Raw genomic sequence first — 72,089 nt, 5'->3', positions numbered from 1 at the left:
ATAAGTTGTTTTTGACTGAAAGTTAAGTTAAAAGTTCATATAAGTTATATTTACAGTTTAAAAAAAAAAATTGTTTTAAAGTGACGATGTGAGGACACATCCTTTTTAAAGGAGGGGGTCATGTAACGAGCATGGCCACATGGTGGCGTGCTCGTGTAACGTTGAGTAAGGTGACTGGAGGTCACCCAAAGTTCGGGCGAGTCACGAGCAGCGCTGACCGCAGACATCCGGAGTACCTGGGAATCCAGGCAAGTTGCGCGCCAAATCTTGGGATTGTGTGCTTGGATTCCCACGTGTTCTGGAGATTGCAGTCAGTGCTGTTTTGGATCTGAAGTAAGTCAGACATTGTGAGAACGTTACTCCCCAATAATCAAGTATCAGAGTTATGATGTAAGTACATGTAGTTGATTTATTATGATGATTGAGAAGAGAACCAGAGAATCAGAGCCGAATCAATAGAATTCAACAGTTTCCCGTGTCATAATTATTTATTCGTTTGCCTGTCTCATGTGCCGTTCCTGTCTGTGTGTTAATGTTTAATTCTCGTCCCAAGTGAAAACCAACAAGTCCTTTAGACCGCGAAGACTCGTTACAATATTAAGAGAGACCTATGGGTCATTCCGTGTCAAATCAACCAGTGGTCCCCAGGTGACCCTCTCAGATTTTGATGAAACTTCATCAGAATGATTGGATGTGGCAAAAATGAACACATACAAAATAGCTAAGTCATACGCGTTTTCGAGATATGACCGTTTGAAATTTGGCCGAGGCGGCCATTTTGTGCGCGCGCGAGACGCGAAAAGTGATTTTTGTGATAATTTCCGACTTTGAAAGCTCATAATTTATTTTTTGTACCATGTAGAGAGCTCAAATTCGGTATTCCATCCTACTTTTGGCCAAATTTCATGAATCTGCACTCAAATTAAATGTATTTCCTTAAATTTTCTAGTTATGGTCACCCAAAGTAGGCACTTTAATCAGCCGAATATGATTTTTGTGATTTTTGGGGTCACCCTGTGCCCACATGAGGGGTCAAATAAATCCTATATTCTCTAGGTATTATCTATGGGTGCATGTTTACACCCATAAGCAATAATAAGCTCACCAATGCATTAATTTAGAAATAGCATGGGCCCAAAGTTGGTTCCAGCCAGAAAAAGGTCAACAAGACCCCGCCCGTCTTGACCCCCGTTGACCCCGCGATCAATTGAAATGTTTTTTTAAATTTACACCAGTTAAACATACATATTATATCAACTTATATACCAAATTTCAGCTTTGGCACTCAACTCCTTCTTGGTGTGGTGGCAATTTGAATATTACATGTTTTTCGCACATTTAAAGATAAATCTGTGGAGTAATGTGATATCATGCAGTGTATGTTCAAGTTTGAAGCTCGTGTAACTTATTTTTTCTGTGAGAAAAAAAGGTAAGTTTATTTGTATTATTGTGTTTAGAAATGTTTTTTGTGTTGACGATGCATGTTTTCCACTGCAATAAATAATTTAATTATTGGAACCATACCCAACCGTGTAGAGTTTTACTTGAAACATGAGATCAAACCACACAATACAAATTTAACACTCCCTCTTCTCTGGTTTTAACCTAACCCCAGTCCTAACTTTCCAATTACATGGGCACCTCATTTGCATGAATGCTGGTAACTTTCCAATCACAAGGTCACCTCATTTGCATAAACCTTCTAGAACAACACTACTTTCTAGAACAATACTACTACTTGTACATGTATATCACATGCAGACACACCACAAATGATTATGAATTGATGTAGTCAGTCAGTTCCCCAAGTTTTCTCTCAAGACATAAGATACCATTGACAGTTACTTTGATACCACTCCAGTGGCATTTTGTAACAAGGGCCGTTTAAGTGAGAGAAATAGAATACTAATTGACTTTACATAATTACAATGGTGGGGACATCTTCCATGTTAGAACAGTGCAGTATTGGTTTGAGTTTGAACAATTCTTGCCACAAGAAGAGCTTCAATAGGGGTGTTGCAGGTTTCTTTGCAGCAAATGAGTTGTCGCAGGAGGACAGAAAACTACAAGAATGTAGGAGTGGATTGACAATTGCTGATGAGAGTAGCATATGTTTTCATCATCATAAAGTGTACCTGGACCGATATGAAAGTTTGCAAAAATATTGCTGTGACCCATTCCACTGAGTTATAATAAATACGTATACTTAGGTTATACTTATAGGTTTTACTTTTTAAATGAGATTTAGCAGCATGTGGATTTAATCCTATATGTTTGTACCCCCTCCAATGTATGTAATACATGTATGACCAAATGGCCAACATCTCCATAGAAACCATTGAGTTGAGGATACTCATGCTGGACCGGGAAGCGTGGAATTCTAATAAAGCAAATATCAAAGATTATTGAATCTAAAGAAGGCTTCCAAGTGGTTCAATAAATCAGTATATTTTTTAAATATCTTCAGCGCAAGTACCCGGATGACAGATCAGTATTGTTTTTTATTGCTCTGTCATCCTGGAACTTCAACTGTCGATAGTAATTTGTGAACTTTAGAACTTGAATCATTGAACCGTATTTGTGAACTTTTGAATGTTTTTAGCATTCAGGTAAGTAAAATTTTAGTCAGCCTGATAAATAATAGGAACAAAAAAATAATCTTGTTGATTGCAAAGATTTTGTGTTCGACACCATACCAACAAATATATATTATTATTATTTTTTTTTTTTGAGAACCTATGCCTTGTGGATGCAGATATTGGAAATAGACTTGATTTACAGCCTGGTCAGAAGTTGTGTAGACATTGTTTTGACAAGCAGTGGGAATCTGAAAAATCTTCAACAGATGACGAATTTGAACCCTTGAATACAACAGTAGAATCCCTGGACACCAGTTCCTTGTTGCTTGGATGTTCGCCTATCAAACCAGTCAGCTCAAGAGATAAAGTTAGTTATGGTAGTAAGAAAGTCAATGACCTGCAAGCCGCAGCTACAGCAAAGGTGGCCAAAGTTCTTAATGTACCAACAGCTCAACTGAAACCTACAAAAATGAAGGACACATGTGAAAGGTGCAAAGACTTGGACCGCTTTGTTGACTTATTAAAAGAAAAGTGTTGCAGTGCTACGCGGAATGAGAAAATAAAGCTGCTTACTCTTGCACCAACAAGTTGGAGTATAATGAAGACTATGGAGGAGTTCAGTGTTTCCCAACATATGGTTAAGAGGGCCAGAAAAGGGATATTAGGTGAGCCAAGTCCAAAGAAAGGAAAGAGTCTATCTCCAGAAGTGGTGGAAAGTGTCATCAGGTTTTACCAATCCGAGTTTTCATGCATGTGCCCTGGAAAAAGGAGTTGTCTCGGTTCGAATTGATGGAAATAAAGTACAGATGCAGAAAAGATTGTTGCTTGTAAACTTGAAGGAACTGCACCTGGAGTATCTGAATCGGACCGGTGATAAGATTGGCTTCTCAAAGTTTTGTGAGTTGCGACCAAAATGGTGTGTTTCAGTGAACAGCAAGGGTATGCATTCTGTATGTGTATGTCAGCAGCACAAAAATGTCAAGTTGCTATTAGCAGTTGTGCTCGACAAGTGTGATTATAAGGAATATTTGAACAAAGTAGTTTGTGACATTGACAATCGCAATTGTATCATGCAGTCGTGTGACAAATGCCCTGGAAAAAATACCTTGGAACTGTATATCACTGAATTGTTTGATTCAAATGAAGTCGACTTAGATGATGCCATTAGCTACAAGCAATGGATGCATACTGTAACGAAATGGTACCGCGCGGTGGCGCTCCAGGCTTAGCGCGAGAGCAGGCGCCCTTAGCGAGCGAGTAGGCGGTTTGGCGGGGCGCTGGCTGCCGCGGGGCATTATGGGGAGCACGCTGCTGCCTCCCGTAAGGAGGTCACATTCTATTGTGCATTGTATTGTTTGCTCGGAGTCCGGGATTTTATCAGGCCCTAAAGGCAGCTTTGGTTTTACCGTAAGTGCGGTTCAGTTACTTTAAGTTAGTTCCAGTTACCTTAAGGGATTTTCCAGTTGCTTATGGCATTTCCAGTTACTTGAGGGATTTCGGTCATCTTAAGTGTTGTCAGTTGCCTTAAGGGACCATTTCTGTCCTTAAGGAAAGGAGGATTACGTAGTGGGAAGTAGGAATTACTGTGCTTTTGTAGAGATAATAAATAAAACGGATCAATAGTCAATCAGTAACTTGTCTCTGCCCTCACTCCTTGGAAGTCAGTAGTTTCTTACAGTTTCTGGACCCCCTCCCCCACATTTTTATTACATGCGGCGATATATGGTTGCCTAACGACCTCACCCCAAGTGCCAGCAGGACTACCGCTCGTCCTCAGCTGGTGACCACCAGACGGGCATCGCTACAATACTGACAGAACAGCATTGGTAACCCTCCAAACATTGGTTCAGGAATTCAGTGACACTGTTTGCAATGCAGTTGATTGTCTACGGCAGCACCATTATGTGACCAAATCACAGGCTTCGTACTTAAGATCACTCAAGGAAACACTGGCAAAAGATACCGCCATCATCTTGATGGACTTCGCTGAAAATTACAGCTTTTTAGTCCAGGATGCTATTCAATGATATTATTGGGACAACAGCCAAGCCACATTGCACCCTTTTGCGATTTACCACATGGAAGGAGATGAATTAAAATGTACAAGTGTCGTCATGATTTCCGACTATATGAAACATGATACAACAACTGTTAACGCATTTATCTCTAGACTCATTCCCTATATCAAGGATCAGCTTCCTGGTTTGAAGAAATTAATGTATTTTAGTGATGGGGCTGCAAGCCAATATAAGAACCACAAGAACTTGTCAAATCTCTGCTACCACGCATCGGACCATGGACAGCTACAAGCTGAATGGCATTTTTTTGCTACCAGTCCTTGCGATGGCTTGGGTGGCACTACTAAGAGGCTGGTTACCAGAGCAAGTCTACAGGCTACTGTGGAGTACCAGATATTAAGTCCAAAGCAGATGTTTGACTGGGCCGATCAAAACATATCAGGGATAAAGTTTTTCTTTGTCAGCAATGTTGAGGTTCAGGCAAATGCAGAGAAGTACAGCCTAGTTGATAGGTTCTCATCATCAAAGACTATAGCAGGCACACGCTCTCATCACAGTTTTATACCCATTGATGATGGAAAGATCGAGATGCGGCGTCTCTCCAATGACAACCACTGCAACATTGTGCACATTGGAGACAATGCAGATGAGAGAGAATCCATTTCTGCAAACATTCCACTTCAGGCTGACCCGAAGGAGTACCAACCAGGACGTTACATCGCACGCATGTACAATAATGAGTGGTACATTGGTACCATAGTGGAACGTTCAGATGAAGAAAATGATGTCTTTTGTGAGGTTTATGAGACGAAACAAGAACTCCAATGCACTCTCTTGGCCACAAAACACCCGCAATGATTGTTGGATACCATACCAAGATATTATCTGTGTCATCGGTGCTCCAGAGTTACAGGGACATGGAGGCCGCCAGTACACACTTCCTGATGAAGACTTAAAGATAATTCAAGCCAAACTGCAAGCATTCATCACATAAAACAAATTGAATTGCACTAACTTGTATACGAATATCAATGTATGGTAAGAATTGTAAGGATATTGATAAAAAATGTGCTAAAAACACCTGTTTCTGAAATAGCTACCAAACCAAGAAGGAGTTGAGTGTCAAAGCTGAAATTTGGTGTATAAAAAGTAGATATGATATGTATGTTTAACTGGTGTAAATTTCAAAAACTATTTCAATTGATCGCGGGGTCAACCGGGGTCAAGACGGGCTGGAACCAACTTTGGGCCCATGCTTTTTCTAAATTAATGCATTGGTGAGTTAAACATTACTTATGGGTATAGACATGCACCCATAGATAATACCTAGGGAATATAGGATTTATTTGACCCCTCATGTGGGCACAGGGTGACCCCAAAAATCACAAAAAACATTTTCGGCTGATTAAAGTGCCTACTTTGGGTGACCATATCTAGAAAATTAAAGGAAATACATTTAAATTGAGTGCAGATTCATGAAATTTGGCAAAAAGTAAGATGGAATACCAAATTTGAGCTCTCTACCTGGTACAAAAAATAAATTATGAGCTTTCAAAGTCTGAAATTGTCACAAAAATCACTTTTCGCGTCTCGCGCGCGCACAAAATGGCCGCCTCGGCCAAATTTCAATGGGTCATATCTCGAAAACGACATGGAGTATGACTTAGCTTTTTTGTATGTGTTCATTTTTGCCACATCCAATCATTCTGATGAAGTTTCATCAAAATCTGAGAGGGTCACCTGGGAACTTTTCTGAAAATTGGATGATTTGACACGAAATGACCCCTATAGGTTTACGTGTAAATGCTGCCCTGCCTACAATGCGCACTTCACTGAAAAACGCAGTGACATTGCCCACCAATATGGTACATCAAAGATTATTCTGATGATGACTTCGGATGAATTGGGTCAATAACCTCGATGACTTATAATGAGGATGGAATATGGAAAAATATAGCGTGTCTGCGTCCAATATCCAACTCGGCCTTCGCCCATAATATATTTTTCTGTATTCCACTTTTTTACATTTTTTACATTTTCATACAGTGTTTTATCATGCATTTTTTTGTTTCAGATAAGTGAGTCTGAATATGAAGTCAAGAGTCAGTCAGCCAGTCACATCAGCTGAGATGCGTGCCTTGTTCTACACAATTGCCACAGGTAGGTTTTATCAAGTGACATTAGTGATTCATCAATGAGTATTACTCTTGTGGCATAACTCTGTTGCCTGTCCGGTTAACAGGTTTGGAATGTCCTACCTGTTTCAAGAACACTTTTCTTATTAAAGGGCCACACAGCACACTCAGTCAAAAGAAAACAAAGCTTTGACATTTGACATACAAATTATATTAGTGCCACATTCATGAAAGAAACAAATCATGCAATGAGTCCTATTGCTTTCTGACAATCCAAGTTTAACACAGAAAATTACAATCGCTGCAAGGCATATGTTGTTTGACAAATAACACTTAACTGCTCTCATCAATGAGATTAACACCAATCAAAATCATTATTCAGGATGATGCCTAGTAACTTTACTAGAAAACAGATACTACTTATTCATGTTTAAAGTCATGATTGAATCAATACCATGTGCTGTGACAGAAACCAACATGCATGCACTAAGAATTTAATTAATTAAAGAATTTTCAATTATTGTCTGCAAATCTTCTGTCTATAAATTATTGGCTAAATGAGTGAACATTTTCTATTTTTGTAGGGAATGAAAACTTGGACTCAGCTTGGTTTCAGCCTCTACAAGCTGGTATTGTTTCAACCTCTGTAGAAGAGAACCAAGTCTCCTTCAATGATGTGGACAAGCCAGACCCCATTCAGCCAGAGAGTACACCCTCAACTCCTAGCAACCCACCACGTGATCTACAAATTTTAAGGGTAGACAGTATGAGAGCGCAGTCTTCCCTCATAAACCAGTATGAGCAGCGTCACTCTACTCAACATAATGCCAAAAAAGATGATGCAAAAAAAGAGCTCCGTCAGATGTTTGAAACCTTGGAAGAGAGCCTGGAGACGAATCCAGAGGTTTTTATGACTCCAATACAGACCTTCACTTCCCAGTTTTCAAAGATTACCACCAAGAGCCATCTTGTCTCCGCGCTTCACACCTTTGGGAAGTACAATGGGGCAGCTACTACAGCAAAACGAGTATGCAAAAAGGCAAGGCGTCAAGCCTTGCAGACCTCTACACAGATCATGGTACAACCAACTTCTATAAGTTGGAGGCGGATGGCCCTGGGTGGAAGGAGGAGACTGCATGTTGGTAGACCATGCAAGGTTGACCACACCTCTGAACATGGATACAGCAAAAAGAAAGCGACCAAAGTATCGATGAGTCAGCTACCTCCCCATAAAAAACCAAGTGCCCCCCATTCCCTCTCACACAGTGTCTCTGCAAACATCAGCTTGGGAAAGACCCACTCTACCAAGTAAACAATCCTAAGAATAACACACTTGTAAAAGTTGTTCCCTTAATACACTATGCACCCTACCTTTGTTCCCTGGCCTAATTGTTTTTGAAGGCAAAGTATACCGTTTTTTATTAACCCTTCGATTGTTTGAATCCTCTAGATTAATACAATAAAACTTGTTTTTGAGGTATTGCTAACAATCCTGAGTGAATATGTCCACGCACAAAGAATAATCCTTAGTTAGCACACACGATCTACAGTAACACTTCTCAGATCTTACTCGTCAATACTTTGGTCGTCACCTTCCTTTTGCCGTGTCCATGGTCAGATTAAACTTTTGGGGCATAACAACTGATTTTGTATTACCAACCACATTTCTTCGAAGTGAACTTTATTTCAAAATGTTTTATACTAATGAATGCTGCGCTGTAGGCTTCAGATTGATTGATTAATTGATTACCAAATGTTTACCTTCCCTTTAAAGACACTGGAAACTATTGCTAATTGTCAAAGACCAGTCTTCTCACTTGGTGTATCTCAACATATGCAAACAAAACAAACCTGTGAAATGAGCCTAATTTAAAAATATAATTTAATGATCCGCACAAGAATGACTCGAAATTGCAGTTTTCCCTTAACAATGCAAACTAACATAGTCTGCCATTTTATGGAGTCAAAATTTTAACTCCACAAAATGGCCGACCGTGTTTCTTTGCGACGTTAAGGGAAAACCGTGCAAGTTTGACTCATTCTTGCGTTGATCATTATAATATTCTACTTTTAAAACATCTTTCTAACCATATGCATTTCATAACAACCAGTTTCAAATGCTTTTTTAAGACCAACTCGTCCGTCCAAGGCAATGTGTTCCTTTAAGTATATTTTACTTATGTTTCAATTGCATTATTAGATAATGCTCATGTACTTTTGTTAATGCTTTGAGGACTCTTTTAGTTTAGTCTGGTATTTAAGCATTTCAGTTGAAGATTTTGTAACATTGATTTCACTTAAAGGGTCCTTTGGTGAAATTACTGTAGGACTGTAGCTGCAACTGAATTTTTAATGTTTAATGGTTTTTTGGTGAAAGTTTCCTCGAAGAAGAGTAATTCTGGTTTGCTAGTGCTTTAGGGGATCACGGACCTCTTGATAAAAAGCTCTTAAACAATTTGTTCAGGAAATCCCCGTAATGTGTAGATTTTTACAGCAGAACAAAATCTTTCACGTACAATTGTTTTTGTTCGGTTTATGGAAAATTGATCACAGTTTAAGATTTTGTCATCCTTATCTTTAATTTTTTTTAAAACTAAAATCAAAGATAAAGTAACAAAAAATTAAACCAAACACAGATGAAAAAGTATCTTAGAGAAAATTACAATACCGTTCAATACATTTTGAACATAAAAAACTAAACATAAAAGGAGCAGAAGCTATATAACTAAGCAGAAATATAGCTAAGAATTTACGCAAAAAGAGTCGCAAAATGTACATATTCCATGGTAACCTTATTCTGACTAAATTTTGTTGCGCTTAGCTACTTTTTCTGCTTAAGTAGCTTCATGAAATTGGGCCCTGCATAGGCTGCTTCAGTAGACAACATTGCTTATCTCCCTGCTAAGCAGAAAAATACAAGATACCAGACACAATGGTACTTGTAACATGGTAGTTTGGCAGGTAACCTTATCTGGTAGCATGGACCCCAAAAGTACCTTATTAGCACAACAAATTAATGAAGACTAACTAGTAATTGTGTAAGTAGGTCTAGTATATATAGTACATTAATCTAAATACCAACAACAGTTTTGTATTCAGTAGCAATCTGAGGCTTGGAAAACGCGTTTGGTGGAATATTTCTCAAACCGTTGCTCTATCTATGCTTTAAGGTTTTCTTGTTATTGTCAACATCATTCTCTTCAAACGACATAAAAATAAAGAAAATGCAGAAATTCATTGTGTTCTACGTTTCTTATTTTTGGTATTAAAATGTATATCTTTAAACTGTGTGGGTTGGTCTATAGCAACATAACCTTTTGTTAGTGATGCGATGCGTAGCACATTCTACCCAATGCATTTAGACAAATAAATTAATTTATTGACTCGACCACCCAGTACCTTAATTCTTTTTTCTTAGGAGTCTAGCAAATTGAAACCATGAAGTTGTGAATCGTCAAGGCTGACGAAAAGTGGTATGTGATGAGCGAAGAAATGCAGCTGTTCTTTTTACCTCCCTCTCTACAACGTCTAATAATGCATACACACACTGTGTGTGTGTGTACGTGGACAGACCCAAATCAGCAACCAGCCAATGAGAGCGAGGTATGCAAATCTTGGCCTTTACCATCCTGGAAAAAACAATTTGCATGCCGGACGACCACCACTGACCTACAGTACATGCGGACCACCAGCAGGGGACCAGCTTTGATTACTTTGCGATGTCCAACTTCGAATTCCCAAATTGTCACACAGATCAGAAGAATAGGACGAATGCGCACGTTGTGTAGGCGCCTTGGTTTTACTTAGCCGGTCTTCCTAGTTGGACAAAATAGAATGACTGCACAATCGGTAGTATGCGCATGCGTGAGACGACAAAGCGGCGGCAAAAAAACAATGTGCAAAGGTGAAAAGTTCATGAAGTTTTGCTAGCTCAATCCACAAATAGTTGAATAGTTCCAGTTCCATACTGAAAGTTGAAATACGTAGGCCACAAGGACGGCTATTCAGAGCAAATCATTATGTCAAGACGCAACCGAACAATAAAGCAAAAGACATTTGCTGACAATGAGGGCAAGTATATAAACTGCCGTTGTTACACAATACAATTTACAAATTTTATTTTTTAAACAACGTTGACAATACAAATACAATGTCAGATTCCAATGTAGAGCCCGAATTATTAATACTATTGTACTATACTTTATAGTAGGCTAAGACATGTTAGAAAAATATTTCATTATAAATTAGAAGTCCAACTCCTAGCTGACTTGTTAACAACATTGTGTATGGGACTAGACTAGAGTTCTACCTAGTTCATTAGTTCTACTCCTACTACTTTAGCCCATGTAGTAGAGAGAGAGAGAGAGAGAGAGTAGGATTAGAGTAGAGTTGGAGGACTTAGTCTTACCCCTTTTCATGCTTTTTAGCTAGTTCAGATAGGGTTTTTTTTTTAGTTCAGAATTCGACTGTTAAATTAGATTGACCACATCATGCTAAACAGTTGTAAATGTAAGTTTCAAAACTAAAAAATCAACATCTACACAATTTTTTTTAAAAATTGAATGATTTGGGGCTCGACAAAAAATTGACTAGCCCCTAGAGTTGGATTTGAACCAACGACCTCTGGATTATATACTAGGCCTACATGCTAGTTCTCTATCGGAGGTGCCACTGCCAGTCAGAAGCCATGCAATTAACTGTACTGCCGTGTCAATAGTCATGTACGTTTAGCCATACAGGGATAGCACCCAAGTTCTTATAAAATAAGTCACAACAACAATGATGAAGATTTGGCCAGGCAAACACTACGGGGAGTACAAGGCAAGGCAAAGTTACTGAAAAAATGTCGGGGCATTCTGCAGTGAATGTTGAATACCTGGGTTGCGTGTCACGACTTAATCATATTATATTAATGCTTTTTTTTTTTTTTTTTTAAATGATGATGTGCAGTGTGGGTGACAGTTCATTTTATCGAAGATAACACTCGGCTCGTCATTAGAGATGGAAATAATGAGTCTCAGTCAGACTCGGGGACGATCAACATTGGGGATGAGGTAATGGCTCTCTACTCCGACAAAAAAATGTACCCAGCTACAGTGCTGGAAATTTCGGGTAAGTTCATGGCAGCTTGCCAGATATGTTAAATTGTTTATGGGTTTATAGGCCTTGCTTGTGTCATTGTTTTTTTTTCGTTTTTTTTCCTCTTCAATATTTGGTTTCCCTTCAGTTTGTTCGTTTTTAATTGACATCCTATTTGGCTTAAATCTTGTTACTGTTACTTAGTTCAAATTTTTTGAGAAAATTTTTATTAGATTTTTTTTTAGTAGCCCAGTCTGGCTTCCTGTTAAAACTTCAACTCTTTCAATGCATCACTATAACAAGTGCAAGTGTTAAATAAAAGTTTCACAAAAATCAAGAAAGGCCACAATATGTGATGATTTGTAGATTAACTTTTTAAGAAATATTTCGTAGATGGGCCTTGATGGAGGGAAAAAGCCACAAGTGGGGGGGGGGGGGGGGGGCGGTGGAGATGTAAGCTTTATAAGATTTTTGAAGTATCATGATGACTGTTGTTATTAAAATTGTGGTGTATCCCTACTAGAAAAATCAGTCATCAATTGGTCATCATGAGTAAAATTGGGCATCATTTGGTCATCATCGGTCATCATCAGTCATCATTTGGTCATCACTGGGCAAAAATGTCATCAAAAGGCATCAATGGTCATCATTCAGGCATCAAAGTGTCATCAATAGGCATCATTTGGTCATCATGAAGCATCAATAGGCATCATTTGGTCATCGTGAAGCATCAATAGGCATCATTTGGTCATCGTGAAGCATCAATAGGCATCATTTGGTCATCAGGAGGCATCAATGGTCATCACAAACTGGCATCAAAGTCATCATCAGTCATCACAGTGGATAACTGTTGCAAAAATTTCTAACAAACAGGCATCATAGCCTCCAAAAACTAAGTTTCAGTCATCGAAGATGATGCCTCATTGCGATGACTGAAACTTAGCTTATTTTCCCAAAACCACTATACATGCTATATTCAATGCAATGCACAAAGTTATCTGGACAGTTGGTGAAACGGACTTATTTCGACTTTGTTGTTGTACACACTTGCAAATTTTACCAAGACAAAATTAAAATCTTTAATAAACAAAAACACCAACTTCAATAATGTCTTAGACCTGAAGATAAATGTGGGGCCTAATTGAACCAATGTCGGAGTGAAGTGAAACTTCATATAAATTAACAACTGCAATAAAACAATCATGTGACATTCTTCATTCTTTAAGTTTTGATTTATTGATTTCCACAGGAGGATACAATTCCAATATTCACAATTCCAATATATACATTAACAGGGATGAGATTGTCAATTTAGCAAAAGGATTGAAATTAGATGATGAAAGGTCTGAAACCTACACATATCAATTTGTAATATTAAGCCGCAGCAGTGCGAAACCCCCTGCATACAGGCGTTTCTAAGCAAAAACCAACACGTCCCGTTTTTGGTCATTACTATTATTATTGTTATTATTATTTGTTCTGCATAAAAACACAAACAAAATGGCATAGAAAGGTCTGATTTCACAACAGTCTGAAAATCTCAAGCCTGATATAATTAAATACAATATTCCAATAACTAGTCACCTGGCATTAAAACAAATGCTCAGCCAATGTTGGCTTAATCGCATTCTATGCAGTTTGGAGGTATAACTACAAATTCCAAATCAGGAAGGTCCTGTTTTTCCAAACCAATACAAACATACACACATACTTCCATGATCGCTCCAATTTGTATGGCAAGTAATTGCTCAGACATACTTCTCACCAACTGAACTTGTGGAAGAGATACTTCAGTCAATTCATCACAGCAAAGTCCAGCTTCAACACAGCCTGCAACATCCATTTTCCTCACAAGAGCAAAATATCTTGGCCGTGAACTCTCACAATTACATTGACCAGAACAATCGCAGAAACAACATTTCAGGAATATCTCGACCCTTCCAAAACTGCCATCTCGGAGCATAACAACAGAGCAATCTCTGCTCTTCAAAGCAACATACTGGGAACTGCAAACAAGCCTGTCCTTGACACGTACTCGCAAAAAGGAGAACATTGATGTAGCAACAGCCCCTGCTCTGTTTACTGCGTTCAGGTATTCATCACTTAAGCTCATCTTCAACTTCCCCAACATGTATATCTCGGGCTCAATTTCAACAGCACTTGCACGTTTACTGCCACGACCTTGGAAATGTCCATATAAGGAAGCCGCCTTCGAATTCGGTACCAGTCTCCCACCCAACTCAGGGATCCGAAGCATGCTTGTCACTGCATTTGCAATTTGGAGAACGGGTTTGTTGGCACCATGGACCAGCTTGAGCAATTTTCCATTCAGACTTTCAAAGGAGAAGCAACTGTAAACCCATAATGGCCCCAAGTTCTGAACTACATTAACCAAGTGCAAGAGTTGGTGCACATTGATTGTCATGTGTCTGTCGGAGTAAAGAGCACCAAATGTCGCAACATAGTGGATGAGGACTCGTCTGCAGTGTACAAGATCGGCTTGAGAAATTTCAACCTTGCACAGTATATGTATAGCTTCTACTATGAGTAGATGATGCTGGTAATAATCATTTGACAAGACCCCACAGAGTGCAGGAACAGAGTAAAACAACAGCCAAGCCCTGCACTCGTTTGCCTTCCAATATGCGACGTGTTGTTTGATCGATCTTGGGAGACGCGTGATGTAACTAGGTGGTCTGATACTGAGCAGTCTTTCATCAACTTCATCAACCCGTTTACAGCAACTAAATGGCAAGGAGGAATATTTTGGCGTGAACCACAACTTTAAAAGTTGCCTAACGACGCCTAACAAGACTCCATGCATGTAGTCCACCCCTGTCCCTTGAATCAAATCATAGTCTTCCAATGTAGAAAACCACGATGGACCTTTCATGCCTTGTACTGGCTTTCCAGTTGCTGAAGCTTCAACAGCATGTTGAATTGTCTCGGCATTATTTCTGAGTGGTCCGTCAGTGTTTTCAACATCAAAAGGATACACTCTAGTATGACCCCTACCTGCTTCAACTACTTTCCCATGTTGGCAGCAAACGGGACAACCGAACTCACCATTGAACTGGGTCATGTTCATGACACCTGCTTTTGCTGGCAAGTCGCAGGTTCCACAAAGTACCATGGCCTTGATTGTGACCTCATCTCGACAGTGCCCACAGTAGACATCGCAACCAGCTGAATACAACTCATTTAGTGATTCACAGAAGGGTTTCAAGAATGAACTCATGCAAGGCTTTCCATCATTAAACCACAGGCCTCCAAGTATGATGTTGTCAGGGTTCATTCTTTTTGCATATGGGAGCTCATTGATAGCTAAGTAAAGTACCCACAAACTTCCTTTGCTTGATTTGAACAACTGTGCACCATCTACATACCACATAAATGAAATGTGATTAGTATTCGACAAGAACCCCCCTGGCTGACATTGTTTTTGGTATAGTGAACCATCGTATATGTCCGAAATGGTACTGGTGCATTTGGATGTAGTACTAAACCTGTGAAGCAGATCTTGATGAAAGTTAGGTCGTTTAAACATATTATTAAGTTGATCAACTATAGGAATTTCAAGGAAATATGGCATATCTTCACTAGGTGTAAAGTTTTTGCTACAGCTACTATTTGGACATATAGAAATGCTCTTGTCCTCGCCTATGAATATGTTGCAATTACTACAAAATCTGTGAAACCTAACGGGTGATTTAAGCCCTTTTACATGGTTTCTGAATAAATGCAATGACGTGTCACATGAATTTTGTGAAGGACAATGTAATTCAAGGAGTCTGAGCAAATCACTTAAACACTCTCCAGACAAATCATGCCTTAGCGCAAATGTCAATGTCAGTAATGCACTCTCTGATTTAGAAATTTGAGCATCGTGAAAGAGTGGCAAATCGTCTTCATTGAAAGCCTGAGAAACTTTACTCGGATCTTCTTCATCACTATTGCAACAGAGAGCTTGGTGATCTTGTCTTGTTCGATCCTCGATGCTTATCCCCTCATCATCAGGACTGGGTTCAAAGTACAGCAATGTGCCTGGTAAATGTAAACATCAAGAAAAAGAAATTAAAGTTTGCATGAGTTTATATTTAAAAAAAAACTTTTGTCTAGCTATTACTAGCAAAGCAAATAACACACTTTGCTCTTGATGTCCAATGAAAATGAAACAGCAGTGTACCCTTACACACAGCCAAGCACTTAAAGTGTACATGTTCACACACAAATATCTATTGTCATTCATCGCTGTTCCGGCCAGTGGCACTACTTAAAGTCCTACAATCAGCTCAAAAAGACCTTAAACAAAACATTATCAAAGCAATCTTGATCTTGAGGGGAGGCCAAGGTATGAATAAAAATAATGTTCTTCTCAAATTGTTATACTATAATTAATGTTGGCCCCTGAAGAATATAATCACAAACACTTTTTAAAAGAAAGTGATACTGTTTGTCTGTGCGCATCCAGGTTTTAAAAATGTGCATCCAGGTAATAAAAAAAAAACTTTTATATTATAAAATTATATCGCATACGCATTAGGCTAAACTGCACGCTTCGACAAAGGGGTCATAGGCCTACTGATTACCGAACCCACTTAAAAGTAAGTCTTACCCTCTTCAGCAATGCATACTCTGTTGGCTGTATCCATACCCTCTTGCTGATCAACGTCTGTGGCGCTGTTTGTTGCCCATGGGTCCACAGTACAGGCATTGATAGAAACCTTCCACCTGCAAATAAAAATAAAAAAATCTTCTGGTTACAGGTGTGACTCAAAACATAGTGATAGGCTTCAACAATGACTACATGTAAGAAGTTGACATTATTGCATAAACAACCATGCAGTTTAAAATGGTTGATGTTGTTAATTGTATTGTACTGTTGTGCACATACCGAATGGCAGAGCTGCACTTTAGTATGTATATTCACGATCTTTGTTGACATTTCTGATAGATCAGGGAAACTCCACGTTCTTGTATTGGGCATGGATACAGCACACGGTGCGTCCTCCCCGACCTTTAACCAACCACTGCCCCATTGTATTGGTAAAAAGTGTGCTTTTGCGTTCTGTGCAGGTCTATATTATGACCCTGAAATTTTTTGATGTGTAAGCATACGTACATGTACGTACCTTGTGAGGGTATCAAAGTTGAATGTAGGCATATCAAGATCATGTGCCGTACCACACACAAGTTGCTCATGTTGTTCATTGTGCATGATGGGGGAACTACTCGCAGTAAGCTCACATAGTAGCTCACAGGGAGGACTAGAGCAAGTGTCCGTGTTGCAAGCGTCATTGGCAGAAAGAAGGGTAGGCGACCTTGGTCTAATAACGTTTAGTGTAGTACTAGAACTAGGATGGCAAAGTCGACTTTCCTCCGTCATGTTCGTTGATATGTAGTCCTCGGTCTTGGATGTGTCTGGCTCCGACTCTGATTCCGAGCTTGCCGAGATCGTGGAGACATCATGTTCCATCATGAAATTGTCATCCGTGTCGGTAATACTAATAGCAGGTGCAGATTTTGCGGCTGTCATCACACAATCATCTTTGGCCTTGCCATCTGTATACGGGGTAACAAATGATAAAGGGCATTATTTATGGTGTGAACAATTTATTTCTTTTATGGAAACTCTATCATGTTTATGTCTGGTTATTGTATTTTCCAATCCGGGCTTTCTTTCAGTAGCTCCACACAAGTCACAATAGCCTTTGAAATGAGATGTGGATACTTGACAACAACCATGTGTTCACAAAAGTTTGATTTTGTTTGCAGACTCTAATTTAAAATGAATATGTACTGAAATGCCAATTTTGTTAATTAGCATGGTCACTAACATGCAGCTACGCACTAATACATGTACATGTACTGTGACTGTGATAGATCGTTTTGAAGATATTTGCAAATTTGCAATTACTCCGATCATGCTGATGAACATAAGCCTACCAAATTAAGGGCTGTGATCATCATAATCATGATATTAATAACTACACATCTGCCCATGCCCTACCGATTTTTACTGCTGACCATTTATTGCTGAGGTTTTTTTTTTCAGATAAATTTAAAAGTTAGAGTAAATTCTCGCCTAATATAAAATTTGCAGTAGAACCCAACAGAGACAAATTATTACAAGGTTGAACATATAGATCTGTTCTTTTAAGTCATAATGTATTTCTGTGTCTACATGCATGAGGTTAAAGCCTAGTTGTTGTAGTATTCTATTAGTAGTACTGTGGTGTAGTACTGTGTAGGCCTAAGAATTTGTCTCACCGTGGCCATCGACACTGTTTTGACTGCAACCATCGGCATCGTCCTGGTTCATGTCGGTTTTCCTCAACCTCCATTTTGTTGTTTTGGGTGCAGCCACGAAAGGATCCTCGTGCCGAAACCGTTCTTTATAAAATCTTTTCGTCCTTTGTCTTGGATTGGTGGACATCCTTTCATCAATCTTGGTAGTAATTTCCACTATAAAAATAATTAGGGCCTAACTAAAATTAAATTAAGAAGTAAAGACAACCGTACCGTGATGCGAAGTTTGAGCGCGGGCGATCCCGTTCACTGTACACGTTTGTCTACTTACAGAACGTGAAAAAAGACTTGAATTGTACCTCAAAATACAAATATGGAATTCCAGAATTATGGAGAAAAATCACATTATACTTGTGGTTGAATAAATAAATAGTACACGTACGGACGTCGTTCGGTCGGCTCTGTTGTTGTGTTTCGGCGTCGCAACGGTTCGTAGACCGCGAAGGAAACCAGACTAGTCGACCGCGTTGTGAGGTTGTAGTCAGATACGTATTATAGCGACTAGTATCCAGACTACAGTACTTAGCAAGGGTCTTCGCATTCGCAACCTCGTGCCCACGGAGTAGTTGACATGAACATTGGAAACTTGTTCTGCGCTTTGCTTGTCAGCTCCAAGGCGCGCGCTGGGGACGAGCGAAATTCAAGGAAAGAGGTTGACCAACTGCCACGACGTCAACACGTACGTCACGTCCGGTCGAGTCCGCAATTGTGATCATTCAAATTCATTTGACTGCCAGACTGCAGAGTTCATGACATTTGTTTGACAATCAAACGCGTAAAATCAATAAATTGTTTGGTTGCACTATGACCTCCCATGGGTTTCCCTCACATTTGGATGTCGGCGACCTTCTCCGTGACAATGTTGGAGATGTCAACACGACACTAAGCCAGCAGAAGAGAAAATCCTGCCTGGTCTTCTGGGTCGACGAAAAATTGACCAGCATCGAGCCACTGTCTTCTGTGGTCAAAGAAGATAATCGCGTGGAAGGGGCCACAGGAATGGTGAAATGGAAAGGGCCGGGGAGGAAATCTTACAACGCAAAGATTTTGAAAATAAGTGGTAAGTTGAAAATCATGTAGGCCTAGTTTCTAGAAGTACATCATATTTATCATGATCATTCGCCCCTATACCCTATACAAAAAATGGTAAATGAGTTTTGAATTACTGTGGCTTTAGAAAGCATGAAGAAAGAGGAAAGAAATAGGGCCTAAAGATAAAGAAAATTCATCTTCACCAAAACAATTTAATCTGATCTGAGAAAAGATTAATCCTTCAGTCAGTCCTTTCTTCTGCCTGAATCGTTTCTCTTGTAAGCCTAGTAGTACAATAAAACACTTGCAGTTTTTGCAGTTCCTCATGGAATTAAAATAACTACTCAAGGTTTTTGCCAATGACATTGTCTCAAAAATGATAACATCTTTAGGCCATGAGAATGAAAGTTTTAGATTTGCGTCCAGGCATTTTTGAAATGACGTGAGGCTTTTTTTCATTAGTCATTATTTTGCACACGAAGATGCGCAATCTTGGAATTGCGCAAACTGGAGATCGATACATAAATTTGCCTATTCTGCATAGCGCAAATTAAAATTTGCGCAGAATACTTTTGCACAAATTTGTTGATTGCGCTCGACAGATGAACGACAGATGCGTGTTTACTGCAAATAAAACGATCGCAATCACGATCGTGGCGGAATTGTCTGCCTCGTATAGTACTACTAGTAAAATGCGTAAATATAACCTTTTACCCGTGTTTGATGATTTGAACTTGAACATTTTTTATGCAGAGTCTTTTTTGTGTGAAAATAATGAAATTTTGTGAAAATAGTGAATTTTTTCAGCGGTAGTTTTCAGAGCATGCGGATGCGGGCGGTGACCGCAACATTTTCATTCTCATCCATGGCCTTATACGTTTGTTTATAAAATATGGCTACGTAGGTATACAGGCTTGAAATAAACACATGGTTGTAAATTGGAACAAAACATGAAGGTATATGTATTTAATAAGAATTTTAAAAGCTAACACAGTTCCAAACCGAAAACTGGTCATTTCCTTCCCAAGTCATTTCTTTCGGTACAGAAAACAAAGTTCACAGATTTACAAATAATTTACAGGGTGTACAGAAGGTAATGGTGAAAGACTTCTCTTGAAATATTGTTCCATGAAATGCTTTACTTTTTGAGAAAACATTAAAACAATATGAATTCTCGATATTGAGAATTACGGATTTATTATGAATACATGTCATGACACGGCGAAACGTGCGAAATGTGGGTTTTCCCGTTATTTCCTCCCGACTCCGATGACTGATTTAGCCTAAATTTTCACAGGTTTGTTATTTTACATAGAAGTTGATCCGAAGTTGTGATACACGAAAGTGGACCTTTGACATGACCGTTACCGAAAGTGTCCAATGGCTTTAAAACGATGGTTATTTTTAAAGGGTTATTTTAAACGATCTCAGCTAAAACAATCTGAATGTCTTGTCTAAATGTCTTGACCAAAATGTTTTATTTATGTATTGTGTGTTTCAGCAGCAGAAAAAACAATGGATAATTGACATTTCAACAAAGAATGGTGGCAATTTTGAAATAAAAAGCCCCTCCTCCTTCCTTTTTTGGAGAAACCCGGACGCTAAACATGTTTCTTTTTTTACTCGGCCTTTCATATACATGTAATTAAACTCCTGGCAAGGGCATAATGCAGTAAGGCCAGTACATGTAGGTATTGTGCAAACTGAACTCATGAATAATCAACTAATAAACAAAGGTCTTGGCTACTTCACTTCCTGGAAGACAAATCCTATAATCCTTAAGGAGTCATAAACCAAGAGGCTTTAACAATAGACAAAGGACAGGTTTATGCTTCATCTGAACTCACACTGGTTGATGGGAGTACATGTATTGTGAACAAAGCTTAAGCCTGTCCATGCATGGTTTCTGAGTGCAAGCTCAAAAGGTAAAATGACCCATGGAGCAATAAAATTGCTCCATGAATGACCTAAGTCTAAAACTCCCCCAAACTCACAAAGTAAAAATACTACTTGTATTATAGGTTCTTAAAAATAGAAAAAGTAAATAGGAAGTAAACTTTGCTCTTGAACTCATGTTTAAGCCAGGGTCAAAACTAAACTAAAAAACACTAAAACTATGTTTTCCTCAAAAGTAAAATTAAATAGCAGCTTTCTTGAACAGAACTTGACCTTGTACTAACATGTATTTTAAAAAAACTAATGTGAATTCAAAAGCAGAAATATTTACAGAAACTTCAAATAGTATCCAGAAAGTACAGACAGATGCAAAATAATATGTATAATCCATGTTATCAGAAGTCCAGCATTACCTGTTCATACACGAAGTGTGCCACTCTATTATAGATTACTTAACCAATGGCAAAAGTCCCTTGTTTTTGGGGAAACTGCGAGCCACCACCTAATTAGCCCTTTGCACGATCAGCCATTTGGGTGTAGAGCCTCGAATTGGGTACAGCAGTGAATAAAGCACTATGTAACTCTGTATTGTCATGGTTGTGTAGTGACACTTTCATTTAAACAGATGCACAAATACAATACAAATGAAGCATGAAGTCCAGGCTCTACATGCACATGGCGGATCCGTGCAAAGAGCGAATACAAGAGTGGCATACTTCATGTATTTACTGGTCGTCTGGTATACTGTGTATTCTTGTACTCTTAAAAAAAAAAAATTACAGTAAGTGCATACATTTTAAACTTTTAATGTACACTAGTAATAGAAAGAAACAACCACAGTGATGTTCCTTTTGTCCAGACTCCCAGGAAGAACTACAAGATGCCATGAGAGCTGTGTGCCAACAAATTGATGGCATCACAAACCCTGCGCCAAAGAAGACCGCAACCCCCAAGACCACCGAGATGACAACTGTCTCCAAGGCAATTAGGAAGACAGCAACCCCCAAGACCACCATCACGACAACTGTCTCCAAGGCAACAGGGAAGACAGCAACCCCCAAGACCACCGACACGACAACTGTCTCCAAGGCAACCGGGAAAAAAAATGCCCCCAAGGCCACCGAGCTTGCAGGTGCAAAGAAGCGAGCAGCTCCAAACCCAAAATTAGAAGCTAGTAAAAAGATGTGCCAAGGCATTTTAGAGAAGTTGAAGGGAAAACCATCTGGCTCGACCACCGCACTGTCACAGGTACAGTAGGAAAGTTGATTATTAAACTGCCAAGTATCCAGGGGAAAACATGTTTGACCCAGCTTTGGATTTTGTTTTACATTTTGAAAGTGTAACCTTGCCGAGGCTTTCACAATCAGTTTCATTTACATGTGTATGTGTATTGCATTCATACAGCTTCCCTGCAACGATGAGCAGGCAACTGCCTCTACCTATCACCCAGCCTCAGAGAACTTGCCAAGAGTGACAACCCCACCACTGACACAACAACAACAACCACCACAGGTACGAAAGACGATTATTAAAGCTAGGCTCAATTAATAGGTTTAGGGTGAAATTTATTGAAATTTAGAAGGGAGAATAATTACTGATTCCAAGTCATGCTACGAAATGAAAAAACATCTTATTTTTTGGCAAGCAGCTGATGCGATTAAAACAATTTGATTCAATATCATATAATGTATGCAATGACTCTAATACCCAATATGTTAGAATTCACAAAGAGTGTGTACCCAGATGAAAGTGTAACCTTGCCGAGGCTTTCATAAATCAGTTTCGTTTTCATGTGTATGTGTATTGCATTCATACAGCTTCCCTGCAACGATGAGCAGGCAACTGCCTCTACCTATCACACAGCCTCAGAGAACTTGCCAAGAGTGACAACCCCACCACTGACACAACAACAACAACCACCACAGGTACGAAAGCTAGGCTCAATTAATAGGTTTAGGGTGAAATTTATTGAAATTTAGAAGGAAGAATAGTTACTGATTCCAAGTCATGCTACAAAATGAAAAAAAAATCTTATTTTTTGGCAAGCAGCTGATGCGATTAAAACAATTTGATTCAATATCATATAATGTATGCAATGACTCTAATACCCATAATGAGCAGGCAACTGCCTCTACCTATCACCCAGCCTCAGAGAACTTGCCAGGAGTGACAACCTCACCACTGACACAACAACAACCACCACAGGTAGGGAAGATGATCATCAAGCTGTCAATTTGTTTAATCTGATGTGGGTGTTTTTTAATGTTTATTACTCTTGATCTACATGTACTATTCTGTATGATTTTTTTCTTACATATTTGTATTTGCAGAACAATTACACAAATTGGTCTGCACTTCCGCATCCAACGGCCACATATCCATCGTACCTTTTCCCTGAGTATCGGCCTGATGGGTATTATACCCAGCTCCTGGGGAGAAACGACTCATACCAGGCCTACCAGGAATGCCTGGGAGAGAATGTGGAGCTGCGGAAACAGATAGCGGACCTAAAGAATGAGCTGGCTGAGTCGAAGGAGAGAAACCTGCAGCTTCAGGAAAAGTTAGGAGAGACCAAGTCAAGCCCTGGGCCTGCTCTGAGTAAGCATGTATTAATAATAATTACATGGGTATACATATTTATAGACTGCCAACCAGAGATGCTGAGGGTAATCCCCTCTTTCACGATACATGCAGTTGGGTTCTTTAAATTAATATAAACTGTACATGTACCAGCTCACCGTCCCTCCGAGCCATCCAAACGATGCGACCCCAAAGAGGCTACATAGGCCTTTTATGCTTCAGACTAATGGCACAGGGATTGCCATCGGTTTCCCATTTAAGCATTCTGTTCAGTCTGTGAGTGAACTGATATAACAGTAAATGATACATTGTCATTGTGTTTGTTTGACAGGCAACAAGAATTTAAACTGACCGGGAATATTTTAAAACGAGTTTGGATTGTGGAATTGTGGAAATAAAGTTTGACTGAACCAGGACTTAAACCTCTTCATTTTTCTTTGTGCAAATTGAAAATGAAGTTTTGTTAGTGTAACTTTAATTTATCTTTTCTTTATTTTGATCCTTCATTAAAGCTGTGGCATTCAAAAAGTTCAAATTCATCCAGGAGTGTTCATCACTGAGAAACAGTTGGATGCAGTTAAGGCATCACTTGGGGAAAAAGGGACGAAGGGACTAAAGGTCGTTGTGAAGAACCTCCTTTTGACGCTGTTCTCTAGGGAACAACTCAGCAAATCATGTTGCAAGGGCCAAAGAGGAAAAGAATACAGCAGAGAGGCCCTACCAGAGAGTGCTGTACAAGCTGTTAAAAGTATGTAACTATTAGATATCTGGAGTACACTTACATCCTCTTTCTCAACAAGATAATACCTCAAGCTCATGCATGAGCAATTATTTTTCTTTGCACTTTTGAGTACAAAAATACTTTATATATTGTCATGTGAGTCCCATGCAATAACAGGTAGTTCCAGTTTGGCAATCTCCAAAAACCACAGGGCTTGTGGCTACACAACATACATCAATTTTGCCATGACAGATAAAACACGGATGCAGATGTTTAGTGCTTTTAAAATCTTTGCTCTCTCTTATGAAAATTTGTTTAATAGATTTTCTTTCATATTTATTTCTTTTCAAGGTTTCATCTCTCAACTTGCGGTTGAAAACAAAATCAACCTTTGAAGAAGACAGAAATCGTCAGAATCAATATAATGCCTGTAACTTTTAATAAACACATACCTCAGCAGAATGTTTTTTAAGGCCCCAACCTCCCAGCTCTAATGATTTCAGATTGATTAATGTAACGAGGCTTTTCGTAAATCTATTTATAATCATATGTCTCGATTTCCTTATTTATTGAAAACATTTGAAGTGAATAAGATCAGCAAAACTCATGACTTGACATTTTTGTTCAAGCACGTCTTTAACGCAACAATAGAATAAAGGAAGCAACCAGGGTTGTATTTGTATTTCAACATGCTGCATTTTGAGTGAATTATTGTGCTTTTATGGTTTTTTTTTCTTGCATAATTCATTACTCTTTGATGACTATTTGATGCCTTTTGATGACTATTTGATGCCTTTTGATGACTGTTTGATGCCCGTTTGATGCCTGATCCCAACTGATGCCTGTTTGATGCCTGATCCCAACTGATGACTGTTTTGATGCCTGATCCCAACTGATGACTGTTTCATGCCCATTTGATGCCTGATCCCAACTGATGACTGTTTGATGCCCGTTTGATGCCTGATCCCAACTGATGCCTGTTTGGTTCCTGATTGACTGTTGGATGACTATTTGATGCCCGATAACTGATGACTGTTTGTGATCAGGCATCAAAGAGTCATCGGTTGTGATGCCTGATCACAAATGATGACTATTTGATGCCTGTTTCATCAAATAGTCATCATTATGATGACTGTTGATGACTTTAAATCCCTATTTGTTTCTTTATTTGAGGGTTCCAAATGCTGCCCTTTTGATGCCTCTGATGCCTCTTTTGCATTGATGACCAAATTAAGTCATCATGATGACTGATTTTTCTAGTAGGGATGTTTACTCTACGTCATTTTATAACCTTGGTGCCGCAATTGGTTGTTTATCTTTGAAGTTAACATCTTTGCAAAATGCAAGTTTTCAGTTGAATGACGACCTGTCATAACTTGCTTAAAAGAGCCTGAATGTACACACAAAGTCAACGGTCGCAGAGGCACGACATTGTTGCACAGAGCAGTTTCGTGCAAGACACAACCTTGTTGCTTAAATGGACTTGTTGCACTGAAGGGATGAAGTTAAATTAGAGTCACTTTAAATACTTTCTGGTTTAACATTCTTTATTTGTATAGTTTGAGTGGAAATAAACCTCTTGCAATTTGTTCCTGCAAATTTATGTATAACGTGAATTTCTTCCTGTATTGTGACTATTATAGCCTATTCATACCGACTCACACAGTGGGCCAAACATTTATCCGCGTACGCAGAGGTGAAGTTTTGCGAATGATACTCTTATTGTATGTACTATTTAATGAGAACATTTTCTAGGGTTAAATATTATGAGCAAAAATTGCATATTTTATCTCTAAAAATAAACAATTCTCCAGCCCATAGCAACCTTCACCAAAATGCCACCAGTTTACTGCAACATATATATATAAACACTATTGTATGTAACTTCAATTTCAAAGACACCACTGGTGCAAAATTAGTGCTAGTTTTAATTATAGACCGCACCTAATCTGCACCAATAAAAAACACAAAAGTGGCACCAATTTGTTAAATACACCAATTTGACACCACTGGTGCTATATTGGTGCTAATTTAAATAATTGGAACGCACCAAAACTGCACCAATATTGTAAGCACCAAAATGGCACCAATTTCCTCTACACCAATTTGACACCATTGGTGCTAAATTGGTGCTAATTTACATAATTGGAACGCACCAATACTGCACCAACATGTACAAATTTTCCCATTAGCTCCACCAAAAGAACACCAAGAACAAAGTGTGGTGCAGTTTTGGTGTACACCAATTTAAAAAAAACGCCTGCACCAGAACAGCACTAGAAATGCACTTAAATGACACCAAAGTTGGGTAAGGGGAGTTATAAACAAGGTGGTGATGAGTCGAGAACAAGATGATGACGACAAGATAGTGACGAGATGTACACAAGATAGTGACAACATAAAAACAATTATTAAAAAAATTGTTTTTTAGTGACGAGATGTTTAACCAAATAGTGCCAAGATGTTAACAAGATGTACACAAGATGCTGACGAGAAATGAACAAAATGATGACACGTTTAAAACTTCAGTACAGACATAGTGGCAATATAAGATTTATCTTGTCAGCATGACCAGTTTTTGTTTTCAGTGTACAGGCGAATGAGTACCTGCCCCAAGAAAGGAGCTGGACGTCCTGCACTTCACAAGATTTTCCCCAACTTGTGGAGACTGCCACTGGTTTCGTAGCCCAGCAAAGCTATGCAGCAGATGCAAGACGGCGTTGCAGTGTTGGCAGAGCCTGTGGTACTTCCATTCCTGCATTGAAGAGTCACCTTGAGGATGAAATACCTGAACTGTCCATATGTATGTCAGCTTGCGAAAAGTTGATGGTTCCTCCAAACAAAACCCGACGAGCAAGCAGTGCCTACAAAGGACTGATTGAGGCGAAGGTCCCGGCCAAGAGGAACGATGAGCGGGCGTTTCATGTAGACTCTGCCTTTTGCAGCTGCAGAGTAAAGTACAGAATGGAGTTTACGGCAGAATTTCACCATGGAGTCGCAATTTTTTCATGCGACTGCATGGACAAGATTCATGTAGGCGGTATGGCTGTGAGCCGATATCACAAGGTCGGCAAGTTCCACATTCTCAACGACTCGCCTAATTATCCCGATCATGACTTCCCTCAAGGCTCGGGCTATCTGATCACCCCGTGTGGGTAAATGGAATTCACCAGAAAGGCTGACTCACCAAGGACTGTTAAAGATGTACTTGGTCATCCCAAACTCTTTACCCCAGAACTGGACCCGTCTACATGGTCAACAGTTCACAAAAAATTCATAAGGTTTTAGGAGAGTCGAAAAGAAAGGGGCAAACTGGAGCAGTACTGATTGTCGATGGGGGCCCGGATTGGAATGACTCATCATGGACAGCTAATATATCTCTCCAGACTTTTTAGGCAAATCGACCTCGATTTTCTGTGCCTGACGAAGTACGCCCCCAAAAATTCCGCCCTTAACCCGATTGAGCATGGTTGGTTTCCACTTAGCAAGTTGCTTTCTTCAGTGCATCTTCCAAGTATATTGCCTGGGGAAAATCGGCCACCTGCTCAGTCCAAACTGACACCAGCAGAAAGACTGGAAAAAGAAGCACAGGTATTCGACATTGCCATGAAGAGTATCAAATATGCCTCGAAATTGCGTGGTTTTTGTTTTACCTCGTCGACAGACACGGTCGGCCATTTATGGGAGTTTAAACTTGGACTCCCATAAATGGCCGACCGTGTTCGTTCGCGACGTAAAATGAAAACCGTGCAATTTTGAGTGATACTTGTGTGGATCATTATATTCTACTTGTAAAACATCTTTCTAACCATATGCATTTCATAACAAACGGTTTCAAACGCTTTTCATAGACCAACTCGACCGATCCAAGGAAACGAGTTCCTTTAAGTTCTGACTAGCTTAGTGATCATGTATTATTTGCCTATCAATTTAAGGGCACGCTGATCCACTATATATTTAATTCGTGTCATAATCCTAATCATATCTCAGTGGTGTTAATTATGTCATTTATCTTTTCCTTGCTAGCTGGCCCATCAAACATCAGGTTTTCAGTCTGATACTTCAAGGTCTGTCAACCCCAACACCAATTGCAGGGATGACGATGACCCACAAGCTATTTTTCAGTCTGATCCTTCAAGGTCTGTCAACCCCAACACCAGTTCCTGGGATGACGATGACCCACAAGCTATTTTTCAGTCTGATCCTTCAAGTTCTGTCAACCCCAACACCAGTTCCTGGAATGACGGTGACCCACAAGCTATTTTAGAAACTGCCGAGCTTCACCAAAGCAATGAAGCTGTAGGATGTGAAACAAATGATTCTAGTGAGAAGTGTGCCGTAACAGTCAGACAAAGGAAATGGGACAAAAAACACTATTGCTTTTACTGTGATGAGCCTCAGGCCAAGTTACCCCGTTATCTTCAGTCGCGTCACAAAGAGGAGAGGGAAGTTGTAGAGATAGCATCGGAGACCGACGTTATAGTGCCCGCAAGAAACTTCTGTTATACATCCGCAATATCGGTAATCACAGACACAATTGCCAAGTACTTAGAAAGGGAAAGAGTGTCCTTATTATAGTATACAGACCAAATCATGAGGCATCTCCACACGCATATGGACCATGCATACATTGTTATGGCTATTACGTGCGTCTTGATCTTTGGCGTCATCAGTGCCCACTTAAGCTCGGCTCCCTGCACAGACTGATGGTAGCAGTAGGATAGGTCGTGTTAGGGGGCGAGTAGCTAACAAGAGTGATTTGTTAAAACCAACACCCCTGCTGGTGTATCTTTCCAGTTGAACAAGGTTCTTAGTTCTATGAGGAGAGACAATGTTGGTCTGATTGTCAAGAATGATTCTTTGATTCTGGAAGTTGCCAAACGTGTAACATTGTGGCCAAGTGGCCACGATGTTACACAACATGGCTACACTCGGAACAAACTACGAGAACTTGGTCGTCTTGTTATACAACTGAGACAAAACACCCACCAACCAAATGCATCACTGGAAGTATTCGTGCATCCCCGCCATCTGAATGATATCGTCAAGGCTGTTCATGATGTCGCCGGCTTCAGTGAAGGAAAACAGATGTATCACGTTCCATCTCTAGCACTCAAGATTGGACATTCCATCAAGAGATGTGCACTCATACTGCAAGCAAGTGCTTTAGAGTTTAATCTTAGGCAAAAAGCGGAACAGGCCGAACAGTTTAGGCAGTTATGTGAAATTAAGTGGCCAGAACTTGTGTCAACCCATGCCCACAGAACACTGTACCAAGGAAAGCGCAACAAACGTGCTGATCTCCCCACAAATGCAGATGTGGTGAAAATCTCATCGTTCCTTCATGAAACTGGCAACAGGGTAGTGCAGCTCCTACACTCTGCTAAGGACCATGAAATTACACCAGCTTGGAAGAAATTGAATGAAGTCACACTGTGCCATCTCATTATCTTCAACCGCAGACGACAGGGGGAAGTATCCAAAATGAAACTGGAAGATTTTCACTAGCGCAGTAGTGCAGTCATTGTGAATTGTGATTGCGTGATGACTGATCTTGAACGGCACCTCTGTAAAATGTTCAAAGTCATTGAAATAGTTGGTAAGAGGGGCAGAACTGTTCCTGTGCTTCTTGGTACTGATGTGATGGCGTGGTTGAAGGCTCTGGTCGCAAATAGAAATGCAGCTGGAGTGGCACAAGACAATATGTTCTTATTCGCACGAAGTTGTTACGGAGGCTCAGATCATATACGGGGAAGCGACTGTCTACGAGCATATGCAAATGAGGCGGGCCTTGAGAATGCTGGTAGCATGCGGTCTACAAAGCTTCGTAAACATGTAGCGACTGTTTCACAAATTCTGGCCTTGAATGATCATCAGCTTGAAACACTTGCAGACTTCATGGGTCATGATTTGCGGGTCCATCGTGAGTAGTACCAGCTGCCAGACACTGTCCAGAGGGTTACCAAACTGTCTAGACTTTTCCTCAGCTTGGAGAGAGGCAACTTGGTTTCGCAACATGGCAAATCTTTGGAGGAGTTGCATGTTACTGGAGGTGAACAAACCCGTTTTTAACTTGTCTTTCCAAATTAATTCAAACTGTGGTACCCCCCCCCATAACATTCATTCACTGTACAACCTTTATTTTTGGGGCCTGATAACTCGGCCTGTGGCCGTCATCACCTAACCCCCCCCCCCCCCCCTTTGAACATCATTCACTGTACACCCCAAACCCCACACACCCAACCCAACGGATTGGCCCACATTTTTATTTGTGTGCCAGAAAGCAATCAAAGCTAGCTGTAGAAGTTTAATTTCTTTTTATTGCAGAAGGCTTCACCAGCGACGAGGACAGTAGTGATTCAGGCGACTCGTGTGACCCAACTTTGGAGGACAGCGTTGATGCCAGTAAGTTTATAATATTTGTGACTGCCTATATCTCTTGTAGGTCTCTTGCATATGCTGGTCCTATTCCCTGTTTACCCACCCTAGACCAAAATGCGATAACATGCCAGACTCCGTTCGCTTTCAACAAATTTAAGGTGTCATGCACCATCAAAGTACAGTCATAACCTAGAGTCACTCTGTAGGCACAGCCAAGTGATTAGTCTAGATTACAGGCATGAGAATGGGTGATGATAAAAAAAAACAGGAAAAAATTCAGTTGATTGGAAATGTCAATATTCCATCATTTCGCACACAATACGAGCGCGCAGCGCGAAGTCCCTTACGGCCGGGGTCCAGGGCCCGCTTAAGGGCCCTGGGAGCTCTGGGGATTTTAGAAGCTCTGTGGTGGTCTCTGATGCATTTCTGACACCTATTTTTCCAGGTAGAAGTGAGCTACTTTTGTGTGATTTTTCCTCTTTTTTTTTTTTTTAATAATAGGTTTAAGGGAAAATAAGGAATGTAAAGCTCAAACAATTCAAACAATTTTGGGTCCGCCTGCGATTTTGTTACAATTCCAGAAAAAGAAAGTGGGAAAAAACGATCTTATCCCTTATTTCTGCCCTTGAAAATGCTTTTTTTCTCACCAACGACGCACATTTTAAAATATATACAGGCCTATATATTTGGCGAGAGCGATGTGTTTTTGTGAAAGAGGTTGTTATTCAGCATAGGGTATAACTGGAACGAGGTTGAGATTAGACCCCAACATAGAAATAGAACCAATGAAGAAAGCACATCGTCCGGATGTACAGTGTGTTCGCTGGTTCCCAATATATCTTTCCCTGGTTGTGAGGCAATAACAGGCACCAGATTACCATGGCCTGCCAGCGATCTCAGATTCGTGCCGCGCCACTCATTGGTTCGTGTGCAAACATGCACGTACACAGTACACAGTACACATGGTGCAAACACGTGCATTGTTTTTTCAGTAGACTTTCAAAAGTCTCAACACGTGTTATCTTTGCTGCAGCAGCAAGCGCATTACACGCAAACATTATTGAACCATACCACTATAAACGAAGCAAGGAATGAGGCAAGTTTATACATCTGTCGCTGCTGCTGCATGCATCGCGATGCGAGGAAGACAACAAGCCGTAAATTGGGTCAGCTGCTGGACGGCAATTTATTGTTTAGGTGCCGGTATTTCATGAACGACGTGTGGGGATCCGCGATAATAACAATTACAAAGGTAAACTTACATTGTGTGACTAGAGAAGAGGGATTAGAGAAATCCAAATGTATACCCCCAAAAACCTACCCCCCGAATTTTATAGCAAATTGACATCGAACTCGGAGACCACAATTTTGAAAGGAAAAAAAACGGAATTCCGGTTTAAACCGGAAGATTCTCATGCCTGAGATTAGCCCATCTCGGCAACTCATTTTGTACGGTAGGATGAAACAAGATGGCTGCTTCTTGTCAGGCATTTTCTGCAGGTACCTTTATCGCATTCTTTTGTGCTAAATTGCTTATTGATTTACTCGAGGAGTTAATGTCACAACGGTAAAATGAACATATTTAGGTTATGTATACGCCCCCATTTGATTATGTTTACTAACTTACCTCTTCTTTCCTGTGTGTTGTAGGAAGGCCACCAACCCAAACGGATCCAGCTCCAAAAGCTCGACAAGTCAAGCGTCGACAATTCAAGCGACGCCCCTGGACTGCCCAGGATAAGAAAGACGTAACGTGACATTGAATCGTCCTGTCCTGTTGCATTGCAGACCAGAAGTTGGAGAAACATTAAGGACTTTTGTAGAAACACGATGACACTTAAACAAATTTAAGGTCTCATGCATCACCTAAGTACAGTCATAACCTAGAGTGACTCTGTAGACACAGCCAAATGATTAGTCTCGACCTTTGGCCTGCCCCCCCCCCCCCCCAAGAACAAGAAAATCGTGTACCACCCCCAAAAACATTTCCTAGAAGGCCAGTATACACATTCACATTAGTGAACCGCAAGAAAAAGGATTCATGTGTTATGTCCTCACATCGACAGGTACCATTCGACTTTTGGCAATGTCCTCCATTGGATAGTATGAAAATTATGTCCTCAATCTGCAGTGTACACATGTATTGGTGTGTGTGTGTGTGTGGTTTTTAACTCAACCCAGAAACACAATATTTATTTTCTGAAAAGGCGGAATGTGAGAGGGAAAAAATAACCTTAGAAGGGGAATTACACAACAAGCATAGACATAGAAATAACTTGAGTAAACTAAAGATAGCTAGGAGCTATTTAACATAATGTATTAGTTAAGGCTGGGCCTAGGAGGGGTGAACTTTAAGCACTAAGTTATTCAATATGCCAACTTGATTTAGCTGAGTGTCAACTTCATGCAAATAAAAGAAAAAAAAGAAAGGTAGTTTAACAAATGTACTGACAGGTTAACTCCTATCGCTGCCACATCAGTGCGATTTAATGAACGCTTAATCAAAGTACAGAGCCCCGTTACCCATAACCATTCGCACACAAAGAAGTCCCCATTATAGTAGCAACCTTTGCAAGAGTATGATTACTCATTAAAAAATAAAAGCAAGTTAATGGACAAGTGATAATTTACTTTTCTATAACCACAGATTAGAGTGTAACGCAGATATCTGATATTTTCTTCTGCGCTGGTTGGTTAATAGGCCATGTGGGGATATCAATAGAGAACCTCGTTATTGGAGAACAAATCCAACCGATTAGAGAGGACTTTTTTGTTCTTAAACAACAGCAGATGGACAGATTCCCCAACAGTGGCTATCGGTCTCTGATTGCCATACTTTTATTTCTGTTATATGTGAGCTGGTAATGGATGACACAAACAGTCAGTTTATGGGTTCATGAGAACATTGCTGTTCTTGGCAGGAGCAAGAAAAGACTGTTACAAGTTGGTTAAGGAGGTGTTGTCCAAATTTAAGAGTGGAGAACTTAAAGGGCAAAGCTTGAAGAAAAGGGTACTGAAGACAGGACTTCCAGAAGTAAAGCCACACATCTTTAGGCCATATTGTAGCCTGTCAGAAACGGCCTTTGCACCTATGTTAAAAGCTGTATCAAGAGTTTAAGCCAGAAGAAGAAAACTTAGTGAAGCTAACAGCTATCCAGAGAGCTATGGTAAGCCTGACAAATTCAGAATTATGGGAAGAAGTGGAGCAACGCTTCCCAAACCACACATTGAGAAGGGTACTATTTCAGTTCATTCAGCTCAAACTAACAAACAAAATTCCCAGTGAGCTCCATAAGTTCTGCGAGACGCTGATGAAGATAGAAGCAAAGGGAGAGGCCAGTCTACTGGTGGTTGCCAATTGGTTCCCTTCATAATGGTGTATCAACCATGTACTTCATGCTGTACACACATGTTTGATACTGTGGCGGAACAGGGTGTAAGTTTAATGTACGTAGTTGATGGACTGATCTCTCCGCATGTTTTGCTCCGAGTGGGCTAGTCTAGTTGCATTAGTGGCTGAGGTTTCCTGTGGCCTGTGTATTTGTCGAAGGATCGAGGATTGTGTTTGTGAACCTCAGACCGGAGATGGTAGAGTGAGGTAAATGTTTGTTTACGGGGTGTTTGGGAATGGGAGCGTGTGTTGTGTGTCCTTACGTTGGGACCGCTGATACTGAGGTCGTGTGAGGGTGAATAACCGTATCTCTGGTAGAAAAAACGTCTGAGAGTGTAGCCCGGGCAACTCACAACTTGTATGCTTGAAAGAATAGCGTTCTTAAGGCGATGTTGCACCGTTAATTAGACAGTTGGTGGGGGTTAAGAGGAGGCAATTCAAGCTAAGCGTTCCATATATGGGCAAAATAGATGCCATTATCTTTGGCTTGGATGCAGCAAATGGCTTTCAGGAGATATACACATCAGAAACCTTGGTTGTTTGCCAAGGGCCAACATTGTGCCACAGGCAAATTGGAGGAGCGCATACAATACGTCAGGAAAAGATCCAAGAGCCTTGGGCCTGTGAAGAACATTTCAGCCTCATCAACATCCAGATCTCTTAATAGTACAGCATCTCTTGACCAGCTTCAGGTAATAACTTTGAATTAGGGGGAAGTAGCGAACCAAAGTTGGATATCTTTCACATGGTTCTTTGGTGGGAAAATAGAGGAATTTAAGTAGAGCAGTAAGTGGTCTGCAAATGTCAGAAAAATAGCGTCCTTTGTGCGCTATGTTGCACTGTTAATAAGACAGGCGATGGGGGTTAAGAGGAGGCAATTCAAGCTAAGCGTTCCATATGTGGGCAAAATAGATGCCATTATCTTTGGCTTGGATGCAGCAAATGGCTTTCAGGAGATGTACACATCAGAAACCTTGTTTGCCTGCAAAGGGCCAACATTGTGCCACAGGCAAATTGGAGGAGCGCATACGATACGTCAGGAAACTGCTAAAACTGCGAGTTTTCCAATATGTAAGACATGTTTAGGCCCGAAACACTTCTCAGTCTAAAACTTGAAAAATTACTTCTTTCTCCAAATCCACAAGGGAACAGTTTTTTATCACAATGTTTTATACTGTCAACACCTGTCCAGCCCATCTCTTTTATGGTCATTAATTTGTGGAGTAATTACCAAAGATGTACCTTAACTTTAAACAGCCAATAAAGGATGGTCTCTATATTTCAACTATTACCTTTTTATGGCCTAATAGACATTGCAGATACCGGTTAATTACAATTTTACTTTCAAAATTTGCCTTTAATAATTAATAAATCGAGTCAAAAATGCACCCGGCAGCTTGGATTTTTCAGCCGAGAGTCAAAAACAGCTTAATGACCCCTTGACGCCAGTGATGATTTTCCCCTAATTGAGTTTGAACACAGTTCTCTAGCTTTGGCAAACTAAGGGCACTATTTTCCACGTCAAATAGTCGCCACTGTTGTCACAATTCCTTTGTTGTGCGTGTTTGTTTGACCCCGCCTTTTTTCAGAAATTTGGCTTGAAGCATTCTTGAGAAAAACCATGTTTTAACGTGAGGTAAGAGACACGTTATATTTTTCAATGTTTCCTATGGACTGCAGCTATTAGAAATCTGTAATATCTATATGTTTGAGATCATCCTTAATTGGCTGTTTAATGGAGTTTGCTGTATGTGTTCGTCAGTTCTTGGCACTCTAATGTGATTGTCTCACAAACACTGATATCCGATTTACCCTTTAGTCCAAAGTGCCCAATAGAGCCCTGCCTATTACTCCTTAAACCGCACCGAATTTATCAAAGCATGGTATTGAAGAGTTGAATGTGCTCAATTTTATATCACTCAAAGAGAACTTTATGTTGTATGCGATGAGCTTACTTGCAAAACACAATGGTCTTAACAAAAGAAGAAGAAAAAAAATTGTTAGTAAGAAACAAGCAATTTTTGACTGAAATGGCCTCAAATTTTGTAAATGGACAGTTGTACAGGGACAGGGTTAACAAAAGTTGTCAACGTTTGTTATTCGTGACTCATAGTTTAATTGACTGCTGATGATGCTGCAGCAGCCATGTTGACACGGCTGAAGCATAACAAGGAACCACTAAGTCAGGCAGGTTAAGGAGTAACATAGTTGTTCGAGAAAGAGGTAATTTTCCATGAGATTGGTTTTGAGATCTCAGAATTAGACTTTGAGGTCTCAAAATCAAGCATCTGAAAGCAAACATTTTTGTGTGGCAAGGGTGTTATTTTTATTATTCTTTAATTATTATCTCGCAACTTCGACAACCAATTCAGCTCAAATTTTCAAAGGTTTCTTTTTTTTTGCTTATATTGAGGTACACCAGTGAGAAGACTGGTCTTTGACAATTACCAATAGTGTCCAGTGCCTTTCACAAGGTGTAACATGCTTTTTTTGAAGAAACAAGTTTTGCATTAGTTTTCACTCTTCAAAGTGATTCTTGAAGTCTTTTTCCTTCAAACAAACAGAACATTCAAAAGAGATTGACTGGCTCTGTCTTCTAAACTCTTAGTTTTTACACATGAATAAATTATACTGTAATCTCTGTTTCTTTCTTCATCATGGTTGGAAGTTACTTATATTGAGGAAAATAATGATAATCTTTATTCCTAATATTAAACAGTCAAAGCACTCAAGGCGGAGGGCATCATCAATGAAATACAGGAGAGGCAGCAATGCCAGCCAACAGTTTCCTGCTCGAGTTGTAGGCGTCCAGTGGCAAAAGAAATAACAAACCTCAAAAGGGAAAATGTTGCCCTCCTCAAAGGTTAGGAAAAGAACAACAGTTTCATACTGTACCCCATGTATGTTAGGTCTTCTTTAAACACCAATTAAAATGACAATGATTGTGAGTAAGAAGTTATGTTGCTTGTACTCATTAAGTGGTTTTTTTTGTCTGCAGATAACATTGTTCGCATGTGACAAAATCATTGGATTGGTTAACCTTGAAAAAATAACTGTTTTACTAATTTCTCAGAAAGATAACATTTCAGGCAAAAAATACTTTCTGGAAACCTTTACTCCATTACATATTTGACACCATGGAAGTTATGTGGGAATCTCAAAACCACTTTTTTATTGTCATCCGTCTATGCCACCCGCTCCTCATTGGACAAAACATGTCTTCATATCACCAAAACTAAGTCACGCACGGGAGATCATTCTTATCAAGCCTCTGCTCCCCAGCTTTCGAATTCCCTTCCCTTGGTAGTCCAGATGTATATTAATATTCAAATATAAAACACAAAACTGCTGGCTTGGCACTTAAACTACTGGTGGCTTGTGTAAAATTTAAGACCTTACTTCAGGTGGTGCAACATGATTTGAGTACAAATAAAAAATACTGCGCTATACCATATCATAAGATATTTGATGGTTGTAGTTCAACTATCAATACATGTGATATGTGGCTTTATGTGCATATTTTTTATTATATGTAGTTTTTTAATTATTTGCTTTAATGCTGTTTAATTTACAGATCAGGTCAGGAAACTCTTTCCTTTATTTGAGCTAGCCCAAGTTCGCCAACTAATGGCCTTGAAACTTAAGGATGTTAGAAATACATTCGGAAAGGCAAATAAATTACAAGCATGAAACATTTCACAGATTTCCAAAGGTGTTCATCAGTGTAAAAAAACGAAGAAAAAAAAAAAGAGAAAAAAAAAACAAAAAAAAAAACAGTATTAAAATAAAAATTTATTGCCAAACCTTTAAGCAAAACATTTTATCTGGTTTGAAATTGAATTCAACATGGACTTAATTTCATTACATATCTGATGTCAAAAATAATGTAAACCTTCCAAACATGTATCATTTAAATGTTGATATCCATGCTAACTTGAGTGCCAGGTGTTTTCCATTTTTTCATACATTTTCCATTCATATTTTTGTTCATGGCCACCACTAACAGGCGTAGGAGCCACTCCAAAGATAACAAAGGCTGTCCAAAATCAACTGGAGCCCATTGACAACTGGCAGAGTTTCACTGTGAAACATGTTATGTGCATACCAAAATTGTCCTATAATCAAATTAATGTTGATTGTCTCAGGTTAAACAGTTATTTTGAGTAATTACCAGCAGTGTCCACTGCCTTTAAAGCAAACCTAGGCTACATAAAGAACTAAAAAAACTAAGAAGAAAAAAAGGTGTTATAGACTGTTCTTTTGTCTAATCTCAGCAAGTAAGCCTAAAGGCCCTATAAACATCCCAATCACAGTCCCACACATCCAATATGTGTTATTAGAAAGAATTTTTTTTAGATCAGCATTTGATTGCTCAAGTGTATGCTCGCAGAGGACACATTGGACCCGCAGACAGGGCAATCGTCTGAAGACGAAATTAATCACCAAACAAAGCACAGGAAATTGTAAATTTGGTATTGTTTATGCTAATTTACGAAAGGTGAACCGTATGAAGACACACTATGTATGCATTATTGCAGATAGTCATAAATACTAATACGATCTTTATCAAACCACATCATTATTTGGTCCATTATGTGGTTATATTCTTTCATTAAAACACCAGTTAAAAACTAATACAAAACATTAAGAAATTGCAAAAATGCACGTGATCTGATCCTCCAAATTTTAAGTTAATTAAAATCATATTTTCAAGTGCGAATCATCGTTTCCTCAATCAAGATGTGTCGGAAGACGACCAAGTTGAACAACAGGCCAGCAAGAGCAGTCCTTCAACAAGTGCCAGGAATACCTCCAGCCCAACAGCTCCCAACTCTTCCTTCGATTTGGCGTAAACAGACAGAGAAAACACCACGACGTATAATATCCAACAGTGCTCCAAACAGCTCACATCTGAAAACTCTGCCTCTTCCTGCAGGATCCCTCATCCAGTTGCTGACCCTTCTCAGGCTAGACTTAGTTTGTCACAACTTGCTCCTTCATGGAAGTGTAAAGAATGCTCAGGCAGGGCGGGTGAAGGGTTGTACTCTTAATTTACATGTGTAATAAATCTGGCAACTAAACGAACAAGCTGTTGCCCTTGTACAGCATGACAGGAAAGAAGGGGAAAAGAAACTGTGTGGTGACACAGTTCGCAGCTTTATGCGCAATATCGGAACAAACAAGCTGTGGTCCATGTACAGGAAAGAAGAGAAAAAGCAACTGTGTGGTGACACAGTTTGCTGCATTATGTGCAAGATCGGAACCAACAAGCTGTGGTCCTTGTACAGCATGAAGGAAAAGAAGGGAAAAAGAAACTGTGTAGTGACACAGTTCGCCGCATCTTGCGCAAGTGGGGTGAGGGAGTACCACAGGAAACGAGCGACAGTGATCGTCTAACAGGGAATCGGAGCCTAATCCCAGCAGAACATGATTTGGGTGTAAGATAAACACGCCCAGAAAATACTGCCTCCCTGTAACTTACCCCTACCTTTTTTGTGCTTCCACAGGATGGAGGTCAAGGAATGTCACCAGTGTAGGAGAAGATTCACACGGGCCTTCAACCTGAGGCGGCACATCAGAACAACCTGCTCAGTCACACACCCCTTCCGTCCGTATGAATGCCCCTTGGGATGCAGGAAGGAGTTTTATCGCACAGACACCAAGTACGATAAGCGCTGCCATCGTCGACCTGGCATGGTAGCAATGATCCAAAGATGCTAAGATAGGGGTTGACATTGAGCAAGGAGGGGTTGTAGACAGACTGGAACCCGCTTTGTTGCTACTGAGCGACCCACCTCCAAGGACAGACAATGGGCCACCTCGGAACAACCCTCTGCAGCACCTGACCCATCCAAGCCGCCTTTCCCAAAGCACAAATTGAGCGGAAAAGGGTCAACACACCGAGCCCCCCCCCCCCCACACCCTCAGCCGCGAAATCCTCACTGCCAGGAGACACAACCCGCGCGGGGAGGTCTCCTCCACTACGCTGTCAACGCAGCAATAAGCCGGGGGTCACATCAACGAGGAGAGGCCCCATGGGGCATCGTTGAACTGCCGAAAACAAGGGCGTAACAAGGGCGGGGGAGACAGAGGCATGTCCTGCAGCAGAGGATGGGAGCCGACGCACCAGAGGGATGACGCCAACCAAACCAAGCTACGTACATCGAGCTGGTAGACACATTGGAGAAGCACTTTAAGCCTACAAAGTCTAGCATTATCGCCCGTTTCCAGTTCAACAGCCGATACCGTCGGTCTGGTGAAACAATTGCTGACTATCTAGCAGCCCTGCGTGCACTCGCCAGTGACTGTAACTACGGACAAAAGCTTGATGAGATGCTGAGAGATCGGCTGGTTTGTGGTATGCAGGATGAACAGATCCAGAAATCCCTGCTCTCCCAACCTGAGGATAAACTTGACCTCAAACGGACAGTGGAACTTGCACAATCAATGCAGCTTGCAGGTGACAGGCTAAAATGCTGACAGCCAGTGCCACCACTGAATCCAGTCCCAGCATCAACGCTTTTCGAAAGAAACAAGCTCAACGGTCAAAAACAGGTCAGTCCAATCCTCATCAACAATCATATGGTACCAAACCAACACAGCAATAAGATCAAAGGCCCAGACGACCTTGTGGAAATTGTGGAACTTTCCACAAGCGGCGAGAATGCCCCGCCTACGGCAAAACTTGCCGCAAATGTAACAAACTGAATCATTACGGTGATTACTGCAGAGGCAGCCGCCGAATTACACCGTTAACCCCGAATCTTACTCGGAGGAGGAAGCCTCAATCGCCGATGATCAGGAAATCAAGGACAAGATCGCTCACGCACCAACACTCAAGTACTTCGACGTCAAGAAACCAATCACAGTGACATGCGATGCCTCAAAGTTTGGCCTTGGTGCAGCTTGCCTGCAAGAGGGCGACCCCATAGCGTACGCCTCACGCACTATGACCGACACCGAACAACGGTATGCACAGATCGAGAAAGAACTGCTTGCTGTCGTGTTTGCCTGCACCAAGTTCCATGACTACATCTACGGTAAAGACATTATTGTTGAAACTGATCACCAGCCATTAGTCACTTTCGTCAAGAAGCCCCTGCTTAGCGCCCCTGCCCGGCTCCAACGCATGCTTCTTCGCTTGCAGAAATACAACATCACCCTTGTGTACAAAAAAGGGAAAGAACTTTTCATCGCAGACACTTTGTCACGCGCTCCATTGACAACCACTGATAATGACAACCTCGACCTGGAAGTCATGACCCTCCTACCAGTCTCCGATACACGACTTGCACAGCTCAAAGCAGCAACTGCCCGCGATGCCACCATGCAACAACTAACTGATGTCATCAGTCGTGGATGGCCTTCACACGTCAACAACGCCCCTCCGGAGGCTCGCCCCTACTTCCCATTCAGAGAAGAACTGACCCTCGAATGCGGCAACATTCTGAAGGGACAAAAGGCCATAATTCCCAAGTCGCTTGGTACGGAATACACTAAACTATTGCATGAAGGTCACCCAGGTATCGAAGCTACCAAACGCAGAGCCAGAGATATAGTTTACTGGCCTTCAATGTGCATGGATATCGAACAGTCTGTCTTGGAATGCACAGTCTGCAACGCTACCAAAGCACACCAACAGAAAGAACCATTGAAAAGCTACCCACCACCAAATCTCCCCTGGGAACATATCGGTGTTGACCTTTTCCAATGGAACGGCATGGATTACCTAGCCCTTGGCGACTCATACTCCGGCTGGTTTGATTTTGCCTCGCTCGACGACACCTGTGCCTCCACAGTTATTGAGGTACTAAAGAGACAATTTTCCATCCATGGGATCCCCGCATCGTCATCAGTGACAACGCACGTCAATTTGATTGCTTTGCCTTCAAACAGTTTGCACAGTCATGGGGTTTCCAACATACAACAAGTAGTCCCTACTACCCTCAGTCCAATGGACTCGCAGAAAGCTCCGTCAAGCGTGCCAAACTACTCCTGGAAAAGACAAAACGCGAAGGATCCGACCTTTACCAACTTGCTGAACATTCGTAACGTCCCAACCGACCCCCAGCTTGGCTCACCTTCCCAACGTCTCATGTCACGCCGTCTTCGAACAACCGTCCCCACCTCGACGCCCCTCCTCAAACCCAGCGTCAACACACGCGTAACGGCTCAGTTACGTAAGCGCCACCAGCAGCAGAAGCCTTCATATGACAAATCCGCTAAGCCCCTCCGACCACTGAACCCAGGACAAGTTGTCCGCCTCCAAACACCCAAAGGACACGATCAGCTTGGCATTGTCAAGAAGCACTCCGGCGACCCCCGGTCCTATATCGTCAGTGCCCAAGGCAAGCTATACCGACGCAACCGGAGACACCTCCTACCCGTCTCCGAACCACCCCCACAGCAACAGCACTTGCCCGACTTCTACGTGCCCCCACAGGAACCGCTCCCTCAACCCGTCATCGCCCCGTCTCCTGCACCGCAGCCTGCCATCACCCGCTCCGGTCGCATTTCCAAGCGGAACCCTAAATACACTGACAGTTTTGTGTAACTGTTATTGCTATGCCAACAATGGATTTGTGCCGATGACCCGATTTCCTGCTAATGACTTTGGACTATCCCCCGACTATCCGATTTCTTGTAAATAGTTTGCTATTTTACTAACCACGTGTTGTACACTTCAAAGATGAGGGCAGAATAATCCCTTGTACACACATTGAGTACTAATTAGTCCACCTTAGTACTGTAGGCAGAAGTGTTATTTGTTTCACTAATTGATGTTTTCACCTCCTATTCTTTTGAGGAAAAGATAATCACCATTGTTTCGCATTTTTCTCTAAATTTGTTCCATGTTAAATTAGCTCAGTGAATCAGTTGGACTCTAAATCAACAGACACTTATTTACAAACTCAGTAGTTCATACTATATCCATTTGTTATCCAAAACTGTTTGTTTATTCAAGTACTGAAACAAAACTTAGAAGAGAGGATGTAGCAGTATGCCATAAGCAGACTGACTCAAGTCTAGTGTTTACTTCCCATAATGCATTGTATCACCTTATAACATGGCCGCCTACATGTAACAGTCAACTCTCATTATCTGGAATAAAGCTTGACTTATAATCATAACATACGAAGTTGTATCATCTTACACATGTAGTAGGCAATTTGCCATCAAAAACAAGCATCTGATCCCTTCTCAAGCAAGAAAATTAATTTAAGCATTTCCTCCTTGGGTCGTTTTTGACAGGACTTTGCAAGAATAGAGCTTGACAAAGCGACAGGCCTTTATAAAATGTTTCCCATTGGAAAACACAGGCTGCTCGGACTTCCCATTACACATCCAGTAATATGCTAACCCTGTTCAAGGCACATGTACAATACCAGGGTTTTGCACCTGAAACATGAGGTCGTCTGATAAAGGATAATGGGTGTTAGGCAGTAATTGTCTTGAGACAGAATGTTTTACCAATTGAGGTGCTTAGCAGAATTTAACAACACTTATTCCTTGAATTTAAGAATATGTTGCCCTGGATCCACAATCAATATCTGACTGCAGGAAGGCATAATTACCTTAGTCAAAAGAAGTTTAAGACTTCTTTAATTGTATGAGGAATTGGTGAGTCCAAACTCTCCTGGTATCTTGATTTGGCTATCATAGGACTCATTGAAATAACTCTTATCATGTTTAGGGAAAATCAGGTTGAAAGGCCCTCATAATTCTAGGAGCTTGCACATGAAGTTTGAGTTTGTGTGTATTCTAATGAAAAATTAATTCAAACCAAGTGTCCTGCAAGCCATGTTTTATGTACAAGGAGTTCTAACCCAATTTCATATGGTCCCAAAATTGATTTTATTCTTAGTGATGATTGTTTTTTGCACCTGTACCTGAGGGGGGAAATCCTGAATGATTCTGCAAACTAACAGACATTGGTGTCTTTATCTTTGATGCCACACTCATTCAGCTTCATCTAGCCAAACTAGTATACCATTTACAGATACTTCACTAGACTAACATCTAAATGTTCCAGCAAGCAATTTCTTTGCATGTGTTTTGGGCATTCTCATTCAGCCACACCTGGCCAAACTAGTACACCACTTCATTGCAAAAGGGAACACAGTGGTATCCACAAATCAATACGGGCATGTCTGAAATGGCTGTGGCTTTGTTGTGGCTTAGGGTGTTGCTATGGGCAACCTATACTTCAACCCTTGTTTAAATGATGATTAAGCCACTGCCACTGCCACTGACATGGGTCTTTGTTTTGTGAAATCAGCCCCAGGCCTGCCATTTAAGGATGTTGTTGGGCATATATTAACTACACATCCTTATGACTAGAGTGGCTGAAATAAGCATGGCAGTCTCAATCAGCTACATCTAGCTGAACTAGAACTACCACTACAGTACAGCATCATTGGTGCAGGTATAATGAGTCTTTAGCGAAATATGATATCTTAATTCTGGTAAACTCAATGGGACACATCTAGCCAAAATAGGTCCCTTTTGCAGTGTTGAACATTTTCATTCATTTCTGATATTTTAAATTGCTTGCTGGATTGATTACCTCTAATGCAAAGCCAAGGTTACATGATTTCATGACAGATATATTTTAAGGAATCAGGGTGCTCATTTGTCTTCATGCAGCTAATATTTGACAAACCCAGAATGGCATTCCCAGTTGGGTATAGCCCAATTAGAATTCCCACTATATTCTCAATGTCAGGTACAGGTGCTTACAGTAAGTGGGATTTGGTGTCCATCAAATAGTTATGGCATGCTCAATCGGCTACAACTAGCCAAAATAGCATACCACTGACATTTGCTCACAGGCATGATATTTGGCCCTTTGAGGAATTTTTTTTTCTCACAAGAACAGAGAGAGCCAAACCAGGATTTCCACCCCAGTGATCAATAAATTCAGGTATACCCAGTTGACTACATCTAGTAAACATAACATACCTGTGCAATGTTGCAATCAGGGTTATTTTGTACATTTATTTTAACATGTTGCTGAATCGCGATCTTTGTAAATTCATCTAAAAGGAATTCTAGTTCAGACAAACAGGTTCCAGTCAAGGTGCAAAGCTTCAATACCAACTCAGAGCAGTTGCAACAAGAAATCACCAGAGTAACAGAAACAGCAAGGGAACCTAGATTGAAGTATGTCAGGGAGGAGCAAGGTGGTAAACAAACCAGGGAAGCCGAGGCGGTTCAGATGCCAACAGTGTAAGAATGACTACCCGCATAGACAGGGTCTTTGGCGCCATATTCAGGAGAGGCATGGGCTTGTTATATAATGATGTCACTAGAGATAGACTTGAATGATGGAAACCAGTGACTAGCATCACATGATTGGTTTGAAGCTGTGTGCCTCCACCCTGGTGTTCTGGAGACAGCCTATCTCAGTTTAGAGCCTACTATAGCAGAGATGCTATCGAGGGGACCCAAGATCAGAAAGTACATTCTTTTTATATTTACAATTTGTAAAAAAGGTTGATGTGTTTCCTCGGACCAGCTAGATTTGATATTAATGTACAATCTTGAGAATAACATGAACAATGGTCCCTCACAGCATGCTCTGCTAACCAAATAATCCTTCAGTCTTCAATTAAAGGCAGACATACTAAGGTACATCTCTTCCTGCCCTCATAATTGGTGTTTCAGTTGCACCCAAATTAATTTAATTGTTGAACTCCACACCATGTTGGTACAAGGCCCAGTCTGTAATAAACACTTTGTTTGACAAAGCAGTGATGGTTTAATTTTACTTATTTTCAAGAAACTATCGTCATGTTGCTTATCGGCAAGAGGTAAGATGGTGTTGGGGATACCTTGGTCGTTTCAACAGAGTGCCTCTACATACCATCCTGCATTATGAATGCCATCCAAAGAACTTTTCCCAACCAAAATGGACTGTACAAGGGATCTCACTATCTTTAACTGGATTAGTAAGAGAAATACTTGGCCTATGTTTTATGTACTTCATTCAGTGGCGTTGTAGTATATTTCGCGTGGGATGGTAGACAATAATCCACACACTGTGCAAAGGAGCTGCCATACTGGAAAAACGTTTTATTAACTATACCTGGGAATGCAGGTCATGGTGTGACCTTTGACATGAGCTGTATGCAAAGTAGACAGTACTTAATATTTATGAGCTGGGTGTAACCAAGTGGGCCAAAGCAAATATATCACAATTCCTCCCCACTAAATATGAAGTTGCTTTCAATGTTCAACAAGTCCGGTAAAACAAATAATAAACAGTGATCCATTAAATATCAAAGTAATCCATGGCAACATTTTTGTTTGTTGAATAAAACACCTTAACTTTGACTTTAAACAAAATCGTCTTCTTTTGTTTGGTTTTTATGTGCAGTCAGTTATAAATTGAGTTTATCAGGAGGTTTATGTTCGCGTGCGGGGTAGCGACGTTCAACAACATGTGGACTACCTGACATGGAAGGTTTAGTAGGTGATGACGTTTCACTAGGTTCAGTAAGGTCTGGTTCAACTGGTGTTGGTGTAGGATTGTCCATTTCCGATGGTACGATCTGTGGTATGACATCATAGGGTACAGGTACATTGAGATTAGGGGGTTTCCCAATGTGTGAGTCGAGAAGTTGGTCAATATGGCGGCGCCAGATCATGTTTGGACCGACACAAACTTCATAGGACACAGGTCCAGTGCGAGCATGTACCACACCAGGTATCCATTTTTGATTGCCTCTGTAGTCGCGAACAGAAACAGTTTGACCAATGTGAAACTCACGCGTTATATTGGCAGATGTGTGTGACGCAGTCTGATCCATTTGCTTGTTGTTGACATGGCGACGGACATTAGGCTTTAGAATATCCAATCGTGAACGAAGGTTTCTCCCCAAGAACAACATTGCTGGAGATTGTCCGGTCGTGCTGTGTGGGGCACTCCTGTATGCAAACAGAAAGTTAGCCAATTTGGCTGCTGTGGAACCCTTCTCCCCACTCATTGATTTCAGCGCTTGTTTGAAGGTTTGAACGAATCGTTCAGCGAGCCCATTCGTAGAAGGGTGGTACGGGGCAGATGTAATATGCTTTATCCCGTTACGCTTCAGAAATGTTTGAAACTCGTCCGATGTAAACTGTGGGCCGTTATCGCTGACTAACTGCTCTGGCACTCCATTCCGTGCAAAAATGCTGCGTAGAATTTCAATTGTGCGCGTAGAGTCTGCAGATTTCGTACTCACAACCTCAGGCCACTTGGAGTGGGCGTCCACAACTACAAGAAACATTTGGCCAAAAAATGGGCCGGCATAGTCAATATGAATACGCTGCCATGGTGTTGTGGGCCACTCCCATGTGTGGAGTGGTGCTGACTTGGGATTGTGCTGTACTTTTTGGCATCCAGCACAACCTTTCGCAAGTAGTTCAATGTCGTTATCGAGTCCGGGCCACCACACATATCCACGAGCGAGATTTTTCATTTTGACAACTCCCAAGTGACCCTGATGCAACTCAGCGAGAATGGTCTCACGTAGTTTTAGTGGAATTATCACACGTAATCCCCACATAAGACATCCATCGTGCAGTGAAAGTTCATTCCTGCGTACGTTAAAGGGTTTAAGTTCAGCGTCATATGTGTTCGGCCATCCTTTCATGGTGAATTCACAAGCTTGGGAGAGCACAATATCGCGAGCCGTTTCTTTGCGTACTTGAGCACTAGTGACTGGCATTTTCTCCAGCTGAGACATGTGGAGAAGATCATCCGGGTCAATGTCTTCAGTCCGAACCTCAGGTACTGGCAGTCGCGAAAGTCCATCCGCATTACAGTGCTTAGTGGTGTTCTTGTATTCTATTTCGTAGTCGTGACTAGCAAGAAAAAGAGCGTATCGCACCATACGTGATGCTGTTGTCGTGGGAACACTCTTAGCAGGATGGAAGATGGAAGTGAGTGGTTGATGATCCGTAACCAATGTAAACTTCCGTCCCTGTAGATAGTTATTAAACTTTTTGACACCCCAAACTAGTGCCAAAGCTTCCTTGTCAATTTGAGAGTAATTACGCTCAGCAGAGGAAAGCGTGCGAGAAGCGTACGCAATTGGTCGCTCGGTGTTATTGGGCATTACATGCGACATGACAGCGCCCAATCCATAAGGCGAAGCATCACAAGCTAACTTTACTGGCAAGGCTGGATTGTAGTGTGTTAGCACTTCATCAGATGTAATCAATGTCTTAGCAACTTTGAATGCCTTATCACAACCAGGGGTCCACGCCCACTTGCGATTCTTCTCTAGCAACTGGTTAAGTGGATGTAACACTGTTGCCAAGTCAGGCAAAAAACGATGATAATAGTTAATGAGTCCGAGGAACGAGCGAACCTGACTAACATTCGTAGGAGGTGGAGCATTGTTGACCGCTTGTATCTTTTCCTGGGTCTTGTGTAATCCCTGGGCATCAATTGCATGCCCACAGTAGATCACCTTCTTCTTAAAGAACTCGCATTTCGACTTATTAAGTCGCAGTCCGCGATCACGCAGGACCTTGAGCACTCTTTCCAAATTGTGTAAGTGCTCTGTGTCATTGCGGCCAGTGATTATCATATCATCCAGGATGCACTGTACCCCTGGAATGCCCTGCAAAATTTGTTCCATTGAGCGTTGCCACATTGCAGGGGCCGACGACACACCAAACGCTAGGCGGTTCATTTTGTACAGTCCCTTGTGAGTGTTCAAGGTGAGTAAATTACTTGACTCCTCATTCATTACCATATGAAGATAAGCCTGTCTCAAATCAAGCTTACTGAATCGCTGACCTCCAGCAAGTGTCGCGAAAATATCCTCAATCTTTGGCAAGGGATATTGTTCAGTCCGTAGATTAGCGTTTAGAGTCACTTTAAAGTCTCCACAGATGCGTACTCCGCCACTTTTCTTTGCGACGGGCACAATGGGTGTTGCCCATTCACTAGTCTCCACTGGTGTAATTATGTTCTCACGTTGAAGCTTAACAAGTTCTGCTTCAATTTTAGGCCTAAGTGCATACGGCACTTGTCTAGCCTTCAGGAAAACTGGTTGAGCATTCTCTTTAAGTATGAGGTTACCTTTGATACCTTTAAGTTCTCCAATTTCTTCTTTGAAGAGCTCATCATACTCCTCAAGTAAAGCTGTCAGCTTAGCTGTAGTGTCAGTATGATTTTCAACAGACAGTGACAAAATATTTGGCCAGTCCAACTTAACGTGTGTGAGCCAGTCGCGTCCTAATAGCGCTGGTCCTCCACGGTCGACAACGTATAGCTCTCCACAGAATTGTTGTCCTTGGTAGGCAGTACTCACATGCAACAAACCAACTGGTGTTATTTTCTCACCAGTGTATGTCTGAAGTTTCATGCGGGTTGGGTGCAGTTCCAACTTGGAGAATTTGTGCAGATAATCTCCCTTTGAGATGATTGATACTGCTGATCCAGTGTCAAGTTCCATGCGCAAGGGTGTACCATTAATGGATAGTGTCACCCAAATGGTACTATCTTTGTTCTGGTCCAACTTGTTAATGGCCAGTCGCCCGACAAACATTGACGAAGCATCCTCATAATTTTCTGTCATTTCCACTGACTTCATAGGTTTTGACTTTTGTTTCCCCTTCCCTTGCTTTGGAGGGCCACGACTGGGTTGTTGGTCAGATTTTGATCGACACGCTGGTCGGATATGTCCCTTTTTGTTGCATTCATGGCATGTTGCATCCTTGAAACGACACTGATTCGGGGAATGTCCCGCCCTTCCACAGCGAAAACATGCAGTGGAAGACGTTGGTTTCTTTGACGCAAATTTATGAACGGTTGACTCTGGTTTATATTGCTGTTGAAATTCAACTGCGTCCTTTGCTGCAGCTTCCATAGCTGTAGCAATGTCCATGGCTTTCTTGAGTGTGAGCTTTGCCTCTGCAAGCAGACGTTTAGTGATGTTTCCGGCTCGCAGACCACACACAAGACGATCACGAAGTGCATCGTTAAGATAATCTCCAAATTCACAATATTCGGTCAACCGCCTCAATTCTGCAAGGTATGCAGTGACAGACTCGCCTTCCCGCTGATCACGCTTGTGGAAGCGAAATCTCTCTGCAATGACAAGTGGTTTGGGGGCAAGGTGCTTCCCCAAAATGTCAACCAATTCTTTGTATGACTTGGTGCTTGGTTTTTCCGGAGCGAGAAGATTCTTCAACAGTCCATAAGTTTTGGGCCCAATTAAACTAATAAAAGCAGGAACCTTTTTGTCCTTGATGTTATTGGCCTCAAAATACTGATCTAAGCGCTCTACATATGTATGCCAGTCCTCCTCGGAACGGTCAAAAGGGTCGATCCTACCGATGAGTGCATTCACAGACGCCATAGTTCATCGGAAGGTCAGTCACATAACACGACAGTATAATAAGTACGCTACACGAGTTGGCAAACAACAACGGAAAGTCAATGTGTATATGTACATACCATCGTAGAATTTTGGCAGAATTTACTCTCAAGAGTTCTCCTTAGCATAATCTTGCACCAATGAATAACAAGACAAACACTCCTTATTAATAACCATAAGGTTTAAAAAAACATCCTCGTCGCCAGTTGTAGTATATTTCGCGTGGGATGGTAGACAATAATCCACACACTGTGCAAAGGAGCTGCCATACTGGAAAAACGTTTTATTAACTATACCTGGGAATGCAGGTCATGGTGTGACCTTTGACATGAGCTGTATGCAAAGTAGACAGTACTTAATATTTATGAGCTGGGTGTAACCAAGTGGGCCAAAGCAAATATATCACAGGCGTAACCAGAGAAAAGGAGTTCACTCGAGACCAAAGACAACATCAGAAAAAAATCAGAAAAATGTAGACAAATTAAAATGTAAAAACATGCTCAACCTACTAGGCGATTAAAAAAGCCCCCTGTGAGCTCATGTGATGAAAATTAGAATCGATGGGAAGGCCGTATTTTTTTTTTAGAGATCTGTGCAAGCGGCCTTGCATTGCTATGCAAAGCAAAAAACATACATACTACAGTCGACTCCCGTTATAACGAGGTCCGCCGGACTGGCCCATTTTCCTCGTATTATCCGAATCTCGTCTTAAACGCAGCGCGCTAAATATAGATACATACGTCATCATTGTGCATGCACACAACACGTGTACTTCGAATACATGACATAATGGCCGCACGTGTGTACATAGCTGCATGGCAGAGCTGCAATTGACTATACTACTGTGTGCATAGAGTAGTATGTGCGATGTACTGCACAAAAAAACACAACGCGGGGATTATAAAACTGTTTTAACTAAGTTGGTTTAGTTTTAAATTCAATTTTAAAATCAATTTACATTTTACAAGATTGATAAAAAGTGTAAGATTTTAACTTGCGTTCATGTTTTGGGAAGTTTCTCTTACAAAACTTTGGTCGCAGGCAGTTTATTGCCAATGCAATAAATAGTCTTGGTTTTCATTGGTAACCACCTGTTTAACGCTGGATGGTTCATTTCTGCTGCGAGATACCGGGGAAATCTTACTGCTGCAATGCATATTGCACACGCTGTGAAAATTTTCAGTCAATAAAATAAAAGCTGGATTTTCATTGGTAACCACAAGTGTAATAATAGAAGGTTCATTGCTAACGCGAGATACCAGGGAAGATCGTGCTATTCTGTGCATGTGTGTGCATGTGCAATACACTCGTCGCAGCAACAAAAAATAGAATCTTGATTTTCATTGGTAAACACTGTGTCATGTTAGATGGTTCATTGCCAATGTGGGATACCAGGTAAAATCTTGCTTTTGCATTCAATAATATTGATCACGCAACTAGTTTTGATTGTAAGTTGCGGGTGTTTCTTTCCTTCTGAAAATTTATAACGCGCTTATAAACTCAGTGGATCAGTATCTTTTCTTAAGATTTCTCCAATGTTTGAACCATGCAAACCTCCTAATCCCACCATTGTCTGGAGTTTGGAATTAACAACCTTGCTTGCTGACTCGTGACTCCCGATTTCGGATTAGTGTTGCTAGCGGTAGCGTCCACTTAACACCTCTATTGTATGTCTTAAAAGCCACAAATATCGACTTTACCAGCTGTACAGGTATTTCCTTAGTTGGTTTTTGAATTGTTCTCGTTATAGAAGGGTTTTAAACAATGTTTTGCTCGTAATGGGTCTCCCAAATTACCTCATTATAACCGTGTTCTCGCTACTACCGTGCTCGTATAATCAGTATTTTAATGCATTGAAACACGCATGGGGCCGTTCGGGACCGGCAAAAAACCTCGTATCAACCGGAACCTCGTAACATGCGAGCTCGTAATAACGGGAGTCGACTGTATATGGAATATTTGATGCTAAATTTTTGATACTTTCTGTTAGCACATGAGAGATTTGTTTATTGTCAATTCTTTATCCAATATGCAATTTAAGAAAGTGTTTCCTGTGAAAGTGTTTTTAAAGCCTATTAATTTTGTGTGTTAGCACTGTCCCCCCGAGTCCTGTGAAAAAATATCACAGGCATTTTACTTGGGTGGGATTCGAAACCCACGACCTAGGTGACTGAGGTAATTATGCCTTCCTGCAGTCAGATATTGATTGTGGATCCAGCGGCAACATATTCTTAAATTCAAGGAATAAGTGTTGTTAAATTCTGCTAAGCACCTCAACAGGTATAACATCTTTTGTCTCGAGACAATTACTGCCTTACACCTACAGTGGTGATCTCGAGGAAGTACCCATACGAGGAACGTGTGCTCGCAAATCACTCGAAGCAACTCGTTTACCACACTCGAGTTTTGCGTGCAGCAATCGAGCGAGTGCGAGCGAGGTTCGAGCAACTTTCGAGCGGTGTCGAGAGCTATCATTTTGTCCCCAAAATTCCACGCAATTAATGCCTTGCGAGGAGCGTTCATGCATTAAATCTAACCTCGGGGATACAGTGTCAAATCCCAATTGTAGTTGCCTGACTTGACCGCAAACACTTTTGCGTGGTAACAGAATAATGTCAGTAGGCTCAGTAGCAAGTTTGAAAATTAACTTCCATTAAGAAAAATACAGGGGCGAGAACTTTACAGCCCATTTCCATTAAACACATTACAGAGTGGGAAATGTATGATTACTTATTTTAAAATAGGCTTTTTACCGGACGGGAATTGTACAATGAACTCCCGTTTACAACTTACGGGGCTGGAATTGTACAATCCACTTCTATTTCAAAAAAGGGAACACAACAAAACTTGGCTGGAATTATTTACTTCATTAAAAACAATTAAAACCATTAAAAATGTACAGGGCGGGAATTCTAATAATCCTCCGTTGAAAAAAAATTCAGGTATAGGCTACGGGCGGCAATTAAATATTTGTTACTCCATTAAACAAATCACGGGAAGGGACCGGTACTTAAAAATTACGGGCGGGAATTCTACAATCCAGCCACTTCCATTTGAAAAATAGAGAAGAAAATCCAGGGCGGGAATTCAATATTTGACTTCATAAAACAAATTACGGGATGGGAATTGTACACAGCTGATGCTTAAAAATATAAGGTTGTAATTTCTACAAACCATTTAAAAGTTTCCAGTATATGCGGGAATTCTAAAATAAGCCTCGGTCATAACAATTTGACGGGAATTCTACAGTACCGTACGGGAAAGAAAATATGGGCGGGAATTCAATATTTTACTTTATACAAATTTAAATAAATAAAAAGCGGGACGGGAATTATACAATGTACTTCAATTTAATATTTACAGGGCGGGAATTCTACAATTATTCTCAATAAAAAAAAAACGGGCGGGAATTCTACAACTATTATTTTCAAAAAGAAGAAGAACTTAAGGCGGGATCTCAATATTTTTCATAGAGACACATGTAGAGACACGTGTATGAAAAACTTTGGCCCCTATATTATAATCAACGCAAAAAAGAATACTGACCTCAGTGCACTGTGTGGTTTATCTCTCGTTGAATTTCAGCACGCAGGTCAATGGACTAGACCATTTCACATAACGGGGAAACATACCCCATACAACCATAACTAGACAACATGCACTTTATTTATTGTCTGTCCACACTGATAAGAGTTACTAAAATGGAATATCATGGCGTAAAAAAAATAGAAGACAAGCCTTGGCACTTAAATATCAGCTGTCTCATTAATACAATAATATTACATACTGTAACAGGAATAAGTGTATGTTGAAATCTCCCCACTGAAAATAATGTTTGGTCCGATCTTCAACCAGTCTCCAAACAGCTTCTTAAATTTTTGAGTGCGTGTCCGGTTTTACTCTTTGTATGCATCTCCCCCTTGTAAACACCTTGTCGCTTCTAATAACAATGATCAACATTGTTCCTCTGTGGCTAAACTATAGTATTTCCTCCTGTCTTTGTTTGCAATGGCTACATGTACATGTATGATTTCGCTCTTGCCCTCATAAAACGTTTGCCTCTCTCCACACGGAAGAGGTATACAAACTCATATGGCCTTTTCAGCTTCTTAAAATATTTGAGTGCGTTTCCGGTTTTGCTCTTTCTATTGCGACTTCCCCTAAACACTTATTGTGGTGCTTTTAATTCCAACGATCAAAGAATTCATTTACCATGACTACATGTATGATTTCGCTCTTTGTATTGCCCCATGATCGGAGAGAGTTAAATTTCTTCTCAAATGAGAAGTTTCAAGGCAAAAGACGAGTATCTAATCGAAAGGTATACTCTCTGCTCATAACAATGTATGTTTAGGATAAATAACAACTGCATGCAACTGCCCGATGAAAAAAAAAAAGGACCATTTTCAAAGGCACAACGCAAGCGAGGAGCGAGGCAACCAAACCGCCAAGGGACAAGGGACATGAGACCCTAGAAAATGTTGAGGTTTATAGGTGCATTCTTAGCATGTACAGGCCTGTGAATGGAGCCTTAAAAAAAGAGCTGAAACACTACATGATTTTAGTTGTACATTGTTGTTGCCAAGCATATAGGCCTAAGGCTTTAAAAACAAATCGTCAAAAAAACAAAAAAACGCGGCAATCCGCGGAAGAAACTTAGTTTTTTTCGTTTTTCACTCTGACTTAAGTCAGAGTAAAAAACGGAAAAACCCTATAGTTTTCAACTTTGTGTCATAAGATTTCGTCAGGAAGCAAGTGTGTTAGTGGTAAGTCTGGTTCTCATTTCAATGCGCCTATTCATAAGCGTGCAGCCCCGTGTTATACTTGGACAACCTTGTGATCCAGGTGCCGTCCTGGGCTTAAATGATTTCACAACTATTTGTATGATTGGCAACGAAATTGTAGATATAAAAAACTATTGATGTGCGTAACTCCAGTGTTCATGTCAGTGCTCAGTGCACCTACTTCGGGGGCTTGGTCAGCCGTCCATCATCGCTGACCGTCGGAAGCGCACATGGATGGGTGTACCACACTAACAAACTGACGCCACGGACGCTTGACCAATCAGATCAGAATATGCTAATGAGCGGACACTACTTAAGGGCAGCAACCCATCTTTGATACATGCCAGACAACAAGTTCGCTTTCACAATGGTACGTCGACTCTCTCTCTACTCGAAAACCCGCATCGCCTTGCTAGATTCGACAGGGGCACGTCAAAAAGATATTTTGGCCGACCTACAGAGTAATGGCATTTCCGTTATGAGACGAACTGTGCGTTTGTTTAAAAAAAAATACAAACAAACCGGCTCATACGCAGACAAACCAAGATCCGATAGACGCTCAAACGACGAGCTTACTTCCTGTGACATCGTCTTAATTCTCGACAACATCTTCGGGCTCGAAGTGGCTGAATCAACCATTTGCCGACGGCGGCTGAAGCTTGGGTGGGTGGCCACTGGTCCCGCATATTGCCAAATGATAAGAGATGCGAATAAGCAAAAACGTCTAGATTTTTGCTTAGATGCTCAACGTCGGAGGGAAACCTTCGACAATGTCATTTTCACCGACGAGTGCAGTATTCAACTGGACCAGCACAGCAAGTTGACGTTCAGAAAGAAGAACAGGCCGAGAAAATTAAAGGCAAAACCCAAGCACCCACTCAAGCTTCATGTCTGGGCAGGCATTTCAAAACGCGGGAAAACCCCCATCGTGGTGTTTCAGGACATCATGGATGGGAAGTTTTTCAGGGAGGATATCCTTGAAAAAAACCCTCATCCCGTACTTGCAAGCCCAGTTCCCGGATGGTCATCGGTTCCAGCAGGACAACGATCCGAAACACACCTCAAATGAAAACAAGGATTTCATGAAGGCTAGAAAGATCAACTGGATGCCAACGCCTGCTGAAAGTCCAGATCTTAACCCAATAGAAAACCCGTGGCACGAGTTCAAACACTTCCTGCGTCGTCGAGTCAAGCCAACTAACAAGGAGCAACTCGTCGGTGGTATCAAGCTGTTTTGGGAAACAAGAGTGACTCCCGAATCTTGCAAAAAATACATCAACCACATCCAAAAAGTCATCCCGGCAGTGATGGAGAACCAAGGCAGAGCAACTGGGTACTAAGTCCCACAAACAAACCGGTCCTTTTCAGGACCACCATGAATTCAAAAAAGAGATTGAATCTGTTGTTATGAATATAAGTCCAATAAATAAAAGAACCCGCCCACACTAGTTAGTGTTTTCCTTTTCATGAACGGCTTGTTTCCCCATAAAAACATGCACATAAACACAATAGAAGTAAATATTTAAACTTGATTTACAAAGAAAATTTATAAATTAAAAAACCTTTCCGATTTAAATTACTTATAATATATTTCTTCTTTTTAGCAAAATTTTTCATTTAATGTAAAAAAAAAAAAAAAAAAAAGCAAAACCTGTTGACAAAAAGCCTTCTGATAAGGTCTTAAGGGATAAAGTTTTTTAATTCTTTCTTTCGTTACAAATTGTTCTGTTCTTTTAGGCATGCATCTCTTCAGCCGAAAAAAACGCGGAACATTTTTCCTGATCACGTGGTTCACTGAAATGTGCCAGTACGAGGTGTTAAGCCTCAACACCTTGGGTATTGGAAACACCCCTGAATTGGAAGATATCACTTCTTTGAAATCGGCAACTTTGATTGTTTACATTGACCTATTGAATAGGTCATATTCAACTTCATGCATCCTGGGCGTTTTTGCAAGACCGAGTATTAGCACTTTTCACAAATCGAACACTTTGATTTTTGGTCTCTTCGACCGTGAACGTACCAACGCCCGCCAGGACCCAGTCTATTCTTACAATGCGGCCCCTTTGGTTTCTGATCGTTTTGACTGGCCAGGAGCCCGGACGACCCCGGGTGATTAAGGATTATCACTTCTTACAAATCGGATACCTTGACTTCGTGTCCTTTTGAACACACAGTGCATGAGCTTGGAAGATTTAGGATTGTCTCTTCTTAGAATTTGACCACCTTGGGTTCTGGTCTTTTCTGCATGGGCATGAGCAATGACAACCCCAGGAAAGCCAGGATTATCACTTCTTACAAATCGGCCACCTTGACTTCGTGTCCTTCCCTTTTGAACATTTTGTGCATAAAGTTTCGGAAACAACTTCATGCAAATTTGCGTCTATCCCCACCAAATAATAGAGTGATCCGAACACCTAAATAACAACTCCTCTAAAACCAGTAAATCAAACGACCATTGCATTTGCAAATGTTCGGAAGTGCGCATGCAGATATTTTCCAAAATGGCTTGGAGGCAACTGATGAAGATTGAACGCGAAGTACTCGTTGAATTTGAAGACAAGAAGACATCGATCGTGCCATCTAAGCTCATAAAAGATGTTCGGCCAGGTTTGGAAGCTGGAGAGATGGTTGAGGTTATGTGGGAGGGACATTATCTCCCATGTAAGATCATACGACTCTCGGGTAAGTGTACATATCTTCAGCGATTTCTTTCTTACTTATGTTAGATAACATGTATTTTACGACATGGAAGATAAAACAATGAATCCCAAAACGAAGTAAATTAAAAAGGAAGACCACTGACATCAAACTATTTTTTGAAAAAGAAACAGTTGTTACTAATTTTTATTTTGAAAAAGAAACAGTTGTTAATAATTTTTATTAAATGTACTGTTTTTGAGAGAGGTTAGAGGTGTAAATGTCCGATTTTGGATCAAAATGTCAGGCCACTTAGTGTTTAATCATTAGCGCACAATTATTATTTCAAAACTCTGTGAAGGATCTTTAACTCCACATTAATAAAAGTTCTAGACAATGATTATTCATTCATGCATACTTTTTACGGAAACAGGTCAACTCGTACGCACGCAAACCCGTACGCCAATTGGTCAATTCCTTTTTACTACTAGAGAAAAGTAAATACTTCAATCGTCATAATTTAACTTGTTCTATCATTTATCTAGGGTCATTTTGGTACAAAAAATGTTGTTGTCAGCGGTTGCCACGGAAACCGTTTGTTTGCCATTGCGCACACGTATCTTGCGTTTAAAAAAAAAAAAAAAAAAAAAAAAAAAATTATGTTTATTTATTAGTATATTGCGTTGCGTAGGAAATTCTTGTGCATGTTCCCATTCGGCCAAAGTCTTGTTATTGCTAGTATTTTATCTTAAGAGGCCTACTGTATTTTGTACATGTATATGATTTGAAGGCCCAAAATGATCAGCTATAGTGATAGACGGATAGGATAGACAGGCAATCATCATCAAGTATGGTATAACAATAATTTAAAGAAAAAATACACCGTTTTCCCACAGACGATCATTCCGACTTGCTTTTTTTGGAAAGAGCACTGTCCATGGCAGCCGCGAGAGAATCACGCGATAAGGTAAGACCTAGAATAAGATGTCACTGTCAGTTCCCTTTTTTAATGAGAGACTCGGCAAATAAAAACCTCGTTACGGTGGCCCTCCTGTTGTTGTTTTTGTTTATTTTTTTATTATTTTAAGCACTGCGATGTTTTTTAAACAACAAATACGTTTTAGGTAACGATTGTCATTTGCAAGATTCGACTGATGTTTCAGTTATTACTTACAATCATGTTTCGCACTCAAGCTTGTACATGTAAATGTCCTTCCCACGTTTCACGTATTTCCTTTGATTTAGGTCGTGGATCCTTCCCCTTCAGTAACTGCGCCGAAAGGAACGGAAAACGCTGGCCCAAGCAACAAAATCGACACCCAACCCAAACGAAGCAAAACGGTATGTTCTATGTAACTGTGGGTTTATTTTTCGGTCGGGTTATTCGTACAATGTATAGGGTATAAATAGGCAGTTTTAGTATGACTATTCCATAACAATGATTTGTTTTCTTTTGCTACTTGTACGTGTATTTCTGATTTTCTTGCAGTATAACGTTAATAGTAGCGGTGATTTAATAAATTTATATTTTCTACCACAATTAGAAAACATATGTACAGAAAACCAATACCTGTCTCTTCGACAAATATAAGTACATAGGCCTGTATATTTGGATATATTAAGTTACATTGTACTTTTCTGGAATAAAAGATGTACTGGCAATGTGATGGAATTTCCATGTGATTCACCGGATGCTAGTGGTGTTCTTTAAATGTGTTCATATTAGTTTACTTTTTTTACAGACTTCAAAAGCAGCAGCAGCAAAAAAGACTGGACAGAATTCAGCCAAACCCTTGACATCGAAATCAAAGGTGATTATACCAGAGTAATAAATATGTTTGTAGGCCTTAAAGACAAAAGGAAGAAAAACAAACCGATTACTATAAGGTCTATTAAAAAAAGAGTTCTGTTTTCGGTTTCCCGACCGACCCATAGCTTAACGCCGCGAATAAATTTTTAGGGGGGATGGCCTTAGCTTTCGATCCAATCCGGACCTTCGTCAGAGGCATAAAACAAGCACAAACATATCTATTTATAGTAAAAGGAGGGGGCAGGGGATTAAGAATATTATGTATATATATCATATAATTCTCGGATTGCGCAAAAGTTTGTCCAAGTTATTGCGCAAATCTGTAGATGACGCAAAAAAAAAATTTGAAATTTGCGCTATACGTAAGAATTAAAAAACGTTAAAAAATCAGACCTGCCGACCCTATTTATAAATGGCGGTTTTCGGAGTACCGTCAGCCGTCATCTTGCTGAACTATTCCATTATTGTACACAGGTAACACATTCCTGAGAAGTATCGCGCATGAACATTTGTTAATGACCAGTTTGAGAATAATAATGTTATTGCATAATTTGAGGTTTTATCTACTGGCACTGTGATGCTATTGTTGTATTTCAATTTTTGTTTTCCTTTTTTTTTACAGACTTCAAAGGCAGCAGTAAAGCATTCAGCAAAATCCTCAAAATCGACAACAAAGGTGATTACCAGAGAAATAAATGTGTCTAGGCCTGTAATTGGCACAATGAAAACTAAAATAACGTACAGATTACAGGAACATCAAGTTGTAGTTGGTTGTTAAAGTTACAATTAAACAATAATAATTGTAATAATATTTATAATAATAATTTTCGAATACACAATGTTATTTGTTACAGACTAAAGCAGGGAAGAAACGAGCTTCAGTTGTTGCACGGTTTTGTGAGGATTAGGAAATGGGTGCAGACCATCAAGACCTGATACGTGTAAGTTACTGTCGAAGACTTTTTATAAGGGAGAGGGGGTGCGCGTCCATTAAAAATTCTACGAGGAAATTATATACATAGGGCCTACATATATATAATGAATAGGGTAGATGGCCTTAGCTTTCGATCCAATCCGGACCTTCTTCAGAGGCATAAGACAAGTACAAACAAATACATATCCATTTATAGAAAAAGAGAGGGGGAAAGGGATTAAGGAAAGGATCCAGAAAGAAGCGGGAAAATAACAGCCAATCAAAGTTCCTATTTCAGAAACAATATTGGGGGCTATGAACCAATAGGAGTGAAGTGGCGAGGACAAAGGATGTTTAGAATGAAAGGAAGGGTTACTGGACCATAAAAGTGGTAAATGTATTGTTCGACAACAATGGAGGGAGACATGAAAGGGTAGGATTAGAGAGCAAGTTGCATCATGATGCAACTAACAATGGTCAATTAATAAGAATAGCAAGATCAAAGGTATGATGATTTTAAAAATAGGTATGAGGGACCTGTGGAAAAAAAAAAAAAGGGGGGGGGGTTACTTACATCAGATAGTTACAGTGATGAATTTATAAAAATGTAGGGCCTACATATATATATATATATATTAAAAAGTGGTAAAAGAAAAAGTGGATCATTGACTAATTTATAAAAAGTAATAAGCGAGCAATAGGCCTTATGGGAATATCTCAAAATAGGGTGCCCCCCGTTACCACTCATGTCTGCCTACACAAAAACAAACGTGATTATGCTTTATGTTCACAGGTAATTATTGGTACAAAAAAAACAGAATCAAAAAGAAATTACAACGCACATGTACATAAACATGCTGAAAAAATACTTTACAGAGAACAAATCAACAATGCTTTTAATCTTGTATACTGTAAATTTATTCACAGTCGCCAATTGTACCAAAGGCGCTGTTTCAGCCAACTGTTTTGACACCAAAGTCTGCTGTCAAGCTCGTGAAGGTAAGTTGCCGATTACAACATGTATTTCCGTGGGGCAATTATTTTGTGTTTCTTTTTTATCTTGTTTATATTTCTCAAAAATTGGTATCGACGGGTATTTTTGTTGTGTGTATGTGTGATGGCCCTGCTATCAAGGGCCTAACAAATTTACAAACACACAATGTTTTACCTGTAATTAAAAGGGTCTACTATACTTTTTGTTTTGCAGGAGGCCTACTATCCTGAGGTCAGCTTTGAGCTCGAGGACTAATTTCAAGGGGAGGATATGGACATCACTAGCCCAATTCTGGTAAGTTTTGCATGGAAGTTTGCCATTCCTGCATTGGCTTTACTGCAATATCATAACAAAATAAACATATGGGTTTTGTTGCGCTGATCTATTTTAAAGAGACACATCAGCTTCGTTGGGCTATAAGGGCTACAAAATCGACTCAAAAAATCTCCCAGGAATGAAGAAGAACTGTTCCTAAAGAACTTTGTCAAAAAACAAAGGTCACGTGAGTTATCCGAACTAATGCGTGTATTACGTCGGTTGTTCACATGGATAATAAGACTGTGTTCCTTATGCCACGCCATAGTAAAACATTTATATAAACAGAACACCAGTCTACTTACAACAATGTCACGTAAATTTGCGTTGTAACTGCTAGAAAAGCGTAAACGCCGACCTTTGACCTTTTTATGGTATTTTGCACATTTTTCGTTAATTACGGGAAATTTAGATTTTTTTTTTCACAAAGATCCATTTATAAATTATTGTCTGTGATTCCACATCACAAGCCCTGATACTTCACGACGGCAACGACGGCAATTGCCGTCGTTGCCCCTACCGATTGCCGCAATGCCCTTCAAAAAAACAATTTTTCACGGCAATGATTGCCGTGCCCTTTTCTCATCATTGCCGCCGTGCCCTTCCTCCCGAAAACAAATTATATTCAACGTTGTCAAAGTTCGAAAATAAGCCCAAAAGTCCCGATGTCTGTGTAAATTTCACGCAACGAAATATACCCCAATTTCACCCACGTAAGGCACAACAGCAGATTTCAGGCCCGTTAGTCGTTGTTCTTTGCGTGCGACAAAAAAAATACTTGAAACATCGAACGCTAGAGGGCGTTTCGGAACAGAGCGATAGCGTGAGAAACGCCCTCTAGTGGTAAAATTACGCGAACCAACGCTAAACGCCTTGAGAAAAAGACTCGACGTGTCTTGCATGCTGGGATAGTGGTTTTCCCCATGCTTGGTACATGTGATGTACCATCATGTACAGCATAGGCGTCGCGCACCGCATGCATTTATTCTGTCAACATCGTGTCAAAATGGAGCAGTTACGTGGGAATTTTAGCGTCTCTACGAAAAACTACACAACGTGCATGACCAATAGTAGGATTACGTATGAACAAAAAAAAAATTATTGTGTATTGTAAGTAGTTGTTCTTTATTTTGTTGAATTAGATGAATGCTTTCTTTTTTCATTGGGTAACAGTTAGATTAGAAAATGGAAAAATTTGAAGAACTATTTTTTACAGGCAACTCTGAGGTTTTTTTTCAAACTGCCGTCGTGCCCTTCGCAACTTTTTATGATTGCCGTGATGCCCTTCCAAATTTTTGAAAATTGCCTTGGTGCCCTAAATTTTTACAAAAAGTCAAGGCAAAACTGCCGTGCCCCTTAAAAGCCGAAGTATCAGGGCTGCATCACTAAATCACGTAAATGGTAAGCCGGTGTGCCCCTTTAAGGTACACGTTGCCTTGGATCGGGCGAGTTGGTCTCGTCTCGTTTAACCGTTTGTTATAAAATGCATATGGTTAGAACGATGTTTGAAAAGTAGAATACAATGATCTACACAAATATGCCTCGAAATTGCGTGGTTTTCCTTTTACTATGCGAAATGTAAAAGGACATTTACATGTAAAAGGACATTTTGTAGCACTGGTTGTATTTCTTTTGAGATACGTCGGCAATTCAAAAGATCATTAAAAAACAGAACCTTTTTTTTTCGAACACGTTTCTGCTTTTCCCTATTTCCCTTTAAATAGAAAACAATTAGTCTTTTGCAAACAATTGTTACGGGAAGAAAGCTGGAGGCCTAGTTCCATGTTCAACACATGTTTGAGAATACACCTATGTACCGATGATGGTAACGATAAATTTTATCTTGTTAACAGATTCCATACGCTGAGGAGAGGACCCAACTGAGACCAACAGCAGGACCTGTATGCAGGTGCGTTGACAGTGACGTCTTCAGAAAGATGGCAGAACAGGTAAGCGACTTGTGGCAGGCCAAATTTGGATCTGCATCCAAAGGCCTGTCACCGGTCGTTACCAGTTCACCAAACGCGACATCCACAACTACGCCCCTTTTACTAGCTGTTCCGAGATCACCCACACCACCGCCGACCAGGGCCCCATCAATGCACAGGACACCACCACCACGCTCACCTTCGAACACGAACCCGCCTGATCTTACTCCGCAAAGGGTGATGGTGTTAAAGGCGGGTTCGTGCTCTGAGCCAAACTTTGCTTTGTCCCTTGTAAGGCTGCTTTTTTCCGAGAAGGAGATGGGGGAGTCGAATTGTCGGTGTGTACGGGGGAAAAAGCAACTCGACCCCACCCGAATAGCAAATGTAAAGAGATTGACGGCAAAGTCATCTTCTCGATCTCCTACACAGTTCGATGCATTCTGGCAGAAGGAGTGCAGAGTCGCCATTGACGAAGGGTGTAGGAGGTTGAGGAGATGTGACAGGCCGGAAGTTGCTGTCAATTAAAATACAGTGCCTTAAAGGGAATATATACTTTTGGTAAATAAGTAAATATTCCAACTGAAAATATAAAATGGGAATAGTCTCCCTCTTTAAATTTCTGTGGAGTTATCTTTGCAAGATTAGGTTTGATTTAGTAATAATAAAAATACACAGTTCTTATATAGCACTTTTCACAACCGATTGGCTTACCTAAGCACTCCAACTGAAAATACAAAATAGGATCAAACTCCACTCTATAATTCTGTGAAATTATGTATCTTTGCAAGATTAATTTTGATTTGGTAATAATAATAATACACAGTTCTTACACAGCACGATTCGCACTTGAAAGGCGTCCCGGAGCACTTGTTATTACTTTTACAGTATGCAGAGCTATGTTCCATTTTACACAGATCTTTTGATAATGTAGCACCTTGTAATGGTTTATAAGATGCTGTGGTGAAAACTTAATGCCAGAAACACCGAGAGAACCCTTTTTCTTAATGATAAAAAAATGAACTAAGACATTTGTAAGAGAAGATTTATCACTTCTGTTTTTGGGGGTATTAAAGGGAGTTTATACTTTTGGTAAATTTCAAAGACCAGTATCCTCACTTGGTGTATCCCAACATAAACATGAAACAACAAACCTGTGAAAGTTTAAGCTCAATCGGTCATTGCAATCACCAGAAAAAAGTGGGGAAAACCCTTAAGTGTTTTCAATCATCAAGTTTTCGACTCATGAGATCAAAACTAATTGTTTTACTCACTTCTAAAAAACTACAGCACCTCAGCCAGTAATATTTCAAGAGAAACTTTCTATCATCATTATCTTTAAACATGTAAGTTTAATGTAATGTAAGTTTAATACAATACAGGAGGCTCACTTAGTACCAATTTTATGTGAATGTATGTTGTTTTAATGTTTTTTATACATGTACATGGTATACCCATGTTTTGAATAAAACGATATTTTGTTCGTGAATTGAAACAATCTATGTCGCATTTTAAATAAATTAATTGTTTTTACCCCAAAACGTTTGGTAATGTTCCCAAAAAGATATGCTTTCTGTAAGTCAGTTGCCACGCAGCATTTGGAGATTTAAAAATTATCTGTACAAAAAATGTACATTTACACACATGTATACTGTGATACTTTATTTAAAAAAAAAAAATAACAGAAACATGAAGTCTTTTCTAGAGGGAGATTTCACATTTAACCATTAGGCCTACATGTACCTCAATAGGGCAATACAAAGTTCACCATTTATATGAGCTCTGTTTTAAGACCTCTCTGACCATGAAAACGTCCCACTTCAAATGATAAAACTTGTAACAATTAAGAAATTCATATTATCTCCTTTGAATTCATACAATATCTCGATTTATGATTTGGGCCTTAGGAAGAATTCCATACCCCACTCCTGTCACCTCTGCATAGAAAATAAAAATCAGCCTCGCAGAATCATTTGCAGTAATTTTACTTGCAGTCTCCTTCGATAACATGAAATGCTGTAACAGTCTGAGAGCCAGTGGGGGTGGGGGACCAAACAAGCGGGAGAAAATAAAAAAAGCCAGCTGTGCAGAATGATTGGCAGTCCGAATGCAGAATGTAATACATTTCACTTTGTACGCCGCCATTGAAACTACACGAGGCCCAAGTTATCACTGCCGCAGCGCAGCATGGCTCAGAAAGCGCAGTGCAAGCACTAAACAGGGGCACAGTGAGTGCAAAATACACGTAGCAAGTAGCGCGATTCCGATAATGTTCACGCATTCTGTACATTGCCGTATTTGAGACCAAATCCTGCGGCCAAGCCGTGAATCTGTACACGCCACGCACGCTTAGCATAGGTTTCTGGGGTAGAAATGGACGCCCGGCATACTGCGGCGGCCATCGCCGCATTCGCGTACAGCATGTTTTCAATCAAAACCAATTGGACATTGAAGACACTGAAGTATGGAACTATCGAAATCATGTAGATGGCAATTTTTGTGGACCGGAGATCGTGTTATAATAAAACAACGAATTCTGACGGGTAAATCTCCGCGTTTTGTCAGTGCTCAGAACATGCCTGCATCCCCCAATGGAAATCTAATATATTCTTTTTGTAACAAAGACGCTTTTGAAATCATGTAAACCTCACTACAAAGTAGTGGTACACTTTTCAAAACCCTTTCTATGTAGCCGCTAGAGCCTGTATGGCACCGTCTTCAATTGGGTTGATCTTCAGTTAGAAATCAACTTTGTCTTCACGGGTCAGTGATCCTCGGAGAGCCCTCGTAATTCCTCGCTTCCATGTAATTTTTACAGCTGTGTGGATCTTGCGATTACGAGCAGGTTTGGAGCAAGGGGTTTGGCTTTTCGAGGGGTTGAATTTCCCCTCGATAAAACTCGAAAAAATCTCGTTCTCGCTCGCGGCACTCGCGTGTTTTGGGGGTACTTCCTCGAGATCATCACTGTAGTAGGCAACATCGAGAGAGATCGCCCGTACTTGATCTTCAGAAAGTATACAAGAAGATGCTTGTCGGGGAGAAAGTCATGAAGATCTCATTCATGCCCAAGCAGTTCAGGAGTGTGCTGCAAAGAGGCGATCTGGTGTGGGTGGAATAGTGCCTTTACGAACGCTTGGGGATAACTTTAGAGAAGAAGCTGTTTTTTGGGGCTCCTTCAAGTGTCCAACTTATGGAGGCAAAATGTCTTATGGGGATATGTATCTACACAAAGACGAGAGAGGTGACTCATATTAACTGGAGATACTACGTACATGATAGGGGAATATATAAAATGTATTCAGTTCAAGCTGCCCCAATGCCCGTGGAGCCGTATCTTCTCAAGCAGTAAAAGATCTGATCACCGTGGGCAATTTCTTGACGTTTTGACCTCTCGTCTGGTCACCCAAATGAAACCCAGATCGGTAGGAAACAGCTCAAGCTTCATAAGGCAGGCTTTGGAGGAAGTTCACAGTGAGGAGTAGGGGAGACGAACCAGTCAATAATTTTCTGACTGTGAACTTCACAAGAGAGGAAGCAAGCTTGTGACTGCTGTCACCTTTTGAGAGAATGTTCAACATTTGCAGGAAATGCAGGGTGTCATCACCTGCACTTATGTAAGAATCCTCAAGCTAGATTCAGCTGAGAAGATTACAAAGAAACTGGCCAGTGGGATTAGATGGCACTGCTGCCTGGATGTAGACAATAAGGTGATAAAGCATAAATTTGCAAGAATTGAATTGAAGAACAAATCATGAAGCATGCCCAAAGCGGGATAATTATTTGGAAAATAAAATTTACACAGCCAATTACCCTAATATAATACACATTATGTAGGCCCATGTTGTAAATATATCCGTCCAGCACGACCAGTATTGACTGCATCATGCTTTCAGATACAGGTCACCTGTTTGATGTAATACTTCAGTGTTATACAAATAATCAACATAAAACACCAACAAAAATTCTATTTGTAGGAGACAGGACCATCGCACGGTGGATGCAACCGCCAAACAAGTCCTTCCGCTCAGCCACCAAGTACAAGGGTTTAATTGATGCCAAGATTCCCGTCAAGGAGAATTCACTGAGGAAGGAAAACATCAACAGTCACTTTTATTCAGCTCGGGTAAGGTAACAATGGAGACGGCTGCCAAGTTTCACATGACTTCAGTTAAATACTCGGTAGACAATAAGAATAAGGTGAGGCTGGGAGCCCAAATAGCAGCAGTTGACCGGCGTTTAAAGACCAGGATTTTTCAACACCTGGCTATTACATCGTACCATGCGGTTGCCTGTGGATGCAACCCGTAACCGCCAAAGATCATCTAGGAAGAAATCAGTTTGTGTAAATATTTATACTGTCATAATTAAAGGGCACACTGGCTCACCATGCCCATAAATTATTGAAGCAGAGTCACAAACAATAAACATTCCGATGTTTAAAAAACAAAATCATAAAATAGTGCAAAAAAATGAAACGAGGCAACAGTGGTGAGGCACAAGGAACCAGTCTTCATACAAAATGGTCTGTAAATTCATGAGTCCGATTCACAAAAACAACATGTAGCTAGCTGAAATCTTTGAGTCGTTCACTTACAATAATAATTTGTGTAAGGGGTGTTACAACACAAAATATTATATGGAAGGATACAACCTATCATTAACACAACGAAGTCATTAATTTGTTCAGTTAATAAATCGGCTAATACAATTCCCGTATTTACCGGCAGATGTATACGATCCCGTTATAAAGCAAAAGTGTACGAAGTGACTGGGTACGAAATCACCCTTTTAAAAAAAACTTATATATGTTATAACAATTATTTGAAATTTCTCGCCCACAGACTTCCGGAACGAGGTACTGCAACTATCGTCAACAGGAGCCCCCACAGTCCCTGCCACAGGTCCTCCCACGTGAACGATGATCTCAACCATCAGTTCATTTCAAAATGCTGCACCCGGTCTTGTTATAAGGAAACAGTTTGATCGCCGTTCAGATATGACACCAATTCTTTTTTTGATTTACACTGGCTTTCAGTCAAAGTTCGTGTTGTGTATAAAATCGTCTGTGTTACTTTTAAACTGATTCATCACAGTGAATCGGCCCCTCGCTATCTGTCAGAATTAATTTCAATTTATATTTCTCATATTTGTACTCGGTTGCATGCGGATGCAGCAGTGTATGATGAATTTCAGTTTGTGATGCGACACATGGATCGGTGCATTGGCATGGTAATTTTTGCTAAAGCACTGATCCAGTGTGTCATTACTGCTCATCCAATCCACCAGTAAATGACAAGATGCTGCAGTGTGTACGGGACTTCCCCACACCAAAACCTTCCCTTGATCATCCTGGTCATGTCTTGACATTCATGGAGGCCAATGACCAGACAAAGATGTCCTACAGTCATCCAAACGTCATCCCCAGCTGATGTGTCACCCTGGGCCATTGACATCATCCTTCACCAGCCGGAAAAAGATGCAGCAGTTACAGATTTTGTGTCTAGGTTTGCTAAAGTAACCCAACCTGATGGCAGACTATGGCCAACACCAGGCCAATAGGAGCCATATTTCAGTATGCGGAAACGAGGTCAAATTCTAAGGAAATGTTTGGGGAAAATTTCAGGCGCAAAAAACATGGGCCTTAAAAATTAAAACTTCAAGGCAATGGATGTAATACAGGATTGACCTTAAGACACCATCTAACAATTGAGGTAAGACTAAGAGCAATAACAATCGCTTTCTTTCTTTTTCACAGTGGGATGGGTGGTTTTTGACTGTGGGTGGGTATTAGGGGTCAGTCGTTGTGGCAGGACGGCTTTGTAGAGGTGCTGGTCACTTGTTCCTCCTCGCCACTCACTGGCTTGGTATTTGCACTATTTTGCTTCTTTGTTTCTTTATGTATCGATTTGTATATTTATATATTTATATGCCAGTGTAAAGTCTAACAAAAACTAACCACGGTTGTCTGTGTTATTTTGTTATACATTTAAATATATAAATACAATTTGCCGCCATGTTTCCATTACAATGCTGGCCAAGAAAGCACATTTTTACGTTCAAATATTGACAGTTCTTGCAAAGGCAAATGGTTTATCACTCTATTCATCTGCTCTTTAAGTCATAAAGATACTTTTTTATGACAGATTGACAGTTTGAAGAACATTGTACATAATTGTACAGTATACAGGGCGGGCCTGGATTTGTGTGCGGGGCTGCGACTGTGAGTCTGTTGCGTTAGCTAGAAAGTTGGAAGATGACATTTTGTGTTTGTGTACATGTGTGTGTTGAGATGATATGTTCTTTTATGTCAATTGCTCACTGAAACTTAAAGGTCGTTTTTTTTTTTACCCCATTTAAGATTTAAGAAGCATGACAAGTTTGACTTTTCAATGAAATAATTACTCTTGGTAACTGGTCATTATCTGCGTCCATATTTAATTTGAACTAAGATATGTAATAATTTACAATCTTACCATGAGTGTATAGGGCTTTAAAATTTTAGGATAAATTGACTTAATAAAAATGCAGTCAAGGCAGACTTCGAGTGCATTAGGTTGTTTCAACTTAAACACTCAATTATTTATTAATGTTTTGTAAATGTGATTGCTTGCTAACTAGCCAGCTGTTTATGTTATCCATCGACAATTGTGTGGTAAATTATGACATCAGGACATTCCCCTTGGCTTTGATGATGCTAATGGCTAGTGTCTACTGTTTCAATATCCAGTACCCCAGGGTGCCGCATCAAGTTTTAAGTTTATCCAGGGTATGATATTCTTTTACTTGCAATATTCGTGACACTGACAGCATTTCGATAAATTGTACTACAAAAAAACTAAATTCAAGCCCATTGATGCTGTATTTTTCAAAGTCACATCCATTTGACTTACAGGAAGACATGTTTGTTAACTACTCAAAACAAATAATTAGCATAAAAGTTTACAAGTTAACAAGCAACAGACAGCTGTTGATAGCATAGAGCATTGTAGGAAACGACTCTCTCTGAAGTTAACCTTAGTTTTTGAGAAAGAGGTAATTTCTCACTAAGATAATAAAACTTCTTGCTGGAAGTGTGAATTCCCATTTGTACAACAAGAATATTTTTTCTTATATCATTTTCTTGCAACTTCAATGACCAATTGAGTTCAAATTTTCACAGGTTTGTTATTTTATGCATATATGTTGGGATACACCAAGTGGAAACACTGGTCTTTTACAATTACCAAATGTGTTCAGTGCCTTTAACCATTTCTTCATATTTTTATAAGATGTTTTCTTCGCATGAACCAGGATCGTGGATGCAAGGTGAAGTAGGCCAAAGGAAAGAAGGTACACATGTAGCAGTGATGGGCAGCAAGGTGCTTTGCCTTATCAATAACATGAGTGGACCCCTGCTTAGAAAGTCCTATTCATCCTATTGTGTCTTTAGAGGGTTTGTTCAGTTAGTTGGTTTTTTTCCACAAAAGTTGCCTCATTTGATAGCAGAATTGATTAGGTCTTCACTTGATAGTATTTATTCACTTGATATTATTCACTGTGTATGTTTTTTTCTCCAGAAAACAGTAATACATGTATGTTAATTTTATAAAATAGCACACAGCAAGACAATTGGAGCCCACATCAGCATTGTTAAGGGTGCTTTTCATGGAGTGTGCAGCCATTATTTTGCATTGTGAAAGATTTGTTTAAATCAATTTTTATCTGGTGTTTGAAAAGGGTTTTTTCTGCAAGAAAACAGTGAAAAATGAATGTTCCTTGTGCTTAACTGTTGAAAACTCAACTTTTTGAAATGACCACTGCAAGATAAAAACTAACTGAACCATCCTTGCATGAACATTTTAGTTTACTCAAATACATGATTGTATACAATTATTTAAAATATCTAAAACGATGTCGATCACTTTGTACCCAAGTCACTTTGTACCCAAGATATCAATACGACGCTGTCATTTTTAAAGGTCTCCCGGGCGTAGGGGATGAAAGATCACCAAGTACATGTACATGATAATTGAGGCTGGCACGAGAAGAGGTAGAGTGATTTCAGAGGACAGTCATGGCTACTCTGACACCAAGAAGTGGAAGAAGGCTGGTTCCACTACTAGCAAAGTCACCTGGCTTTTCAGTATCAGGAACAAGTTCCAGCGTTGTGCCAGGTCTGTTCACCAAGATGACGATTTCTTAAAGACGGGTCTGAACACTGAACACCCACAT

General features: G+C 40.4%; 3 protein-coding genes and 1 pseudogene across 3 annotated transcripts; 3 read left to right on the top strand and 1 right to left on the bottom strand.

Moving 5' to 3' along the window:
• The first annotated feature begins 29,746 nt into the window (after nucleotides 1–29,746).
• On the top strand, nucleotides 29,747–32,581 carry LOC117305809 (annotated as a pseudogene).
• A 7,048-nt stretch (nucleotides 32,582–39,629) lies between these two features.
• On the top strand, nucleotides 39,630–45,354 carry LOC117305808. The gene is made up of 4 exons (XM_033790685.1): nucleotides 39,630–39,818; nucleotides 40,353–40,550; nucleotides 40,852–42,671; nucleotides 45,168–45,354. Exons 1-4 carry the CDS (start codon nucleotides 39,630–39,632, stop codon nucleotides 45,352–45,354), a joined length of 2,394 nt encoding a protein of 797 aa, XP_033646576.1.
• Nucleotides 45,355–46,504: 1,150 nt separating this feature from the next.
• LOC117305807 (uncharacterized protein K02A2.6-like) lies at nucleotides 46,505–50,479 on the bottom strand. Its single transcript, XM_033790684.1, has one exon. The coding sequence runs from the start codon at nucleotides 50,477–50,479 to the stop codon at nucleotides 46,505–46,507; it is 3,975 nt and encodes a 1,324-aa protein (XP_033646575.1).
• Nucleotides 50,480–57,770: 7,291 nt separating this feature from the next.
• Nucleotides 57,771–64,496, top strand: LOC117305806. Its single transcript, XM_033790682.1, has 8 exons — nucleotides 57,771–57,966; nucleotides 58,818–58,888; nucleotides 59,167–59,262; nucleotides 59,411–59,429; nucleotides 60,354–60,407; nucleotides 61,572–61,643; nucleotides 61,901–61,932; nucleotides 63,807–64,496. The coding sequence occupies exons 1-8, from the start codon at nucleotides 57,786–57,788 to the stop codon at nucleotides 64,404–64,406; spliced, it is 1,125 nt and encodes a 374-aa protein (XP_033646573.1). The 5' UTR covers nucleotides 57,771–57,785; the 3' UTR covers nucleotides 64,407–64,496.
• Nucleotides 64,497–72,089: the final 7,593 nt, after the last annotated feature.

Source organism: Asterias rubens, unplaced genomic scaffold (assembly GCF_902459465.1).
Source record: "Asterias rubens unplaced genomic scaffold, eAstRub1.3, whole genome shotgun sequence".
Taxonomy (NCBI): Eukaryota; Metazoa; Echinodermata; class Asteroidea; order Forcipulatida; family Asteriidae; genus Asterias; species Asterias rubens.
Note: the sequence above shows the minus strand (reverse complement) of the source record. Positions and strands in the feature narration are given on the sequence as shown.

Coding starts and splice junctions, on each gene's coding strand:
- LOC117305808 (XM_033790685.1), top strand. CDS start 39,630: ATGGAGGTCAAGGAATGTCACCAGTGTAGGAGAAGATTCACACGGGCC. Junction 39,819..40,352: donor GCCATCGTCGACCTGGCATG/GTAGCAATGATC, acceptor GCCCGTTTCCAG/TTCAACAGCCGATACCGTCG. Junction 42,672..45,167: donor AAATACACTGACAGTTTTGT/GTAACTGTTATT, acceptor TTCATCTAAAAG/GAATTCTAGTTCAGACAAAC.
- LOC117305807 (XM_033790684.1), bottom strand. CDS start 50,479: ATGGCGTCTGTGAATGCACTCATCGGTAGGATCGACCCTTTTGACCGT.
- LOC117305806 (XM_033790682.1), top strand. CDS start 57,786: ATGGCTTGGAGGCAACTGATGAAGATTGAACGCGAAGTACTCGTTGAA. Junction 57,967..58,817: donor TAAGATCATACGACTCTCGG/GTAAGTGTACAT, acceptor GTTTTCCCACAG/ACGATCATTCCGACTTGCTT. Junction 61,644..61,900: donor CTGCTGTCAAGCTCGTGAAG/GTAAGTTGCCGA, acceptor ACTAATTTCAAG/GGGAGGATATGGACATCACT.